Source organism: Lemur catta, chromosome 17, assembly GCF_020740605.2.
Source record: "Lemur catta isolate mLemCat1 chromosome 17, mLemCat1.pri, whole genome shotgun sequence".
Classification (NCBI taxonomy): Eukaryota; Metazoa; Chordata; class Mammalia; order Primates; family Lemuridae; genus Lemur; species Lemur catta.
The window spans coordinates 51,264,732-51,331,210 of record NC_059144.1 but is presented as its reverse complement, the minus strand read 5'-3'; the positions used below and the strand labels follow the sequence as shown (position 1 = coordinate 51,331,210).

General features: G+C 64.5%; 5 protein-coding genes across 14 annotated transcripts; 3 read left to right on the top strand and 2 right to left on the bottom strand.

The window, feature by feature from the left end:
• The first annotated feature begins 22,789 nt into the window (after positions 1-22,789).
• Positions 22,790-23,791, top strand: NPBWR2 (neuropeptides B and W receptor 2). Its single transcript, XM_045528356.1, has one exon. It carries the CDS (start codon positions 22,790-22,792, stop codon positions 23,789-23,791), a length of 1,002 nt encoding a protein of 333 aa, XP_045384312.1.
• A 5,737-nt stretch (positions 23,792-29,528) lies between these two features.
• Positions 29,529-35,694, bottom strand: OPRL1 (opioid related nociceptin receptor 1). 3 transcript variants are annotated; one of them, XM_045528124.1, is made up of 5 exons: positions 35,355-35,382; positions 34,450-34,472; positions 30,873-30,883; positions 30,316-30,671; positions 29,566-30,199 (listed from the first exon to the last, which is right to left on the bottom strand). In XM_045528124.1, the coding sequence occupies exons 1-5, from the start codon at positions 35,365-35,367 to the stop codon at positions 29,676-29,678; spliced, it is 927 nt and encodes a 308-aa protein (XP_045384080.1). In that variant the 5' UTR covers positions 35,368-35,382; the 3' UTR covers positions 29,566-29,675. The 3 variants fall into 3 exon arrangements, with proteins under 3 accessions (XP_045384078.1, XP_045384080.1, XP_045384079.1); XM_045528122.1 differs by lacking the exons at positions 30,873-30,883; positions 34,450-34,472 and having other exon boundaries at positions 29,529-30,199; positions 35,355-35,694; XM_045528123.1 differs by lacking the exons at positions 30,873-30,883; positions 34,450-34,472; positions 35,355-35,382 and adding an exon at positions 33,100-33,125.
• A 5,268-nt stretch (positions 35,695-40,962) lies between these two features.
• Positions 40,963-43,226, top strand: LKAAEAR1 (LKAAEAR motif containing 1). Its single transcript, XM_045528444.1, has 5 exons — positions 40,963-40,993; positions 41,061-41,260; positions 42,144-42,530; positions 42,696-42,818; positions 42,900-43,226. Exons 1-5 carry the CDS (start codon positions 40,963-40,965, stop codon positions 42,954-42,956), a joined length of 798 nt encoding a protein of 265 aa, XP_045384400.1. The 3' UTR covers positions 42,957-43,226.
• Positions 43,227-46,146: 2,920 nt separating this feature from the next.
• On the top strand, positions 46,147-51,960 carry RGS19 (regulator of G protein signaling 19). Of its 5 annotated transcripts, none has more exons than XM_045528113.1 (6): positions 46,147-46,266; positions 49,174-49,271; positions 49,452-49,573; positions 50,797-50,871; positions 50,948-51,182; positions 51,261-51,960. In XM_045528113.1, exons 2-6 carry the CDS (start codon positions 49,242-49,244, stop codon positions 51,450-51,452), a joined length of 654 nt encoding a protein of 217 aa, XP_045384069.1. In that variant the 5' UTR covers positions 46,147-46,266; positions 49,174-49,241; the 3' UTR covers positions 51,453-51,960. The 5 variants fall into 5 exon arrangements, with proteins under 5 accessions (XP_045384069.1, XP_045384068.1, XP_045384071.1 ...); XM_045528112.1 differs by lacking the exon at positions 46,147-46,266 and adding an exon at positions 46,311-46,835; XM_045528115.1 differs by lacking the exon at positions 46,147-46,266 and adding an exon at positions 46,329-46,856.
• Positions 51,961-52,807: 847 nt separating this feature from the next.
• TCEA2 (transcription elongation factor A2) lies at positions 52,808-62,898 on the bottom strand. 4 transcript variants are annotated; one of them, XM_045528107.1, is made up of 10 exons: positions 61,075-61,326; positions 58,114-58,176; positions 57,629-57,734; positions 56,532-56,622; positions 55,265-55,395; positions 54,940-54,996; positions 54,362-54,516; positions 54,149-54,295; positions 53,182-53,253; positions 52,808-52,987 (listed from the first exon to the last, which is right to left on the bottom strand). In XM_045528107.1, exons 1-10 carry the CDS (start codon positions 61,312-61,314, stop codon positions 52,979-52,981), a joined length of 1,071 nt encoding a protein of 356 aa, XP_045384063.1. In that variant the 5' UTR covers positions 61,315-61,326; the 3' UTR covers positions 52,808-52,978. The 4 variants fall into 4 exon arrangements, with proteins under 4 accessions (XP_045384063.1, XP_045384064.1, XP_045384062.1 ...); XM_045528108.1 differs by lacking the exons at positions 52,808-52,987; positions 53,182-53,253; positions 54,149-54,295; positions 61,075-61,326 and adding an exon at positions 62,739-62,898 and having other exon boundaries at positions 54,445-54,996; XM_045528106.1 differs by lacking the exons at positions 52,808-52,987; positions 53,182-53,253; positions 54,149-54,295 and having other exon boundaries at positions 54,445-54,996.
• Positions 62,899-66,479: the final 3,581 nt, after the last annotated feature.

The following is a 66,479-nucleotide window of genomic DNA, read 5'->3' as shown; positions in this document are numbered from 1 at the left end:
GCCATTTCCCAGCGAAGAAGACATCAGTATCAAACAGCGGAAGCAACCTGGCCGGTTTCCAAACTCTCTGTGACTCAGTTTCCTCGTCTGTCAAATGAGGGCAACAAGAATGCCAGTCAGAGCCAGCAGGGGTGTGCGGAGTCCCTGCCCACGGAGAGTCTCCCACCCCCCACGCCCCTGTCCCCGGGGGCCTGGCAGCTCCTGTGTGCCCACCTGAGTGGACTCCCCACCCCTGGGGAAGATGCATCCCTTGGATGGAGTTAATCAAAATCGATTATTTAAGGAAAAACTAGTGAGAATCCAGGAGACACATGTGCTGCTTCCTGTTCGTAGGCCCCCCAGCCTGGTAATCCGTGGTGTGAGAAACACCTGGACAGGTGCAGACTCAGGAGAGACTGTCACGTGACACTGCCGTGCTCTTCTCCGCTCCAGGCCCCGCCCCCACTGGGCCTGAGCTTGAGGAGCGAGTCCCACCCCACGTTCAGGACGAAGCTCTGGCTGCGGGGGGTGGCATCACCCTAGCCTGGCTCAGGGGGTCTGGGCAGCCACGGTTGGGCGCAGGGGCCACAGCTGACCCAAGGGAAGCCCCCGGACGTCACCTGCCACAGCTGGGTTCCCAGCGAGACCCTGAAGTGGGCGGTCGCCAGAGCAGGGGTCCTGCCTGCTGGGCCTGCCCTGGGCACCAGAGGTCACTGGCTGCCCAGGGTGCCGTGTGTCCCGGTCGCTGCCCCTCAGCCCTCCAGGCTGGTGCTGCTGTAGGGGGGCACCCCTGCTCCGTGTGCACCCAAGACGCCCCTCGGGTCTTCCCATGGGGCTCCCCTGCCAGCCCTGCCAGGCCTCTCAGGCCTCAGAGACCCAGGAACTCCCCTGCCGGGGACACGGCCTCACCTCCCTTAGACCGGAGGGTTCCAGACACAGAACTCAAGCCATGCGCAGGCCAGCCTGAGGCTCAGGTGCACAAAGGGACACACCCTGGAAGGAGCTGTCCCATGGGGATGTCTGGGCTGGGGGACGCGGCTGCAGGGCCACAGCTGGGGCTCTGGTCACAGCATCTGGAGGACAGAAGCCACTGCAAGGACTCAGGTCACCAGGCCTTCAGGTGTCTGGGAGGGCCCAGCCCATGGGTCCTGGGGTCTGCGGGCAGCTTGCAGCACCCCAGGCCCAGGGTCAGCCAGGGACCGGGGGCACCTCCAGAAGGCAGTCACCGTGGGGGCCAGTCTAGGCCAGATCCCAGCAAGGGCTGGAGCAGCTGCAGAAAGAGGCTCCCTCCCGCCCGCGCGTCAGCCTGGCGTCCAGGCACCCAGGGGCTCACGGGGCCGCAGGGCAGGGGCGGCTGGACACGGGACAGAGGGCTCAGCCGAGCTGGCTGGGAAGAAGCGGGTGGCCCAGGACACACCTGCCCACGGTCTTGCTGGGGGGACCGGACCTGCTGGGGGAAGGGGTGTCAGGTGAGGCCCAGCGGAGCACAGGCCATGTGGCCTGAAGGGGTGGGTCTGGGGTCAGCGGGAGGCTCGGGGTTGCTGAGGGCCCAGGACGCCGAGACAGTGTCCCAAAGCACACGCACACCTGTGGCCCGGCCACCCCGAGGCAAAGGAGAGGAGGGAAGGAGGCAGGTGAGCCCAGAGCAGACCAGGGAGGGGAGGCAGCGCTAGAGGCCCCTGAGGGCCTGGTCCTGCCAGGACAGAAAGGAGGTCAAGGGCCGAAGGCAGGGCGGGAGGAGAGGCCGGGGTGGAGGGGCAAAGGGCAAAGGGCACAGGCCTGGTGGGCGGGGCGCCTGGGGGCCGGGGTCAAGGGGATTAAACATGGACGGGGGCACAAACAGGCAGGAAAGGAGACAAAGGACGTGGGGACGCCGCGGACACAGTCCCCACACACGGAGCAGACGCAGACAGACTGACCGACTGCCAGGGCTTCCTGGGACAGCTCGGGGAGGGCGGGAAGAGTGAGCGGGAGCCCGTCCGTCCCTGCGGCGCCTGCCACCCTGCAGGGTCCCCCAGCATCTGCACGTGCGCGTGGGTGGGTGCACACGCGTGTGAGGGTGGAGGGCTTAGCGCCTTGCACTGCTCCAGGCTCTGTCTAAATGGCTTTGGAATTGTGCTCCCGGAACAGATGGCCTCGGAGATAAAGCCACCAGGCGCCTGGACAGAGAGCGACGGGGGCGGTTGCCATGGCAGGCCAGGCTGGAGAAGTCGGCTCATTAGTGGACAGAGCGAGGCCCGCAAACGTCAGGACAGGCCTGTGGGGAGGGCACCCTGCACGGCCCACGGAGGGAAAGACCCTGGGGTGCCCAGCACGGAGCCAGGGAGCCGGTGGCACAGCCGCGGGCCGAGGTCCCACCCGGCCGCACTGGGAGAAACTCCCCACAGAGGGCGGGGGAGGCTGGGAGGGCAGAGGGGTCCCTGGACAGGTGCTTCAAAACACACCCACCAGGACAGCACAGGGGACACCGGCCATGGAGCCCAGAGAGCCTGGGCCCTGCTCAGCCTCTAACCGTCCAGCTGGTCAGGGGGCCGGAGCCAGGCCAGGCCCCGCAGCTCTGCCCGGGCCCTGCAGCCACACCTTCCCTGGACCCCACAGCTCTGCCCGGCCGGCAGCCACACCTTCCCTGGGCCCCGCAGCCACACCTTCCCTGGACCCCACAGCTCTGCCCGGCCGGCAGCCACACCTTCCCTGGGCCCCGCAGCCACACCTTCCCTGGACCCCACAGCTCTGCCCGGCCCGCAGCCACACCTTCCCTGGGCCCCTGCCGGACACAAGCCCCAGACAGCCCAGCCCTCACCAGGGGGCAGCACCAACCCAGCACGCCCCAGAGCCGCCCTCCCACAGCACCACATATGAGAGACCACACACACCACACACATGCACACCACACACGAACACGCACAGCCCACACACCATGCAGATATACATGTATGTGCCACACATGCACACACCACACACATACATATCACACACGAACACATACCACACACATGCACACATACCCTTCACACACGAACATGCACAGCCCACATCCCACACAGATATACACTACGTGCCACACATACACATGCCACACACATACCACACACGAACATACACATACCACATACACACACATGCACACCTACACACACCACACACATACACAAATACACACATATATACCACACACGAACATACACATACCACACATACACACACACCACACACACATACCACACACGAACATTCACACCCCACATACACACCACACACACAAACGGACACATAAACCCAGAGCCCTGCGCCTGCTGCATGAGGCTGTGTCGACCCCTGACCTCAGCACAGGCCCAGCCTTGAGCCTCCGCAGTGGGGGGGGGCAGTGGGGGCCCCCGCAGGCATGGAGGGGGGCCGTCCCTGGGTGTGGGCATCCCTGAGCCTCCAGGGTGACAATCCATGCCGCATCCCTCGACCTGACCCCCACCCCACACCCAGAGCCCCAGATCACACGCCTGGTGTCCGTGAGTCCTGACAGAAAGCGGGGAGGCCACAACACGGGCTGGGACCCTCCCTAGCACTCGCCAAGGCAGCGGGAGTCGGGACACTTCCCGTCCGCAAGGCTCCCTCCCAGGCTGCAAGGGGGCCTGGTGGACGTGTCACTTCAGATGCACCGTGGACCGTGGACCTCGCCGGCTGCCGGCGGAGGCCGGTGCGGTTGTGTGAGGCCCCGGGAGCCTCGTCCTGCCTGACTGAGCGTGGATCCTTCTGGAGGAGCCCAAAGGTCACGGGTCCAGAAGGTCCAGAGGGTCCTCCTGCAGCTGCCACGGCCGTACCCCAGTGTGCAGACCCACCAGGACACCCCCTCACAAAGGGCTGCGTCCGCAGAGTGGGCCCCAACCTCCGCGGCACCCTCGATGCAAACACATGCCCGGCGCCCCCCCACCGAGCACTCGGGGAGGGGCCAGGCTGTGCAGCACCAAGGAGGTCTCCTCCTCCACCCCCAGAGCTGCCTTTGACACGCAGCCGCTAGGGTCTCCCTGCCACCCTCCCTGCTGCCACGCTGCCTCCTGGGCCACTCCCTGCCCCCCCCAAGGGGTGCCGGCCCTCCCCGGAGCTGGGGGCTCTGGCGGGCACAGCAGCGGCCAGGCCCCCCTGGTCAGTGCTCCGAATGTGCAACAGGCGTCCGCGGCCTCTCTCTGTCCCACGCGGTCTTCTGTCTCCTCCCCACAGCAGCCATCAGGCCGGGGGAGGGGCGCTATGCCTGGGGGAGCAGGGGGGACGGGTGGGGAATGGGGGACAGCAGTGTCTGCCTGCAGCAGTCTGGCCACTAATTCTCCCTAATTGCTTTAAAGTTGTACTAATGGGACTGACGGAAAACAGAGTCTTGGGGGTTGGGCGGGTTTCTGTCCAAGAAGCCACAGCCCACCCCCAGCCACAGCAGACACGGGGCAGGGCTGACGTCCCTCAGCTACCAGGGCCCCAGCCAGGGTGGCCGTGTGTCTCCTGAGCCGGGCAGCCTGCTTTGGGGCCGGAGCTGGTGGGCTCGGTGGGGAGGGGCCAACCTCAAACCAGGGAGCGTCCAACCCCAGGAGGGGACACGGGTGGGGCTGATGTGGGACGAGACCAGGTGTTCAGTCTGTCACACCTGTGGAACCCAGGAGGCTGCTGGGTCACCAACACACTCCACAAACCTCAGCCCCCGCCGTGCCAGGCCCAGTGCTGACGGGGGTCGTGGGGGTCGTGCCAGATCCCACAGCCTCTGTGCACCTGGGCCTGTGCACCACAGCTCGACACGACCGTGACAGATCTGTCCCACCACCAGCCAGGAGACCTGCACAGCCGCGTCAGCACAACCGATTCCCGGCACGGGGATCGTCATGAGAGGCTCTGCCCATAGGAAGTGCTCAGCCAACTTCTCTGCACTGAGGGAGCCCGGAAAGGACCCCAGAACGTTCCTCAGTCACTCCCAAAGAGATCAGAAATCAAAGCCTGGGCCTTACTGTCCCTGGGCTCCCGAGGACCTAAGGGACAGAGACAGGCCCCGAGATATTCCTCTCTTTCCACCTTCTCACTTCCACCTCGAAAAATCTGGGCTGACCCAGACAGAGTCAAGTCCAAACTCAGACTCCTGGGCACCTGCTTTGTCACTGCACCTTCAGCATCCCCAGTGGGCCCCCAAATACACCCCAAAGTAGATGCCTGTGCTCACAACCAGACACAGTGCATGCAACACGTGCACCATGTGTATACACACACACACGTACAAGCACGTGCAGCCAACTGCAACCCAATATCCCCCCAAGCCAGACGTCCGGGTCTGTGACTGGCCCCAGGGGAGGTGGCAGAACAGGAGGTCACCGAGCACACGCCACCGTCTCATTCAGCCCTGACACCACGTTCCAGTGACATGTCCCCAGACTCCCCGCTCCAGAGCTGGCAGGAGCCCCCATCAGACTCAGTCTGAGGCCTCTGTGCAAACCCACTACACACACACTCACAAGTACACAATGCACGTGTACACACACGAACACACCTATATGCACATATGCATGTGCACATGCACCAGATATATACACACATGCACACACTGCACAGATTTGTGGGCACATGTACTTGTACATAAATACATGCATATATATGCATACATACATGCACACCACTCACACCCTGTACACTCACAAGCACATGCATGTACATATATGCACATGAGCACAGACACATATACACATGAATATACATACATTCCACTCACACACGTATACGTACACCATGTATATGCACATTTACACATGCACAAAAACCTACATGTGAACATGCAAAAACCACTCACACATTCACACATGTATGCACATTTACACACATAGGCACATTGTGCATGCAATGCACACATGTATGAATGCATGTGCGTGAACATATGCATGCCATTCACGTGCACATGCATGTTTGCATCTTTGTACACGTGTGTACATGCATACACCATTCACATGCACATGTATACTCACCTAAACACATGCACATGCCACATGTGTGTGCTCACACTAACATACATGCTCGCTAATGCTAATGTCCCCAAAGTGTGCGTTGCTGAGCAAAGGGAACATGTGCCCTAAGACTCTGGTCCCCATCCACCTGGTGCCTGTTGTCTCATGGGGTGAGTGTCATGGTAACGGGCAGGGCTGGGACCTCCTTCCACCCGAGGACCTCGCGGCTCAGGCTCACCCTGGGGCTGCCCTGCAGAGGGGACATGGGGGAAGGGGGTCACACCGTGGCCCCCAGGAGGTAGCCACAGCTGCATGACCCAAGGCACGAACAAGGGCAAGTCCCGTCTCGACACTCGGGGACACGGTGTGTGTGGGAGCCATGCTGGACAACAAGAAGCAAGTGGCAGGAGCTAAGTGCTGGGAACGGGGTGGCCCTCAGCAACACAGGCGTGAGCTTTGTGTGACTCCTGGTCATGTAGAGAGGTGGGTGGGGTGGGATGGAGGCAGAGAGCAGGGGGTGAGCCTGCCCAGAGGCTGTGAGGTTTGGGGGCCAGAGGAGAGTGGGCAGGAAGGCCCAGCAGAGCATCGGCAGGCCAGCCACGGGGGCAGCAGGACAGGCTGGGCAGCATCATGCCAGCCACGGGGGCAGCAGGACAGGCTGGGCAGCCCGTGGAGGGACCAGCCTGCCAGGGGCCGGGCCAGGCAGCCAGGCTGGAGGACAGCTGCGGGGGAGCCGCCGGAAACAGCGGGATTTGGGAAGTGGGAAGGCAGGAGCCAGGCGAGGTAGCTGGATGACGTGCTGATTGGCAAATGAGTAAACAGCAATTGCTTGATGAAAAATGTTTATGGTGCAATTAGCAGCTGTGCCATAAATAAAAGTTTAACTGTGTTTATTATAAACTTGTTGAGCCCCAGGAAACAGCTCTCCACGACTGAGCCAGGCTTCAGCTCTGTTTACATGTGAACCGCCTTCCGTGATGCCCAGCCGACAGTGCTCTTGCCTCCCACTCTCTGCAGCCCGGCAGCCCTGGCGTGACTCAGTGCCGCCCCCTGAAGCCGGAACAGAAAGGAACGGACCCTCCCGAGGCGGCCACGGCCTCCCTGCACAGACCCTCACGCACCACCATGCTGAGACACGCGTGCACGCACCTGCTGGGCTTCAGGGTCCTGGAAGAGCCCCGGAGCCTGGCCCCCACCCATGCCCCGGCCCCCCGGCCCTCCCAAGCCTTTGCCCAGCTGCCCCCCCTCCTGCCGGATTCTGCCTGGAGTCCCCCCTGCCCCCTGCCCAGTGCCCACCAGGCTCACCCTCTGCACCACCTGGGGCTGGGTTTCCTTCAGCTGCCTCCAACCACCCCCCATGACATGTTGTGGTTTGATTTTTAAGCTTGAAAATGTTCACACACACAGTGATGACTCTCAGCGCCCACCGTCCTCCCCAGCGGGGCACCCTCTGGGATTGCTTTGCGTCCGCTCCCTGCATGTGGCGCAGGTTCAGCGTCTACACACACGGCCAAGAACAACGTGTGACGTTTCTTCAGTGCATCGGCGGCGCCAGCCTTTCTGGCACCAGTTTCACGGAAGACAGTTTTCCGCGATGGGGGTCGGGCGGAGCTCAGGCTCTGGTGAGAGGCTCGGGGAGCGGCTGCAGAGACCGAGGCAGCTTCTCTTGCCCACCGCCCCTCCTGCTGTGCGCCCCCTCCCCAGTTCCACGGAAGACGACTTTCCACAGACAGGGGACAGGGGACAGGGGACAGGGGCCGGGAGGGCAGGCGGCGCCGCGGAGCTCTGTGGCTGGGTCCCTAACAGGCCACGGGCCCGGGTTTGGGGATGGCAGGTTTACGTCAATGGCATCGCACAGAATGAAACCCTCGAAACCTGCTTTTGTCGCTGGACGTTATTTTTGAGGTTTACCCAGGGTGACCTGACCCCGTGTCACCTCACACCACGTGAGCAAGCCACACCTCTGTCCTCTCGGACACCGAGGTCCACGTTTTGTTGTTACAAGTGCATTTTCAGCGACCCTGTCCCCTGCGCCGGTGCCACCGAGAGGCTCTCCGGGCTCGTGCCGGTGCCCCGCGCTCCACACCTGAGGCCCACGACAGCACAGGGACCCCTGTGCTTCCAGTACCTCGGTTTCCAGTTTTGCCAGACTGCAGCGTTTCCCAGGTAACCAGTGAGGGTGGGGTCTTTTCACACGACTCGGGGCCATGGAGACAGCCACGTGGACAGGAAGGGGCTGCCACGCGCTCAAGTTCCCAATTTGGTGGCCGAGGACCCAGACCTTCCAGGTCAGATGGTCACAGAGGGTGGGAGAGGTGTCTCACAAGCTCTTGCTTCTGGGGGACTCCGGGGCCTGGAACATTCTCCACACGGAGCAGTGAGGCCCCACGCCCTAACGCGGGGACCCACCCCCAGGGGCCACAGGCATCAGGGTCCCCAGCTTCTCAGCTGCGGCCCAGCACCCGCAGGGCCCCTCTTTCTCGGGGAGAAGGGGAGGCAGATGCAGGAGTCCCCAAGCCATTTCTCCACCTCCACTGTCTTCTGGAAAACTCATCTCTGCTCAGCCTACGCTTGTCCATCTTTTCCTGCGTGATTGTGGTTTTCTGTTGATACGTAGCCATCTCCCCCGTAGTCTGGAGACTAGTCCTTGCTGGTCACACGTCACAACGTCCACACCCGGCTGTGGGTCCCTCCCCTTGGGTCGTGACTGCTCCGTAGCCCTGGACCCACTCGCGGAGCCCACGCGGCCCTGCCTGGGGAGCCTTCCCCACCCTCCCGGGACCCTCCCTGCGGCCGCCCCCCAGCACTTGGCTGCTGCACACTTTGCAAATGTTTTGAGTGTTTTGAGAATTCCTTTTTATCCTAGCAGGAGGAGGGCAGCCAGGATGCCAGGAGAGAAAAGCACCTTTTAGGGTCCCGAGTGCATTTGCACCTGCCGGCTGTGACGGTCACCCACCAGCTGTGGCCGTCACCCACGGCGGCTGCGTAGCCCCGGAGACACTGAGGGCGGGGGAGGAAGAGGCCGAGGTTTGTTTCTGGCGACAGACCCTGGGTGTCTGGAGTCCAAAGGGCAGGGCGGGGGGCGGAGGGGGGATGAACAGCTGCCCTGGGGAGGCCTCAACAGACGGGGCTGGCACCTCCCAGCCAGCTGCGCCCCCACCCCCTCAGCACCCTCCATGCGGTGACAACCTGCTCCACCTCGGGGGACCCACCCACACTCCCAGGGCCGTGTCATCGCTCTTGCTGTCCGCCCCCCCAGTGGGCCAGCCTGTGAGCTCCACCGTCTGCTTCTGAGTAAACACGACCTCCAGTCTCAAGTGGCCCCCTGGCCACCGGTGCCCCTGCCCCCCCAGCACGGCAGCCTCTGCGGGGCCTGAGGTGGGGACAGCCACCACCTCTGCGTCCTGCCGGCACCTTGCCCAGCCCAGGGTCAGAGGTGGCCTCTGGGCAAGGCGCCCACCAGCCTGAGAACAGCGGCAGAACGGCGGACTGTCCCTTTAATTTCTTCCCTCTAGACTACAAAAACAACATTTTAATTTAAATTCCAAGTCCACATTCATTCACAGAGCAGCTCTGAGCAGGGATTTCATTAAAGGCTTTAATAGATTTTACAGGCCTTGTCACATCAGGAAAGGTGATGGAGCAAATGCATTTTCTCTGCTTCCAGTATTTTAACAACGGCTTGAAAAACAAACTCACCATGAAAAGGCAAAGACGTGGGCCTGGCACCGACAAGGAGAAACGGGCCTCACTCCAGGTGAGCAGAGAGCTGGGACCCTCCCTCCTGCCACCACCACCAAGGGACAACACGGGCAAGGCCCAGGGACCATGACAAGGGGGTCTCGGGGGAGGAAAGGCCCCAGCACCTCCTGGTCGGCTGCCCTCAGTCCGTGGCCCCTTGGTTTGGGGCAGGGAAGCTGTTTGCACTTTGACCTGGCTCCTGTCCCTGGCTCCTGGGACGTGGGCAACACCAGGAACATACACAGGGCAGGCGGCCGGCTCACCCCAGTCTGCCCGGGCTGTGCCCATCCTAAAACTGCGGGCTCCTGGAAGCCCCTCCCATCCGGGCAAACCAGGACGTGGACCGTGGGGCTGGACAAGCAGCCCCTACCCGACGGCTTCCTGCTCACGGCCCCCAGGTGCACCTGCCCAGCTCCCCACCTAACCCGAACCCTACCTCTAACCCAAACTCAACCCTGCTCTGTCCTAGGACCCCCCACCCCAGGGCTCCTGGCCCCAGCCTGCCTGCGAGGTGGGCGCCGCTCACCCTAATCAGCACCCGCCCAGGCTCTGCCCACCGTCCCTCTGCCCTGCTGCCACGGACAGCCCCACCGCCACCAGGTGCTCCAACAGGAACATCCAGTAGATTCCTGGGCCCCCAACCCGGCCATGGGGCTGGGGGGGTCCCTCCCTCTGACAGCACACTGCCGAGCCCGCCAGTGGACGTCCTCAGTAGCCCTGGGCCCTCGGCCTCCAGCATCAGAGCTCTCGGGACAGCAGCCAAGCCCCTCCCCCAGGCCCCCTGCGCTGGCCCCAGACCCCACTTCCTCTCCCGGATCTGGACCCCCCCAGGCCCTCCGTGCACACTGAGTTTCCAGCAGTCAGAGCAAGTGTTCAGGGAACCATCACATCAGGGCACCAAATCAGCTGTGCTAAGAAATCTGGCATTTTTTCCCAAAAATGTCCAAGTAGTCAACCTGGGGGAAATCAGCAGTTTTAGACTTTCTTACACTGATTTTATGGTCTGAGGTTGAATTTCATGTCATGGAGCATCGTGACTGTGGGCAAGGTCTCCACACACAGGTGCCGCGGGAGGAATGAATGACAGGTGGCTGGTGGTGCCTCAGCTCAGCACTGACCCCCCCCACTGTCCCTGTAAGTCGATGAGCCCCCCCCCAGGAGAGGACCAGTTCCCCAAAAGAGACAGCCTGGCCTTCACCTCCAGGAGACTTTCTGGACGCAGCAGCCCAGTCTGGCAGGACAGAGCCTGGGCCCCGGAGTCAGGGGTCCCGGTCCGAGTCACAGCTCTGTGGTGAGGGAAGGTCACGTGACCTCTAAACCCCAGTGTCTTAACTGAGGGTGGGGCCGTTGTGAGCATTAAATGAGCTCACGGAGGTGACACAGGGGTCTGCACACAGTGGGTGCTCACTAAACACAACCACGAGCCTTGGCCCAGGGCCTGGCTGGGGTCTCCCCAGTTTTGGCTAAAAGAATGGAGGTGCAGTGTGGAGTCCATGCACCCCAACACCTCCCTTCACCACCCCCCGCAGACCCCGCCCCAGCAGCACCAGCCCCCCAGCCCCACCCCAAAACACCGCACTCCCTCGCGAGGTCCACACACTCTCCGGGACAGCCCCGGGGGCAAAGGCAGATGAGAATCGTGTCCAGACCAGTTGTGGTCAGCTCGGCCCCCACCAGCCCTTCCCAAGCCTGAGCCTTCCCACGTAAAGCCCACCCCGCTCCCCTGGGGAGCTCCTAGGACTGCCCGTCCCCCAAGCCAGTGTGCTGGCTCCGTCGCCGGCTCACGTCCAGCAGGGCACGTCCCGGCACCTGGCCCACCCCACTTCCCACTTCCTCACCCTGCCCCGAGCCCCAGGGTGACCTGCAGGCTGCCCATGGGCCACCTGCCTCCCGGCTGCTGGCTGGGATTAGCCAACAGGCAACGGGGGGACGTATTTATCCCCCAGCCCTGCCTGCGGGGTCCTCACCAACAGGTCTCAGCTCCTGCCCGACAGCCTCTGCAGCCCTCCCGTCCTCTGGGGCCTGACGGTGGACCCGGCAGCAGTGTCCCCAGTGGTTCCTCTACACCGTGGTCACACCCTAATCCCTTTATCCAGCTCTCCTCAAATGTCCCAGTTTGAGGGTGACATCTGTCTCTTACCTGGACCCCAGCTGACACGGACCTTAAACCAAATAAAATTGGTAGGATTTATACCAAAATAAATCCTAAATGTGTCAAAGATTTAAAAGTTTTCAAAATAACCATGAAAGTACAAGGAAAAAGCATAACAAATAAGCCAAGAAAAACAAACAAAAGTCAAATAACAAACCAAGAAAAATATTTGCAAGTATTGAGGGAGTAAAGCCCTTAATATATAAACAGCCTGTACAAATCAATAAGACAAAGTCCAACAACCCAACAAAAAAATGGGTCAAGAATATAAATACAGAACAGGGAAAAAATGACTTTGAAACAAATGAAAAGTTCAACCTGACTCATAGTAGGAGAAATACAGATTCAAACTGCAGAGAATCTCTCTTTCCAACTCTTGGATTAGTAAGGAGCCAAAGGTTCCGCAGCACAAACTCGCGGGGAGGGCGAGGGAGCCAGGCCTCGTATGCCCGCTGCTGTGGACTGGACACCAGGACCAGCTCCGTGGACAGCGACTGACGACGGACACTCCGAAGTCAAAACTGCACAGACCCTTCGCCCTAAGACAGACTCACCCCCGGGAAACGGCACATGTCCAGGGACACGTCACAAAGAAAAGGTCAAAACAGCCGAAGTGCCCATCAGCGAGGATGAAGTCAGTTGGGCAGCAGCCGAGCCACGGCCGGGGTGCCCTGACAGTCTGGTGTCCCCAGGCCACGGTGCCACGGGAAGGCCAAGGTCAGAGTCGGGAGGTGGGAACACGCGTGTCCGTGAGGCCCAGTCTCCGTGGGGGACCCCGAGGGACAGCAGCAGAGCCAAGGAGCCGGGCTTCCTTTCCTGTGTCTCTCTATGTGCCTTTTGCTTTTTAAAAAGCTATTATTTATTTTTTAAACCTTTTGCTTTTCAAACCATCTACAGGTATGACCTAGTTCCCCCCAAAAAGGATAAAAATTTTAAATATTAAAATACTTAAAAATGCATTTTTAAATTCCCACTCCTGCGGCCGACCCCAGGGCCTGGGGGGCTCCAGAGGGACCCTGACGTGTTGGGCGTGACAGGCTGTCACCTCCCATTCCAGGCGGCCCCTGGGCCTCGCCACCCCGCACGGAGGCCCAGGTGTGAGCGCGGACGCTGCCGCCCTCTGCTGGACCGGGGCGGAGACACAGCCCGGAGGCCCAGGTGGGGTTCCAGAAACTTCAGGGAGCACCGAGGCCCCCAAGACCCTGTCAAAACCCAACAGGGGCTTCCAGGGCCGTGTTCTCTGTGGCCCAGAGCCCACCGTGGGAGTCCACGGGGCCACACCCTCGCGCTCAGCGTGTTCGTTGTGCTTTGATTTATAAATAAATAGCCAAGTGCCAGCGCCTTCCGGAGCTGCCTGGGCGGAGGGGTCAAGTCAAGGCTCACCTGCTCCCCAGAGGCAGCAGAAGCAAGTGACCAAGGGCCCCTCCAAAGTGGACCAAGACCCAGGCCAAAGTCCCGGGACCCGGGAGCAAATGCCACCCAACCCCCCAGCCACCGAGGGCCCAGGATTGGGGGGGGGTCCTGCAGGACTGGACAGGGGCCAGGACAGGGCTGGGACGGGGGAGATGGGACCCCCACCACGCCCGCCTACCTGGGCTCGGGGCTGAGTTTCAGCCACACCCTTGTGAGCCACCAAGCCCCTCCTGGCCCCCCGTGGGCGCCGGGCCCCATGGACCACCGTGTGCCGGCCTCACCCTGCCTCCCGCCCAGCCAGCGCCTCAGGGCAGTGTGTACGGACATGGTGCCCAGATGGCCCCCATCACCCCCCCAGGCCTGCTGCTCAGAGCCTGGACCACAATGCTCTGCATGAACACGTGGGCACACACATGACTGTGTGGGCACACACTCTCACATACATGGAGCCACTGTCATCGTGGGCTGGACAACACGGTGTCCACAGTCCAGGACAAACGTGCTCCAATCCCACCGTCCACCCCTCACACACACCCGCCCCCTCCTGTGAGCCCCGCTGGCCCCCCAGCACTGAGCACCCTGGTGACACCTGCTCTTTGCCCCAGGGGTTAAAACTAACACAAGTTAAATAAAATCCCTGACATGAGGGACATGGATCCTTTAATATTTCTGGAATAAGGAGTTTTAGTGAATAAAAATCCAACAATATACAAAAAGGTTACTGTATCATGACCAAGTGAGGTTGACTCCAGCATGCAAGATTAATGTTTAAAAAAATCAATGCAATTCGGTATATTAACAAACTAAAATAGAAAAACACAAGATTACCATAATACGCAGGAAAAGCACCTGACAACATACAGCAACCAATCCCGATAAGGACTCAGCAAACTGGGAACAGGGAGCTCACCAGCCCGAAACGAGCCCCACCCCCAAGTCACACTCCCCCGGCTCAGGCTGTGGCAAGGACGTTCGCTTTCCCCACAGCTACTCAACGCTGCTCTGGAGGATAAGGCGAGAAAAAGACATAAAAGGCACCCCGATTGGAAAGAAAAAAGCAAGCAGACATGCGATTCCAGCCCTCGGACCCCAACCTCAGCCTGACCGTCTCTGTCCCAAAAGACGCCGGCATCCGGAACGCCCCTCTGGGTCATGCTGCCCCCACGGCCCCAGGCGCTGCCAGCCGGGCCCTCCTCTCAGGGCAGGCTGGGGTCTCAGCGGCTGCCGCCCTTCCTGGGCACCTGCTTCCGGCCTCAGTCCTTCCAGCCACCCTCCACCCCGTGGCCAGAACGATTGCTTTGAAGCACAAAAGTGGCCCTGTCACTCCTCCACCTAACACCCTCTGTGGCCCCACTGCCGGCAGACAGAGGCCCAGGCCCTGCTGTGGCTGCCCCACGGTCCAGCCCACCTGCCCGCTGGCCTCCCCCTCCCCGACTCAGCCAGCCTCGCTCATGCCCCCGTGGCTTCCCCCCGCCCCCCGGGGAACACCCCACTCGCCCGAAAGATGCCACCTCTCCAGGAGCCCACCCACCCCCCAAGGCTGAGGCTGTCACCAAATGAGTCTCCAGTGTGACCAAGGTCACGGCTGTGTGTTTGGGTCTCTCGGCAGCAGAATGGGCCCCTTGGGGGCAGGGACTGACTTGTCCCTCGTCTTAATCTGTGTTCTGTTGCTCATGACAGAATACCTGAAACTGGGTAATTTATAAGAAATGGCATTTATGTCCTACAGTCTGGAGGCTGGGAAGTCCAAGGCTGAGGGGCCGCAGGTGGTGACAGCCATCCTGCTGGTGGGGACCCTGTGGCATCTGAGGCGGCAAAGGGCGGAGCAGGTGGGGGCCGCGCGTGTGAACGTGCTGGCCCAGGTCCCTCCTCCTCTGCGTGGAAGTCCCCAGCCGCACTGCCCCGCAACCCGTCAGCCCATGAATGGACGAACCCACTCCGGGGGCAGAGTCCTCAGGACCCAGGCTCGCCCTAAAGGCCCCGCCTGTCCACACGTCCACCCTGGGGTCACGTTTCAGCGTGAGCTGTGGAGGGACCAACGTCCAAACCACAGAGCTCTGCACCCTCAGCGTCCGCCCTCCCGTGCCGGCAGGCAGACGGTGCTGAACGCACGGCTGTGGCCAGGCCTGGGGCTCAGCGCGGGGGCCTCCCTTGGGTGCGCCCAGGCCAGGCTCTAGGGAGGCGCCGGGCACTGGGCTGGGGTCACGGACACGGCCCCAGGCTCCCACCCCACCGTCCCGTCTCCCCTGCAGCATGTGCAGAACTGGCCACTGGGGGTCAGCATCGGGCTGTGTCACACAGGACCCGGCTCCGCCAGGAACCAGGGGACCGGCCCTCTCCCTCTGGGGTTGGGCAGTGCTGGGCCGGGAGGCCTCCTGGGAGTCTGCAAAGTGCGTCCCTGCACCAGCCGCAGGCCTGAGGCCAGGGCCTGGTCTGATCTGCTGGTTCCCCACACAAGCTCAGAATCATGCACACGCGTGCACACACACACCACCTCCAGGGAGTCCTCCCTGCTGCAGCCTGCCCCTCCCCAGCCTCCTGTCCTACTCAGCTGACTTGAGGTCAGTGTTCCCTCCAGGTGCCCACGTGAGCTGCCCGGGCCCAAGGCTGAAACCCCAGAGCAGTGTGGGCAGTTGGGGCTCCTGGGACAACACACGCCGGCCCAGCGCGTGCAAGCCTGGGGCCACATGACCTCAGCCCCATCCTCTCCTCACTCAGAGGCAGGAGAATTGTGACCCCAGTTTGACAGATGACGACATGGAGGCTCAGAGAGTTTGGGTACCTGGCCTGGGTCACACAGGAGGGACAGAGCCAGCTCCAGACCTGCACCCCTGGTCTGCCTCCCGGAGGGGACAGTCGAGGCCACAGTGGCCCACGTGCCTGACCCTGGTGCAGAGCGCAGGCCCACGGGGCTGTCTGCCCAGACTGTGCCACGACAGGGCCCGGGCTGCACACGGTGAGCACAGCTTGTGCGGCGGAGCCGTCTCGGGCCGGGTCACAGGCAGCAGCCCGGGCACACCCAGGCGGGCAGGCAGGGGACAGGGGCCGAGTCCCAGCTCTGCCTCCAGTGTCTCGAGTGTCCATGGTGCCCACGGTGACGAGCAGCGGGTCTGAGGTCTCCGGGCGGGGTGGCTCCCGCATGCGTCATGCTGCAGAGCTCCCGGACGAAGCCGCGGCTCTGAGTTTCCAGGGGGCCAGGGTGGCGGCAGCTCCGCGCGGAAGCTCAGTGCCCTGTGGCCCTCGGGTCGGCAAATGCGTGACACGGAGACCCCTCATCAGAGCCTCGTTCCCATCACAAAACGGGCAACAGCCCTGCTGCCTCCCGGGTCACTGTGGACACAAACACACACAGGCGCTCTTTCAGCTGTCAGCAGCGGACACACAGAAGCATCCAGAACTGGAGATGGACGGGGGTGCTTGGGTCTCAGGAACCGGCAAACGGGCGGACAGAAGCCACCCGGCCCCTCCCACATCACGATGCTCTCACGCCCCCACAGCCTCCCCTGGGGACACCCTTTGGAGTCCCCCAGGTGGCCCCACTGACATGGCTGTCCAGAACCAAGAGGTTTCCTGGGAGGTGGGACACCCCGTGCGGAAACCTGGACAGTCCAGACATGCCCAGACGCTGGGTCGTCCTCCACCCACGGAGGGGAGGTGGGAGGTCACAGGGTCACCAGGGCAGGGCTCTTGAGGCACCAGCCTCCAGACTTGCAGGACATAAATGCACCACCGACACCAGGTGTTCACAGCATCCTGACACGGTCGCCGTGGCTGCAGGAGAGCAAGGCCCTGACTTGCCCACGCGTGGGGGTGGGGCCTGGGCCTTGGGGGAGTCGCCAGCGTGCCGGCTCGCACACCCGGCCCCAACACCCACGCCCAGCTCCACCAGCCCCAACACGCACACCCGGCCCCAACACCCACGCCCGGCCCCAACACCCACACCCGGCTCCAACACCCACGCCCAGCTCCACCAGCCCCAACACGCACACCCGGCCCCAACACCCACACCCGGCTCCAACACCCACGCCCAGCTCCACCAGCCCCAACACGCACACCCGGCCCCAACACCCATGCCCGGCCCCAACACCCACGCCCGGCCCCAACACGCACACCCGGCCCCAACACCCACGCCCAGCTCCACCAGCCCCAACACGCACACCCGGCCCCAACACCCACGCCCGGCCCCAACACGCACACCCGGCCCCAACACGCACACCCGGCCCCAACACCCACACCCGGCCCCAACACCCACGCCCGGCCCCAACACGCACACCCGGCCCCAACACCCACGCCCAGCTCCACCAGCCCCAACATGCACACCCGGCCCCAACACGGGGACATCGCACCCACTTGGATACAGCCACCCAGCCCCTGCAGGGATTCAGTTGCCGTGGCAACCTCAAGACCTTTGAAAACCTGCTTCTTCCAGTTCTTCCTCTCCCAGCGAAAGCCCCTCCACCTGCCACCCCTGGGGGTGGAGGGAGGAAGCCGTCCAGGACCCTGGGGGAGGGGCCCAAGCAGTCTGTCCCTGCCACACCGGCTAAGCACACGTGGGGCTCGGTGGGGCACAGCAATGTCACTTCGCAGACAGGTGCACGGGAGCAACTGAGCGAAAGGACGACAGGTGCACGGGAGCAACGGAGCGAAAGGACGACAGGTGCACGGGAGCAACGGAGTGAAAGGACAGCCGGCGCCGCCCCCCCAGCAGGAGGCCCGGGCGGGTCCCCAGGGCTGAGGCTGCCCCCGCCCGTGGCCTGGCCTGTGATGCCCAGAGCGTGGGTGCCGCCCCCGAAGCCCAGGTGCAGCCTCAGAGCCTGCCCAGGTCCAGGTCCTGCAGGTCCCCGAAGCTGCACCGACGCCCCTCGGCACCCCCAGACCACGACCCGCTCGCCGGACGCAGGGGCCACAGAGAGCAGGAGGGCAGCAGGCGGAGCCCCCCAGCCGCCGGCCCCCCTCACCGCCCAACCAGAGCCTCTTCCAGGCTCCCCGAGCGGGGGGGCCCCGGGCGCAGGCTCCTCCAGGCAAGAGGCGCCCCTCGGGCTCCGTACCCTGGGAGAGAGCTCAGAGCACATCCGTGAGACACGCGTGCAGGAACACACGTGCAGCCAGTGCGTGCAGGCCTGAGACGGGGTGTGGAACGGCAGCGACACGTCCCGTGTGTGAATGTGTGTGGACCGTGTCAGCCTGGCATGAGCGAATGGGATGGGGCATGCAAACACGCCCATGTGGGTGAGATGCCAGGAACACGGGACAGGAAACACATGTGGGACAGTGAACATGTGGCCACGGGGCCCCACCCCTGCGCTGAGCTCCTCCTCCTCCTCCTCCTCCCCCCCCCCAGCGCCCCCCCACGGGTCCCTCTCCAGCCACCTGCCCCCGCCCAGCCTCTCCGCGAGCAGCCGGGAGACCCTACCCCGCCATCCACACGCTACAGCATCAGCAGGACACGGCAACGCACGGCCCAGGATTGATGTGGAGACGCCCGTGCAAATGAGGGGTGCATGTACGTGACTGTGCTGGAATCCGTGTGCAGGCGTGTGTCTGCACATGTGTGTGTGCTGTGCTCAGGACTCTAGCACTGACCAGGGCAGCTCCCTCCTCTGAGGTCCGGGTCGGCACCAGGCAGGTAGAAGGGGAAGGAAACGGGCCGGGCTGGAAGCTCCCTCACCACTAGGACCCCATCATTCTGGCCCTCCCAGCTGCCAGCCTGGCTCTGTCCCCCCTGCCTGGGAGCCCCAAGTTGGGGGATCCGGAAGACGGGACCTGCCTCAGCCCAGCCCTTCTCCTCCAGCCTCCCACCCTGCCTCAGTTGCCCACGGAGGGAGAGCCTGGCCCGAGGGCGACAGTCCCCGCCACTGCAGCACCCAGGGCTGACGCCCACTCCCCACAGCACCAGAAGCCAGCCGGGCCCTGCAGAAGGACAAGCCCCGCTGGCTTGCGGGGCTGTCTAGAGGCCCGGCGTTCCTGTCTCAGTCCCAGCGACTTGGCAGGAGCCATTCGTAGTCGAAAGCCCCGGAACTGAGGGAACTGAGGCGCGAGTCAGCCCTGCTGTCCGAGGATCATTTGCAAGAACACACAGCCCGAGAGCGACTGGGCTCATGGCCCCTGGCCGTCCTGCGGGCACCGGTGGGGCACCACAGGGCACACAGCCTCCTGCCCACCCTCATGCATGTCCACGTGCGCCGAGCGCCCGGCTACCCCTCCCACTGGGATCACCCCCAACTCGGCCTGTGATCACGTGACCACAGCTGCCTCCAGCCTGGGGACCGGCCAGACCCCTCAGCCCTCTCCTACCCACAGGGGACTCTCCAGCCACGCTGAGCACCAGTCCTGTGCACTGAGACCACCCAGAGACAGGCTCAGTGACGCCTCCTCAGCAAAGCCCCCTGGGATTGAGCCGCAGGTGGAGGTGGGAGGGCCCGGAGGCCCCAGCACAGGGCGTCCTGGTTCCTGGGGGCCGGGAGGGGGCACCGCCAGGGCCGGGGAAGATTGCCCCTTGGGGCGGCCGCCTCCGCCTCGATAGATGGGGGGGTTGTGGGGGAGGGAGGAAGCAGCGAGCCGAGCAAGCGCCTCGGTAATTGACTCTAACAACCCACCCCCAGCCCCGAGACCCAGCCGGGGCCTCCAAGGAGCAACCGTGCCTCCTTCCTGTTTGCGTGTGCAAGTCACGATGGAGGCCCTGCAGACAGGTTCCCCGAGCCGGGACCTGCCGCCCACACGTGCCACGCAGGGTGGGGGCACACGGGCAGGGCCGGCACAGCCCTAGAGCAGACAGGGAGGGCCCCGCGCCCCAGCGGCTCTGCCAACGCCCCCCAAAGGCCTTGGTTACGGTGCTGCCCACAGGACTTGTCCTGCCATCCTGACCTCCGACCTCCCTGCCCCCCACAACTGCCCCGGGCGGGGCCCCTGCAGTGGCTTCTGCTCCAGCCTGCTCAGCCCCTTCTCCCCGACCTCTGGCCTGAGGCCCTGGCCTCCCCGAGTTGCCTGGCCTCCCCTGCCAGCCTCCCTGCTGTTCCTCCCCAGCCCCTCCCTCTACACACACTGGCCTCGTTCCCCATCCCCCGTCTGTCTCCCCCCTGCAGGGTCAGCCCAGGGGGAGCGGTTTTTCCTCTCTGTTCACTGCTACATTCCTGGGCAAACGTCTGTGAAGCCAGTGAAGGACTCAGGGCCTAAGGCTGGGGTCTTTGGGAGGGGCTGAGAAGCCCCTGCAGGAAACGCTCTCACCTGCCCCGAGCCCAGGGCCTCCCTCCCCCTGCACGGGAGGGTCAGGGAGACAGAACCCCGAGCCAGGGCCTCCCCAGGACGGCTCAGTGCCAGCTGGCAGGAGAGGTAGCAGGTGCCCAGGGGCCTGGTGGGCGTCCTGAGTCTCAGGGTGAGAAACGGTCCCTCCCAGTTTTGCAGATACGTTGTGTTCTCTCTGCCTCCCTGAGAAGCCACCTCGAATCCCGAACCCCGGGGGGAACTGGCCCCGAATCACTGTCACTTTTCTCAAGAGCGAAGCAGCCCGCTTACCTGCTCAGAGGCAGCTGGAGCCGGGGCCTCTTGCTGGCCCCAGTGGCCCGTCCCCAGGAGCGGGCGGGGGCAGGGGGCAGGGCAGACGGGCCTGAACTCCGCGGTGGGCAGAGCCTACCCCCTACCGCAGCTGAGGTGATCAACACGCGCCCAAGTGTTTTCACCTGTGTCTGTACGTCTGCTGCGTGTGCGGGCGCACACCTGTGCACGCGTGTGTGCGCGGGGGCGGGGGGGGGGGGTGGCTGCCGCGTCCTCCGTGCGATGACATGGGAACAAAGCTCGAGCTCACCCAGTGCTCCGGCCATCTGGGATCCCGGCACTCGCCCACCCGGACACAGTCACCGGGCTTGGCCCTCCAGCACACGCGTGTGGTCTGCCTCCCCTCCGGGTGTCGGCGAGAGCCCCCCACGCAGCCGCACACGGCCCTGTTCAGACGCACACTGACTCGTGCCCCCGTCCCGGCACCCCCAGACACGCCGGGGCGCCCAGGCCCCCCACCCTCCACCAGCCCGAGCTTAGCACGGCTCCCTCCCTGGCCTCTCCTTCCCACACCCCAAAAATGCCGCTCAGGGTGATCTGAAGTGGCCGAGGAAGAGACGGGAGACGGGAGGGACGTGGGGAACAGCCCAGGGCAGAGAGCAGCTCTCACCGCCCAGGCAGACGCGCCCGCGGCCGGTGGCAGCTCAGGGCGGGCACCAGCGTGGCCCAAACAGCCTCTGCAGCCCCTCACGGGGGCCCAGCTTCCGCGGTCCATGCTCCTCTTTCAGCAAAAGACAGAAGAGAAGTGGGATTGTCTGTGGCCAAGGACACAAAGAGACCCCCGGACCCCACGCTCAGCTAAGGGCACACACAGACCACCTCAGACACGGTGCAGAGCCCACCGCAGAAACCCCCACACGGGCAGACCCGGGCCCACACACGCACACGCACCAGGCACACACCACGCACCCGCACGGGCTCAGACACGAGACCCGACACGGCTCCCGCGTGCACAGGTGAGGGTGCCCAGGGCCACGTCACCCACAGAGGCACGGATGCCCACGGTGCCCGCTGCCTGCAGACCTGGGCACAGCCCGAGGCCCCAGCACGGCATGCCCTCCTGACACGCAGGCACACACATGCACAGCCCCGACACGCACCTCAGCCCCCACCGGGGAGTCCGCCTGGGTGAGCGAGTGCTGAGGAGACCTGGGACAGCCAACCGCAGGCGCCCCTGCAGCACGGGCCTCCCGGGGCTCCGCGTCAGCGAGTGGGACCCGCCTCCCTCCCTCCCCACAGGCTCTGCCGCCCGCCCGGCTGGGAGCCTCACCGGGAGCCAGTGCGCTGAGGCAGCCAGGCAGGTCCTGGAAGCTCCCCAAACCCCACTGGCAGCGCAGACGGGGACCCCAGCTGGGGTGTGTTGGTGAGGGCCACGCCTGCCCCCGTACCCCTGCCACCGCCTGCTCCAGCCACTGCCAAGAGCACACCAAGGCCACCAACTTCTGGCCACAAAGCCCCGGACAGGTCAGTGGAGAGAAGAGCAGGGGCACAGGGAGGAGCTGGGGGGGCGCGAGCTCTGGGGCACCGGGAAGGAGGCATTTGGGGTTCAGGGCTGCAGATGTGTCGGGAGGTGTGTTTGCCCAGGGACCACCTTGGTTTGTTTAGACGGCGCCCTGGGGACGGCCAGGGCCGGGCAGGCAGGCACATTCGAGTCCCCTGTTCCCAGGGGGGTGTGGTCAACAGGAGGGGGTTTGGGGAAGGGACTGACCTGCCCAAGTGCCCCCCAAAAGGAGGGTGGAGGAGGCCCCCCGTGCCCCACCAGGCTCCCTCTGGCCCCAACACTGCGTTGGACAGAGTGACCCTGTGTGCCCTTGACCTGGCAGAGTGGCCACAACCTTTGCCAGAGAACTCGGGGTGGCTGCTATTCTCACGGCCAGATCCCAGAGTTTCTGGTTGTTTCTTCCCCAGAATCCAGGCCGAGGAGGCCCCTGCCCGGCTCCGGGGCTCCCTCGCCTGCCGGGGCACCAACCGCCAGCAGCCCCAGCTCACGATGCAGGCCACCGGGCACCCGGCACCCCTCGACGGCAGGGGTGCCCCCTTCCCCGCCGAGATGGGCGCCAACGTCTCTCAGGACAACGGCACCAGGCCCAACGCCACCCTCCCCGAGCCGCTGCCCGCCCTGTACGTGGTCCTGCCCGTGGTGTACTCCACCATCTGCGCCGTGGGGCTGACCAGCAACACGGCCGTCATCTGTGTGATCCTCAGGGCGCCCAAGATGAAGACGGTGACCAACGTGTTCATCCTGAACCTGGCCGTGGCCGACGGGCTCTTCGTGCTGGTGCTGCCGGCCAGCGTCGCCGAGCACCTGCTGCAGCGCTGGCCCTTCGGGGGGCCGCTGTGCAAGCTGGTGCTGACCGCGGACCACTACAACCTCTTCTCCAGCGTCTACTTCCTGGCCGTGATGAGCGTGGACCGCTACCTGGTGGTGCTGGCCGCCGTGCGGTCACGCCGCACGCCCTGGCGCACCCACCGCGCGGCCCAGGTGGCCAGCCTGTGCGTGTGGCTGGGCGTGACCGTCCTAGTCCTGCCCTTCTTCGCCTTCGCGGGCGTCTACAGCAACGAGCTGCAGGTGCCCAGCTGCGGGCTGAGCTTCCCGCGGCCCGAGCGGGCCTGGTTCAAGGCCAGCCGCGTCTACACCCTGGTCCTGGGCTTCGTGGTGCCCGTGTGCACCGTCTGCGTCCTCTACGCCGACCTGCTGCGCCGGCTGCGGGCCGTGCGGCTCCGCTCTGGCGCCAAGGCTCTGAGCAAGGCCCGGCGCAAGGTGACCGTCCTGGTCCTCGTGGTGCTGGCCGTGTGCCTCCTGTGCTGGACGCCCTTCCACCTGGCCTCTGTCGTGGCCCTGACCACGGACCTGCCCCAGACGTCACTGGTCATCGGCGTGTCGTACGCCATCACCAGCCTCAGCTACGCCAACTCGTGCCTCAACCCCTTCCTCTACGCCTTCCTGGACGACAGCTTCCGCAAGAACTTCCACGCCGTGTTCCGCTGCTGAGGGGCCCAAGCACCCCCACCCCCGGGGAGCACCCTGCCTGTCCCCAGCCCCCTCTTGTCCTCTCCACACACAGAGACAAAGAGCCTCGGAGACCGGCCACCGGGCCTGCAGGACAACCATGTCCCGTCCATGCCCCTGCTCCCTGGACATTCCCTGGGTGGCACAGCGGTGACTCGGGTCCTGGCAGAAGGTCCCCACACGGCCGGCATCCTGGGCCCACCTGCCCTCAGGGAGACAGGCAGACAGACAGCCCCCAGGCGGTGGACAGCCCCCCAGACATCCCCCCTGTCCTCTCCGGAAACCCAAAGCCCCAGACACAGACGTCTTGAGGGGAGGGAACCTGAGCTGTGACCGCATCCTTCAGCACTGGGGCCCACAGGCAGGACCCCTGGGGCTCCTCCAAGACAAGATTGGCAGGTGACAAGCGTGGGCACCTCGGGCAGCAACGCTGGCATTGCGGTTGGTGCTGAGGCTGCACACGCCAGACGAGACCACGAGACCCACTCTCGTCTCCCCAGGAGGCCTGTCTGCCCCCTGTGCTCCCACACCGTGGCCTGTGGCCTTCGTGTCCCTGTGCTGTGGCCTGTGGCCTTCATGTCCCCATGCCGTGGCCTGTGCCCTTTGTGTCCCCATGCCGTGGCCTGTGGCCTTTGTGTCCTCATGCCATGGCCTGTGCCCCTTCGTGTCCCCATGCCGTGGCCTATGCCCTTCGTGTCCCCATGCCGTGGCCTGTGCCCTTCATGTCCCCATGCCGTGGCCTGTGGCCTTTGTGTCCCCACGCCATGGCCTGTGCCCCTTCGTATCCCTGTGCTGTGGCCTGTGGCCTTCATGTCCCCACGCCATGGCCTGTGCCCCTTCGTGTCCCTGTGCCGTGGCCTGTGGCCTTCATGTCCCCATGCCATGGCCTGTGCCCTTTGTGTCCCCATGCCATGGCCTGTGGCCTTCGTGTCCCCACACCATGGCCTGTGCCCTTCGTGTCCCCATGCCGTGGCCTGTGGCCTCCTCACAGTCTGCTACAGGACAGGGGGCCCTTCTGCCAGGACCTCTGGGCCACCACAGTCTCGGGGCCATCTGTCACCTGAGCTCCTCCCTCCCCAGGTGGCCGGGGGCCTGGACTTAGCCAGCGGGCGCTGGGTGCCGACACCCCGGGGCGGAGGGTCCCGCAGCGCAGGCTGCTCAGAGGCCGTCGGCTGCCAGTGGGAGAAGCCAGAGGCAGGTCCTAGAAGACCACCCAGGTGTGCCGTGGCCAGACCCCCTCGGCCGCCCGGCTCTCGGCTGGTTCCAGCCTTGCTGCGTGGCGAGTTGCCCGGGATGGTTTCTGTCCTCGGGACCCGGAGCGCTGACCAGCCCGTCCAGCCGGCACACAGGGCCCACCAGTGACCTCCCCACGAGTGCCTGCCCGGGCGGCTGCCCCCCTGCGCTGCCACCCACCCCAGGCCACGTGGGCCCCGCCTGCTGAGCCCGGGACTGCCAGGGCCACAGCACTGCCCTGCGGTCCCCTGCCCAGCCCGAAACAGCCCAGATGCCCCCTCGGTCGACGGCAGCGTGTTCAGCACCTGCTGCTGCACAACTAACTGCTCCAGAACTAAGCAGCTTAAAACAACCTTTATTATTTCACAGCTTCTGCGGGTCGGGGACTGTGAAATGGCTTTTGTGGGTGCTTCTGGCCCAGGGTCTCTCGTGAGATTCCAGTTGAGACCTCGGCCAGGACTCTGGTCACCCACAGGCCGGGCAGGGCTGGAGGAGCCGTCCCCAAGAGGGCGTCCCCAATGCGACTCGCGGGGCTGAGTGTCCCCCACGCGGGGCTGTGCGTCCCCCTCGAGGGGCTGAGCCATCCCAGGGAGCCAGGAGGGAGCCTCAGGCCGTTGGTGACGAGTCTCAGGAGTCCCTCGCGTCGGCACCACACTCTGGGCCTCAGAAGCAAGTCGCCAAGGCCAGCCCCACTCAGGCTGCGGACTCTGAGTCACCACTGGCAACCCCCTCCGCAGGGACGGCCACTCCTGGACCCACTTCCTGCGGCTGCAGTCACACCTCGCAAAGCCTAATTACCACGTCCCGGTCCCCCGAGCTCCTTGAAGAGAGGAGCTGACACTCCGCCTGCCTGTGCCTCCCAGACACCAGCGGGTGAGAACAACGCCTGTGCCAGCAGCAGGTGTGAGGCAGGTGTGAGGCACGGGGAGGTGCGAACACAGGGCTGCGTGACAGGAGCAGACAGAGAGGAGGTGGGGGGAGGCCTGAGGAGCAGAGGGGGCACCGGGCCAGGCAAGAGGCCTCGGCCCCCAGGGCCCCCCTGCCCCCAGCAGGACAAGGCAGCAGGCACGGTGCCCACCAAGCTTCCTCTGGGAACCAGACCCGTCCGCCCCGCAGCCCAGCAAGGGAGCCCAGTGTCTTCCCCTGGGGACTAAGGCGGATCAGGCACAGCCAGGTGGTCCCCGGGCCACCCCCAGCCAAGGACAGAGAGGGCCTCCCTCAGGGACTAGGGAGCCACAACCAGCCAAGAGGGAGGGGAGAGCCAAGCTCTCTCCAGGGTCTGTGCCCTGCACCGAGGGCTCCAACACTGAGGGGCACAGGGCAGAGCCCACGCTGGGGGGCTCAGTCTGCCCTGCCCCCAGCTCTGGGAGAGCCTGTCCCAGCTTCCAGACCCCAAACCTCACGGCCACCCCCGCTGGGACCCTCAGCTGGGCCTGTGCGGGGGCCACCGCGCCCACCAGTGGGCAGAGTCCAAATCAACTGGTGACCCCAGGCTTTCCTGAGGGGGGTGGGACCCCTGAGCCCTCGGGACCCCCCAGACTTCCCCCACAGCCCACAAGGAAGGCTCCACAGTCGCCCAGAGGAGGAAACCGAGGCTCGGAGAAGCCAGAGGACCTGACCAAGCCCGGCAGCAGGGGAGGGGGCACAGGGGAGGAAGAGGGGGCACAGTCCTAGCAGCCCCCACCCCTCCTGCGGCCCCCCGCCCCTGCCAGACCTGGCTCCTGGCAGACACCAGCTGTGGCATTGGCATTGGACCCACCCTACGGGGATGGCCCACAGCCCAGGACCCCACCGGGGCCCCCCGGCCAGGACCACGGCAGCCACGGGGCCACGGGCACTGAGACCCCACGGGGCCTGCCCACCCGCCCACATTCTCCCTCGATGCTAAACCTTTGCTTTCATAGCCATGTGTCTGCTATGGACGACGTCTGTCCCCCCAGATCCATGTGTTGAAACCCTGACCCCCTAATGGGAGGGATCAGGAGTGGGGCCCTGGGGGGTTAGGTCATGAGGGTGGACCCTCCTGCGTGGGGTCGGGGACACTCCGGAGCCGACACGGCGAGAAGACAGTCCTCCGCGAGCTGGGGCAGCCCTCGTCCGCAGAAGCTGAGCCCACGGGCCCCTGCTCGGGGCTTCCAGCCTGCAGAACCGCGGGGAATAAAGTCTGCCGTTTCCAAGCCGCCTGGTCTCTGGTGCTTTGTCACGGCAGCCGGGGTGCGACGTGCCCATCCTCAAAACTCTCACAAAACCAGCCCTGGAGACGAGCACTGGGACCCGAGCCCTCCCACGGCCCAGGCAGAGCGGGGCCCGCACGGAGCCAGGGCGAGCCCAGCACAGAGGCTGCTCGGCCTCCAAGGGGCCGTCTGCTCATCGTCCCCCAAACTGTCCTCGCACCTGCCCCAGGAAGGGACGTGGGCAGCCGTGGGCTTGGGCTGACAGAAGATGAAGAAACCTGGCCCCCAGGTGGGACAAGGACCTCTCTCCCCAGCGGGCGGGAGAGAGGGGCCATCGTCGGTTGTTGATGGAGAAACTAACTGTGCTGAAGAAAAGGAAGCAGCCCCTGCCAACACACCGTGAGCTAGACTCACCTCTCCCCGCGCTGCACCTCGGGGGACCCCACTAGGGCAGAGCCTGTCGAGAGCACGGAGCAGGTGGGAGGGCTCCCTGACCAGACCCCACAGCCCCTCCCACCCGCGGGCCACCAGCCGGTCCCCTCGCGGCAGGACTCGGAAGCTCGAGCCGTAGGGAGAGCCCTGGTCAGTGAGCAGGTGTTTGCCGGGTATCCCGTCACTGCGGCAGGACAGCTCCAGGCCTGGCCACGTGCACGGCAGATGAGCCTTGTCGCATGCATGATACACGAACATGCAAATTACACCAGCACAAATTCACGAATTTTTAGCCTTGGCAAGAAAACAGTGCAGCCAGCCAGCTCCTGCTCTCGGAGCCTCCACCACAGGCATCGGGAGAGAGCCCGGCCGCCCCAGGGACAACCCCACGACCGTGGCTCCCTGTGGCGGAGACAGCCAGCGCCTCCTGGTTTGCACAGGTGCCTGAGGTCACCTGGCCAAGGTCTCAGTATAAAAAAAAACAGAGTCTTTTCAACATTGCAGGCATTTCAATAGTTCATCTGCAGGAGGAGACACCAACCTGCAGCTTCCACCTGCAGACCAGGCGGGGTGAGTCCTGGGCATCCCCAGGGACAGGGACAGCCCTGCAGTGTTCCCGGAGCCCCAGCCGTCCTCGCACCTTGGCTCAAGCCAGACCCGCAGGCCCGTCCCTCACGCTCTGCGTGCGAGGCCATCGTCTGACTTGGCAGCAATCTCAGGCCTCCCCCAGGGACTCCCGACGCTGGTGACGAAGCAGGTGGTCGCTGGGTGTGGCAGGACGTGTCCGGCTGCCACTCGCCAAGACGGCCGGGCTCTCTCCTCCCCCAGACAGCCTCCCCCACGGCCCAGCGCAGCCGCCGATCTCTGACCCCAAGCAAAGGAGAGGCTATGCGGGGAGGCCTCGGAGGACGTGGGGGTCCCCAGAGAACGTTCCGGCCTTGCCCCACACAGAGCAGCCGAGACTGGGGACACAGGGCGTCTGCCTTGGGAACGAGGGAGCAGCGCCTTCCTCCCGGCCACTTCCCGCACGCTGAGCTGCAGAGTTCACTGGACAGTCGTGACAGCTCGTCACGTTTCTGGAAAGCGCCAGGGCCTCCGCTGCTGTCCTGCAGGGGAGTGGTCCGGCCCAGCCAGCCAGGCACGGGCAGTTGGCAGCGCAGCGCAGGGGAACATTCAGAAAAGCAGCTGCCTGGCCCCACCCAGGGCCTCCAGCCCAGGGCTGACGGCCGCCCGGACGCCCCGTCCTTCGGCAACCCTGGCAGCACAGGAGGGGTCAGAGCAGGTAGCTCCAACCCCAGGGCAAGGCCTGCCCCAAAGCAACGCTGCAGTTCCTGGGCAGTCCCCAGCCTGTCAGCTGCCCTGGGCAGATGCCACAGGGCTGACAGCAGCCAGAGCCCCGCAGTGCAGACAGCAGGCAGCACACGGGTGCACACGGCTGCACAACGGCCGTCACACCTGCAGCGTCCCATCCAGAGGACGTGGGGCTCCACAGACTCCACCAGGGGACAGGCCCAGAGGGTCACCTGGAGCCTGGAGGCAAGTGCGTGGGCTCCAGCCAGGCACGTCTGCAGGGCAGTGGGTGCTTCCAGGTGGAGTCCTTGTGCCCCCCAGCCCTGCACTGGGAGGGCAGCTTTAATCTGACTGGGGCCACAGAGGCAGCCCTAATGCTGTGACCTGTCCCATGATGTCACCAGGTCCTCCTCGGGGCCGCGAAGGCAGCCCTAATGCTGTGACCTGTCTCATGATGTCACCAGGTCCTCCTCGGGGCCACAGAGGCAGCCCTAATGCTGTGACCTGTCCCATGATGTCACCAGGTCCTCCTCGGGGCCACAAAGGCAGCCCTAATGCTGTGACCTGTCCCATGATGCCACCAGGTCCTCCTGGGACCGAGTGTCCCTGGGCCAAAGGGAAAGCTCATCTGAGGCTCAGGTTGTGTCAGCCTAGAGGGCAGTGACCTGCGTGAGCTCCGTGTTGGGCGTGGACGGGCTCTGCGGGCTGACAGGCACCATGGGCAGGTCCACGCCTAGTCATGCGGGCCGCGGAACTGTCTCGGAGGTCTTGCAGGCCAGGGCCACGTCCTTGGCGATGCTGCGCACGCGGTCAGACACCTGCGTCTCCCGGCGCAGGGCAGATGCGCAGCAGAACTTTCGGAAGCAGGCCTTGAAGTTCTCGTCCAGGAAGGCGTAGAGGACAGGGTTGAGGCAGCTGTTGACGTAGCCCAGGGCTGTGCAGAAGCGCAGAACGGCCACGGCAGTCTCGCTGCCCGGCTGGACACCCAGGCCCTGGACCAGCACGAAGACCTGCACGGGCGTCCAGCAGCCCACGAACACGGCCACCACCACCAGCACCAGCCGGGTGATGCGCCGCAGATTCCTGTCCTTCTCCCGGGAGCCCGAGAGCAGGCGCACGCCACGGAGCCGGCGGATCATGAGGCTGTAGCAGACGGAGATGATGAGCACGGGGATGATGAAGGAGAAGAGGAAGATGCAGATGGCAAACACGGGGCCCCAGTAGTCCTGTGGGGTGGGAATCTCCACCAGGCACTCGATCTCTGCAAGAAGAGACACAGGGTCAGGGTGGACCCAGGGGACAGGGAGGGCAGGTGGCTCGGAGGAGCCCCCGGAAGCACAAGGAGCCTGGTACGGGGATTAGCAGCCGCCCACCAACCTTCATCCTCGACCTGTGCCGAGCCCATGATGGCGACAGGAACACCGACCACGGAGGCCAGGGCCCAGATGGCCACGTTCACAGCCTGGGCTTTGCTGGACGTTCGGACGTCAAGGGCACGGATGGGGTGGCAGATGGCTACGTAGCGGTCCACGCTCATGGCGGTCAGCGTGAAGGTGCTGGTGAACATGTTGTAGTAGTCGATGGCAATGACCGCCTTGCACAGGGCGTTCCCAAATGGCCAGAAGCCCAGGAGGATGTCTGTGCCCTGGAAAGGCAGTGTCAGCAAGACCAGGGTATCCGCCAGGGCCAGGTTGAAGATGTAGATGTTGGTGGCCGTCTTCATCTTGGTGTGCCTGCAGAGGACAGGGAGGAGAGGGCTTCGCTTGGCCACCCTGGCTGGACCTGGCAGCAAAGGGCGAGGGGTTCATCTTTTTGGGCCCCAGTGAGGGACACCATCTCTGAGTCCCTCGACATCCATGTCCCCCAGGGACTGGCTAAATGGTAGACTCCTGGACCCAAACCAAGAGCCACTGAGTCACCTCAGGGGATGGAGCCTGGAATCAAACTGTAACAAGCTCCTTGAGTGATTCTGACACACCCAAAAGGGTCCCAACCTTGAAGACTGGTCTGCTTTGGAGCAGCGGGGGCACGTGGGGTGGAGCACACAGTGGGCTCTGCACGGCTGCAAAGGGGCAGAAAAATAAGAGAAAGAACTTGTCCTTCTCCCTTTTGAGTCTCCCCAAAGCCCCTCATGGACTCAAATGCTGGCCGTACAGCTGCCAGAGGATTCTGAGGGCTCCAGAGTCTGCAAGAGCACATCGAAGACCCCAGTCCACACTGCTGTCTAGCAATGGAGACAGAAAATGGTGACAGGGACAGGAGGGATGCTAACGGGGTCTGAGTGTGTCCAAGTACCTGGAACAGGGCTGGGAAAGTTGTAGGTGATTAATAAATTTTTATTGAATGAATTAATGGTTATAACACTAGAGGGAGAATTATGATGGTGATGGTGGTGGCAGTGGTGGTGATGGTAGTGGGAGGTAGTTATAATGATGGTGATGGTGACGATGATGGTGGTGACAGTGATGATGTTGATGGTGATGATGATGATGGTAGTGATGATGATGATGAGGGTGATGATGATGGTGATGATGATGATGAGGAAGGTGATGGTAGTGGTGATGATGGTGATGATGATGATGATGATGGTGATGATGGTGATGATGGTGATGGTGATGGTGATGATGATGATGATGGTGGTGATGACGATGGTGATGGTGATGATGGTGATGATGGTGATGGTGGTGATGGTGGTGATGATGGTGATGATGGTGATGGTGGTGATGGTGATGGTGATGATGATGATGGTGATGACGGTGATGGTGATGATGGTGATGATGAATGGTGATGGTGGTGATGATGGGGATGATGATGATGATGATGGTAATGGTGATAAGGGTGATGATGATGACGGTGATGTGATGGTGATGATGGTGGTGGGGATGATGGGGATGATGGTGATGGTGGTGATGAGGGTGGTGAGGATGACAGTGGTGATGTTGATGATGGTGATGGTGGTGATGGTGATGGTGGTGATGGTGGTGACGATGGTGACCGATGGTGACAATGGTGATGGTGGTGATGATGGTGATGATGGTGATTGTGGTGATGGTGGTGATGATGGTGACGATGGTGATGGTGGTGACGATGGTGATGGTGGTGATGGTGATGGTGGTGATGGTGGGGATGGGGATGGTGGGGATGGTGGGGATGGTGGGGATGGGGATGGTGATGATGCTGATGGTGATGATGGTGATGGTGGTGATGGTGGTGATGGTGATGGTGATGATGGTGATGGTGGTGATGGTGATGGTGGTGGTGATGGTGATGGTGATGATGGTGATGGTGATGGTGATGGTGATGATGGTGGTGATGGTGATGATGGTGGTGGTGATGGTGGTGACGGTGATGATGGTGATGATGGTGATGGTGATGATGGTGATGGTGATGGTGATGGTGATGATGGTGGTGATGGTGATGGTGGTGATGGTGATGGTGACGATGGTGATGATGGTGACGATGGTGATGGTGACGATGGTGATGATGGTGATGGTGGTGATGGTGGTGATGGTGGGGATGGGGATGGTGGGGATGGTGGGGATGGGGATGGTGATGGTGATGGTGGTGATGGTGGGGATGGGGATGGTGATGGTGGGGATGGTGGGGATGGTGGGGATGGTGATGGTGATGGTGGTGATGGTGGGGATGGGGATGGTGATGGTGGGGATGGTGGGGATGGTGGGGATGGGGATGGTGATGGTGGGGATGGTGGGGGGGGATGGTGGGGATGGGGATGGTGATGATGGTGATGGTGATGGTGATGGTGATGGTGATGGTGGTGATGGTGATGGTGGTGACAGTGATGATGGTGATGATGGTGATGGTGGTGATGGTGGTGATGGTGACGATGGTGATGGTGATGGTGATGGTGATGGTGATGGTGGTGATGGTGGTGATGGTGATGGTGGTGACAGTGATGATGGTGATGATGGTGATGGTGGTGATGGTGGTGATGGTGACGATGGTGATGGTGATGGTGATGGTGATGGTGATGGTGATGGTGGTGATGGTGATGGTGGTGATGGTGATGATGGTGATGGTGATGGTGATGGTGGTGATGGTGGTGGATGGAGATGGTGGTGGTGGGATGACAGTGGTGATGATGATGATGGTGGTGGCAGCGGCACCAGAGATAACAATATTCTACATCAGTTTAGCTGCCAGATTTCCATCTGGGGTTTAGTTCTGCCTCTTAGAGAGGAATTTTGAATAAGCACAAAAAGGCCTCAATTACAACCAAATAACAGCAATGAAAATGATCATGGCAGATACCTGTGCCAACGTCTTCACATGGATTTCATCTCACTTAAGATTTACAAAAATGCTATTTGATCCCTACTCTATCAAAGAGGAAACTGAGGAGCTAAGTTGCTTCTTTAAGACCTTAGAGCCCGTGGGAGGCAGAGCAGGGCTCAGAACCAGGTGTTTCTGACTCCTGGACTCCCACCCCAGTCCACTGGCTCAAAACATAATGTGTGCTGCCTCCAGGCCAGTGTGACAGTTCCTGACGCCATTCTCTCTGGGGACTCTGATGGGCAAGATGGCCTTCCTTGTTTGCTTTAATCCAGGAAGTGGCTCTGAGAGTTTTAAGCCCCCACTGCAGAGGAGAGACAGAGGACAGAAGCACTAAGACCAGGGAGGCTGGTCAAGACCCATGGACCTGCCCAGGCTGCTGTACTTCTGACCCGCGACACACCCTCCAGCCACGAAGGGGTGGGGGAATCACAGAAGCGTCTCCCCAGGATCCTCCCCTGGGGGCTGGCACTGGGGAGGGGGCAGCTGCCCTTCCCACCCTGCTGTCCGACCACACATCACACGCACATGTACACACATGCACATACATGTGGTTATATGATCCACCTTCCACACTTTCCAGATGGGAAAAACAAGGACCAGAGGGGAACGAGGTTTTCTCAGGGACACTCAGTGGATGGGGCTGGGGAGGCAGGGCCTGGACACCCCCATTCCCTGTCCTGCCTCTGCCGACACCTTTCCTGCCCTGACACCCCTGGTTGGGGCCTTTGAGGTTATAAGGAAGAACCACTCTCTTTAGAGCCCTGAGCACTTTCTTCAGGATTCACCCTGGGTCAGTAAGAAACTTCATTCCCGCCGTGCCATGTTCTTACTCAGGGGCCTCCCACCACGCCCACTGCCTGGAGAACAAAGTCCTCCCAATCTGCCACCCAAGACTCCACCTGCCGTCCCAGCCCCTTCAGCTCTCTCGTCTGCATGGGGCGGGCGGCCGTTTCCTGCACCCACGACACTCTCCCCTTCCGCCTGGGTCTCCGCTGCCCTCTGTTTGCCAATGCACATCCCGTGGGAAGGGTCCTGTCCTCGCCACACACGGTCCCCTACACACTGTCCCCTCTTAATGTCCCCCAACACTGTCCCTCCACACTGTCCCCCTCAATGTCCCCCCACACTGTCCCCCTCAATGCCCCCCACACTGTCCCCCATGCTGTCCCCCCACACTGTCCCCCGACGCTGTCCCCCTCAATGTGCCCCCCACACTGTCCCCCTCAATGTCCCCCCCACTGTCCCCCACGCTGTCCCCTTCAATGTCCCCCCCATACTGTGCCCCCCACACTGTCCCCCACACTGTCCCCCTCAATGCCCCCCACACTGTCCCCACCACACTGTCCCCCTCAACATCCCCCCACTGTCCCCCACGCTGTCCCCCACACTGTCCCCCCCACTGTCCCCCACACTGTCCCTCTCAATGTCCCCCACACTGTCCCCCATGCTGTCCCCCACACTGTCCCCCCACTGTCCCCCTCAATGTCCCCCCACACTGTCCCCCATGCTGTCCCCCACACTGTCCCCCCCACTGTCCCCCCACACTGTCCCCCATGCTGTCCCCCCACAATGTCCCCCCCACTATCCCCCATGCCATCACCCCCGCACTGTCCCCTCATGCTGTCCACCTCAATGTCCCCCCACACTGTCCCCCCACCAGCTGCCCCAGCCCCACCCTCCCTTTGGCCCCACGATTTTCTCTGCTCTGAGCACCAGCAGGTCACAGACGTAGCCACAGAGCGGAGAAAGGCCTTCAAAACCGTCCCGACCTGCCCTGGTGCCTCCCTCTGCCCACCTGGGGAAGGGGGCCTTGTGGGGTTGCCGGAGAGCTCACAAGGTCAGTCCCAGACAGCTCGGCACGGAGTGGGCCACGGCTCAAACCAGGGCTCGGGGAGGTGACACCTCCGCCCGGCACGGACCCAGGAAAGGCAGGGCGGGCCCCGCTGCCCTGGTCCCCCCTTCCCTCGCCAGGCCCCTCCCTGGGGGGCTGAGCACCCAGCGACCCCGGACTGACCACCTCCCTGGACAGGGCAAAAAGGCATTTCATGGGGGGACAGGAACCCACCACCTGCTCCGGCCCATCCAGAGCAGCCCCTGCCTCGGTTCCCCAAACAGCCTACCTGAGGATGACATACATGACGAGGCAGTTCCCCAGCAGCCCCCCCACACACACGGCCAGGTACAGCCCCACGATGGTGACCTTGAGCCCGAGGGGCAGGAAGGCACCGTGGCTGGTGTTGAGCAGCAGATGGGGCGGCAGCAGGCTGTGGTTGGGGGTCAGGAGGGACAGGTTGTCCTGAAGGTGGCCACCGTAGAGAACCTCCCAGAACGGGGCGGGGAAGAGGGACTCCATGCCGCCGTCCTGCAGAGCCGCCGGGCACAGCACCTGGGACAGAGCACAGACAAGTGACTGCAGTGGCAGACACACGCCCAGCCCAGGCCTCGGAACGCGGCACACGCGGCCCAGCAAGCCCGCAGAGCCCCCGGGCAGCACAGACACCGAGGCACACGGCACACACACGTGCTCATGCAGGAGCACATGGGGACCTGAGGACATGTGTGCACACACAGGGACACATAAAACACAGAGACACACCAGCACCCACAAGGACGTGATCTCAGTCGGCTCACAGACTCACACACAGGCTGCGTGACAGCAGCTACACATGGGGACACGTGTCCACCCACAGGGACTCCCCGACACATGGCTGCTCATGTGCTCACAGGCACAGGGACGCAGGGACACATGTGTGCCCGCCAACAGACACGGAGATACCCAAACCGCCCCGAGCACATGCAGACACAAAAGAGACTGAGACACACCCAGAGGTGCCTGAGACACAGAATGGGGCACAGCTCCCTCCTGCCTCCCAGCCCTTACCTCAACCTCCCTGGGGACCGCAGACACCCTGACGCTCAGCAGCCAGCAGGCAGGGCAGGCAGGGCAGGCGTGGCAGGGCCGCCGGCTCAGCACGGGCCTGGCCGGGGTCTGGCGCAGGCGGCTCCTTCTCTGCAGACGCCAGACCAGACGCCGCAGCCAGAAGCTGGGGGAGGGGGAGGGGAGGCGGCTGCAGCTCCAGAGGGGGAGGGGCGCTGCCGGCCGGAGGAGGGGCCCCGCAGGGAAGGTGTGTCACCTCACCCGGGGCCCCACGCTGGATGGGGACAGACGGGGACCAGGGCACACATGCAGAGGTGGACGGCGAGGCTCAGACCCAGACAGAGATGCAGGGACAGAGGCTCCCACAGGTTCACAGCGACTCAGACACGGGGACAGACACACACAAGGACACACAGACTCAGACACAGAGGACGGAGCTTCAGGGAGACGTACACAGAGACGTGGGACCACGGCTCACATCGAGAGGCAGCACCGCAGCCAGGCCCCCCGGGGTGGCCGAGCAGGCACACGGCAGGGCCCCGCCGGCGCTTCCGCAGATCTGAGCCTGCAGGACGCCGGCCTGACGCGGTGCTGGCCCAGCGCTCCCTGCGTGGCCGTGGTGTGAGCTCGTTAACCCCACCCACCCACACCTGGGCTCTGCCAGGAGGCACGAGCCGCAGAGTGTGGAACCGCCTGCCACAGGGTCGGAACCCGGGTCTGTCTGTCGCTGGGGGCACCAAGAGCGTCTCTGCCACGGCGGGTCCCCCCACGGCAGGTCCCCCCACAGCAGGTCCCCCCACGGCGGGTCCCAGAGCGAAGCCCGAGCGTCAGACAGGCCCCAGCACCCACCCCGCTGGGCAGCTCCTGTGCAGTTGCCACCTTCTCAGCACAGGGGCACATACAGTCCGCTGAGATGAAAGGTCATAGGTCAAGCCACGCGGGTGACCCCTAAGCTGAGTCACCAGCCCCCAACCGGTCACGGGGTTGTCCTTCCCACACGGGCTCTGACGGAGAGCCAGACCTCTCCCCGCCCCACAGCCAGACCCCGCTCAGAGGCCTTCTCCAACGACGGGACCTTGTTGCTAGGCAACTGGCAGCAGCGTTGCTAGGATACTTGGCAAATCGGGAGAGGAGGGCACAGGCAGACAGACGCTCCAGGACTCAGCATCCCGACCTGTCCCCCAGGACTCACCTCTGCCTCTACACTGCAACCGGGACGCAGGGACACGTGTGAAGACACGGGCAGGTCCACAGAGATACTCAGGGACACATGGGGACATACATTCCGGCAGACACACACAGAGGCGCCCAAACAGGCACAGGAGTGAACACACAGAGACACGGGTACATACACAGAAATGCACACACGCTCACAGGGATGCACAAACACGTGGGCCACACGCATGCCCACCCAAGCTGCACGCAGGCACACGGGTAGCCATGAGGGAGGGAACAGGCAGACCAAGGCCCTGACTCCCAGGGGACACACGTGCACAAACACACTCCCCATGCAAAACGCAGGGCCCCACTCTGCAGACCTCCGAGCCCAGGAGGGACAGGAGCCCGGGCAGGCTGGACTCCCGCAGCTGCCCCCACTGGGCTCACCCAGGTCCCAGCAGGAGACGCCGACTCTCCCCCTGCAGACCTCATTTCCTAACAGCCTTCAACTGCCTCCCGCCCAGGAGCGGAGCCCCAGGCGCTGTGAGGGTGGGCAGGGCAAAGACCCCCCAGGGGAAGGGGACAGAGGAGCCCACCTGATGCTCCAGCCCAGGAGCCAGTGTCAGAGGCCAGGGCGGGAGAAGGGGGGCGCCCCACCCCTGCAGCTGCAGACCCTCCCCCTCTAGAGAGGGGCAGATGGGGGTTGGGAGGAGGAGGAAGGAGGAAGCAGTGAGGAAGGAGCAGGGGGCGGGAAAGACGGGGAGAGGAAGAGGAGGCAAGAGGTCAGCCAGCGCAGGTCAGACCTTGCTCCCCATCCCCCCACCTCTTTCGACCCTGGTCCCTCTCGCCAGGGTCCACCTACCTGCCACACCCCAGGGTCGCCCCCAACCCTGCCCTGCCTGGCCTCTCAGGGGTCGAGAGCGGCCTCAACCCCTGTGGGAGACAGTCGGGGTCCAGGGCCAGGGCTCAGCACCCACACTTTCCCTCCTGCAGCCCCATGTTCCGTGTCATCCCGCCCTGACACACATCTAGAACCAAGAACACACATGTGCCAGGATCACACCTGCGTTCTTCCCACGGGGGCTGGGCCTGCTCTTCCCTCCCTCACGCCTGCTCTGCACTTACCCCTGCACAGATCCTCCCCAACCCCGGCCAGCTCCAGTCCTGTCTCCTCCAGGAAGCCCCCCTGCCCTGTCCACCCGCCCCGGCCCTGGGAGCCCTGCAGCCTGGGCCACGACTCAACAGTGCGGCACCAGGCCAACCCGTGAGCTCCGGGCGCAGCCGATAACCCCTGCAAGGGTGTCCAAGGGAGCTCAGCATGGGGACCAGCCGGAAGCGGGCACCTGGCCCCTCATGGGCACAGTCTCGGGTGGAAGGACAGGCTTGGTCACCCGGCCAGTGGATGGCCAGGAGGGGTGCTGACCACACTCTCTGGGGTTAGCAGGGGCCCGGCCCAGGCCATGCAGGGCTCCCACAGGGGGTCTGGTGGCACAGGGGAAATGGCCCAGGGGGACAGGACACCCCCTCCAGAGGGCCAAAGGCAGAGCCAGGTCTGACACAGAACATATGTGTCACGCAAGGGACACAGGGGACATGTGTTATATGAGACAGCATGTGTTGTCAAAGTAAGACAACCTTAAACACACATGTCATAGGCAAAACAACATGCAGGTATACCCAGGACAGCCCAAGACACGAAGTTCACATGAATGATGACACAGAACACACGTCTACAAATGCGGTTGAAGCCAGGCGTGGGCTGTACTGGGAGGTCCTCTGTACCTGAGCAGGCCTGGCCACCCAGGCCACAGTGCAAACACGCCGCACTCCCACCCGGAGACTCAGCCTCAGACAGACGGGACCGAGCTGCAGCCCAGGGAGCTCACTGTCCCCTCCCCTCCTCCTCCACAGCTCCCCACCCTGGGCTGGGCACAGGGCAGCCCCACACAGAGCAGCTGTCCCCTGGGGAATTCAATCCCCAAGCCATCCTCAGCCATTTGTGCTATTAAAAAACTGAAAGAATTTTAACAGTTCTGAGTTGCATCAAAATATCTGGGAATACCGGGTGTTGTAGGCTTAAAGAAAGAGAAAAAAAAACAAAAAAATAAAAAATAAATAAATAAATTACTTTGTCCTTGTGATTTTAACCGTACAAAATTTATATACGACAAAAGAATTGAGTTACAGTTTTTTAATGTAATGTTAAATTTAATTTTGTAGTCACTTAATAAAGCTTATTAATTTGAAGTTTTTTTTTTTCCAGATTGCCATGATGTCAGCCTAGCTCACAGCAACCACAAACTCATGGCCACAAGCAATCCTCCTGCCTCAGCCTCCCGAGTAGCTGGGACTGCAGGTGCCAGCACCATGCCTAATTTTTTCTATTTTTAGTAGAGATGGGGTCTCGCTCTTGCTGAGGCTGGTCTTGAACTCCTGACCCAAAGCGATCCTCCCACCTCGGTCTCCCAGAGTGCTGGGATTACAAGGCAAGCCACCACACCGGGCCTAAACATGTTTTTAGATCTCAGCATCTCCATTAGCCCTTGAAAAATCCTTATCTCCTGAGGACAGAAGCAGACAGGAGACCGTGGTCCAGCGGGCCCAGCACAGTTGCTGGGACAAGTGTGGAGAAATAGCGGGGTTAGGGATGGGAGTGGGGTAGGCCTGGGAGCACCTTGCCGGGAATTAGGAGGTGGAGTGTCAAGTTTTCCAACCCTACAAAAACAGAAAGAAGAATATAAATTCTTTCTTGCAGGAGAACAGAACATTCCCTACTTCCTGTGTGACCTCCACCCCACCACCAGGAGCCAGCTAGCCCCTACTCATGTGAGTCCCTGGCCTGGACACAGAGAAGCTGAGAGGAGGATCCGGGTCCTGGTCTCAAAGGACTCGCCCCAGTGGGAACACAGAGACAGCCGCAGTCTGAGTTTCCTGTATCCTGGAAGGCTGCATGGAGGAGGTGGCCTGCTGGGTGAGCCTCTCTAAGCCTTTACTGCTTCTTCCCAGAGCCCAGGGACCTTCCACAAGCCAGGCTGGTGCTGAAGCTCAGGCCACAAGCTGAAGGCAAATGCAGGAGGGGAGGCAGCAGCTCAAGAAGGGCACTTCCACCTGGCTGTGGGAATGGGGGTGCAGGCTCTGGACACAAGGCCACAGGGCCACAGTTTGCCCTCTCACTGAGAGGTCAGGGCGAGTTCCAAACACAATGGGACAGTCAACAGCCTCCTGCAGAAAGGCCAGAACCTCAGCTGAGAGCCCATCCCATAAACCAGGCTGGTCCCACTCCCAGGTGCTCAGGCCCCAGACTCCCAGCGGCACGTCTGTGAACGCAGGGAGCGTCGTGTACACGCTCTGGAAGTAGCACACACACTCACAGATTATGGATTTACGCTAATTTTTGCCGAACTTAAACCATGGAATGACCAGGTGAATTAATGAATTCTAAAATACACCAGTTAATGCCTGGATAAATTATAGAATAAATTAATAAACTGAGAAATGAACTAGTTATAAAACAATATAAAATTAATAAATGTACAAACAGATTTCAGAAACCCAAGATCTAGGACCCCAGATCCAGAGACTTAGGGTTCAGTAAAACCCAGGGGGAACCCTGGACCCCTGAGGCCCCACACTTGCCCTAGAAGAGTTGAGGGGCCCCAGTTACCCCTTTCCGTTAACGCCGGTGACCGGAGATGCAGAGACGAACCGACCTCGGCCGCAAAGGCCGCCCCCCGCCCCGCCCCCCACCCCGGCCCCAGAGACCTCTCAGGCCAGGAACCGGGGCCCACAGCCCCCGAACTGCAAGCCTGCGGCCGCCGGGACAACACGGCACCCGGCTGGGAAGGGTCCCTACTGCGGGGCGTCCCTGCGCCGCCCCCGCAGCCCGCCCGCGCCGGGCGGAGGGAGGGGCGGGACTCCTGGTTGCCGGGCAACGGCGTCAACAGCCCCCAGAGAGCCCCGGCAGAGGGGTTCCCACCCGAGAAGGCACAAGTATGGGGTGTGGGGACCGAGGGGCGGGGCCCGGGCCCTCGGCTGCTGGAGCTGAGGATGGGGAGGGGGCGTCAGCGGCCTCTTGGACCGTGGCTCCGCCTCGGGCCCTCCGTGGGCCAGGCCGGGCGGGAGGTGGGAGGGCGCCGTGGGCTGGGGCCGGCTGGGGAAGGAAGGAGCCGGCTGGGCTGGGACCCTCGGACTCCTTTCCTTAGCCCCCATCCTCCCTCCTCTGCCCCCCCATCTAGGCCCAGCAGGGGACAGGCCAGCGTGATGGGGACTCCCCTGCATGGAGCCAGCTGTCCCCTGGGCTCTGAGCCTTCCCACACGTGCTCGCACAGAGCTGCAAAGACCTCCCACAGACACGTGCCACTCACACAGACACGCACAGACCCCGTTACGTCCACACACGTCTCCCCAAGGGCCTGGGTCCTCTGCCCAGGACAAAAGGAAGGCCCAGGCCCTCCACCCGGTCCCTAACACTAAGGCTGGGGGTCCCGGGCCGGGGCAGGGCAGGACAGACCAGACGGGTCCCTGGGCTTCCAGTGGAGTGGGAAGGCGCTGGCTGACCGGTGACCCCCGACGTCTCCTGTGTGGTCTCCAGCCCTGGGTAGGGCCTGAGATCAACGCAAGAGGTCTCAGCACTTTCTCTGTTCAAACAGAACAGCCGTGGGGTAGGAGAGGTGTTTCCTAAAACTAGTTGGTTGCAGTACCGAGGCTGAGCTGCTGGGGACGGGCGCTCGGCGGAGAAATCCGCCCGGGAGGACAAGCAGAGGCCAGACGTGCGGGCCCGCAGGCCAGAGCGGGAGTGTGCGGGGCGGTCGGGCCGGCAGGGCCCAGTGCCCGCCCAGGCACCGACGGGCCGCGCTCTCCTCCCCTCCGGCAGGGCAGAAGGATGCAGCCGCCGCCGAAAGAAGCCGGGCGCCAGGGCGCGCCAGGCGCAAGGCCCGGGAAGCAGCGCTCCAAGGGGGCGCCCGCGGCGGAGCCCCCCAAGCCGGGCTGGACCCTGACACCGGAGAGGTTGGCGGCCATGCTCCCCGCGCAGCGCCACCGCCACCTGCTCTTCGGCGACCTGCTGGAGGACGTGGGCGCAGCCGCCTCCATCTTCCCGCGCGAGTCGGCGGAGCTGCGGTACCGCATGCCCGACCCGCGCGTGTGGGCCCAGTCGCTCGAGCGGCCGGCCGAGCGCCAGAACCGGCTCCTCGGGGTACTCAAGGCGGCGGAAGCCCGCGGGCGAGTCCGCGCCCTGCGGCTGCGCTACACCCGCATGCGGGTGAGGCCGGGGGGCCCGACCCGGAGGCCAGACCCGCCGGGTCCCCTGCGGGCGGAGGCAGGGCGAGGAGGTGGCAAAGGGAGGGGACAGACTGGGGCGCCCTGGGAGGGCGGGGAGCAACGGGGCCAGGCGCGGCGCCTGCTCAGCGATCCCGGGCACCCGCAGGAGCAGGAGACCGCGTTCCTCATCCAGCGGCAGAAGTCCGCGCTCGCCGCCATCCGGCTCGAGCTGTTTCTCTCGCCGCAGCTAAAGCCCGCGCGGATCCCGGACCCCCTGGACCGCCAGGAGGTGCCAGCAGGCCCGGGAAGGGGCAGAGAGGGGCCCCGCCCGCCCCCGCACACACCTGGCGCCAGCCTCTCTCCCCCGCAGCGGAGGCGCGTGGAGACCATCCTGGAGGAGAGCGAGGGGGGCACCTTCCCGCGGTGACGGCGACCTGGAGTGTGCACCCGCGCCCCACCCTTCCGCATAAAGTTCTCGTTCTCCGTCCCCCGAGCCTCTCTGGTCTTTCTGCTTCCCCTCCCCAGGACCAGCCCCGGAGGCAAGGAGGAGTATGGACGCTCTTCTCCCACGTCCAGCCTCGCGGACGTCAGGGTACAGGGAGCGGGGCTCTCTCAACCAAGTAGGAGATGCAAGTGGGCGGCTGTCACAGCGACACTCTATTCCTCCAAACCGGCCTGCCCCCATCAGGCAACCTGGTGCCCTGCGGGTCCACGGGAGGACCCCAGTCTGGGGGGGGCCGGAGGTAGAGCCTGTTCCCAGCAAGTCACACCCCAGGAGTAAAGGCAGCCTCAGGCTACGGTGGGCCCCAGAGTGCGGGTCATCGCGGTGGGGGTGGGGGGATTCCGGGCAGGGGCAGGGACTGCACGAGCTAAAGCTGGCCTTTGGAGAGTTGCCAGCGGTGCCCAGAGGACCAAGAGACTGGGGAAGGAGAGCCCCTCTCTGGGAGGGCCCTGCTGCCCCAGACAGAAAGCCCACCCTCTAGTCTTCCTTTCCATCCTGAATAGCCTGGGGGGGCCCACGCCCCACAGAGCACAGGGAGGAAACCACCCCTATTCCATTCTGACAAACCCACAACCGACAAACCTCCAGACTCTGAAAAGCCGCCAGGTTTCTGGGCAGATCTTACTCTTCTCCCCCAGGTGGGCTCTTTGCAGACCCCAGGACTTGTCTTGGCCACCTCTGGCTCTCCCCCCGCCCCCCTGCCCAGCAGGCTGCCCACGGGAGGGCGCTGCAGGGACTCAGGAAAACCTGTCCCCCACCAGGGCTCCTGCTGCCAGCCTGGAACACAGAGCAGATCTGGAAGGAGGGCAGAGGTCAGAGCTGGGATCCAGTAGGGATTCCCCTCAGTGGCAGCTAATGTCTCTCCCTGACCCCAGCTACAGGATGGGGACCTGTGCCCTCTGTCCCCACAACCAGCCCTTCCCCCTGCACCTGACCCTTCACCCTTCCTGGGCTGTTGATGCCCTTGGCCTTGATCCAAGCCTAGAAGGGGAAGAGATGGGGAAGGGGCCCAGAACAGGGGGACAGGAGCAGGGGCAAACGGACAGGGAAGGGGAAGCAATCTGTGTCCAGGAGTGGCAGCTACTCACAGCCTGATGCGGGGCACGTGATGACAGCCAGTCCTGGTGTCCTCCAGCCAAGCTCCCTGAAGTCCAAGCCCCAGGATTCTGTCTCTTGGGGACTGAGTTCCTAGAATGACTTCATCTATTTACTAAAATCATATATTATTTCATCACTTTTCTGAGCCTCCATTTCTTCATCTTTAAAGAGCAGGTCTCACTTGGCACCGTGGCCCCCCACAAAGTGGATGCTCCACGAGGGGAGGGGTCGCTCTCGTCAGGCAGGTGCCCTGCTAGGGCCAGCAGGACAAGTGGCTTCACTGAGAGGGTGGGGCTGGCCCGTGGGGAGGGGGCTCTAGGTCCGCAGAGGAGGCTGGGAAAGGTGGCCAAGGATGTTCAGCGGGGCCTGGAGGAGGCTTCTGCCCCAGAAAGCTCTGGGAGAGCAGAGCCCGTGGGCCCAGGCCCCAGGGGTACTGGCGGCTGTGCTGAGGCAGAGGGTCCTGGGCTCAAATCCCACCCCTACCCTCAACTGCCCAGCTCACCTGGATTTGGGGGATGCTTCGTGGTGAGGGGCAGAGGCCAGGGAAATGGAGAACAGGCCCCAGGGCCCAGGGGACACGGGGTGGGGGGTGGGGGGTGTAGAGTGACCTGCGGTGGAGACAAGGCACTGGCCACTGCCCATGCCGCAGCTGCACCTCCTGGCATGGAGACACCACACCAAGCAGGATCAGCCAGGGGGTGTGGCCTCACAGGAGCTGGCACACCTCTGTTGAGCCTCCCTGTCCTCACCTGTGCCCACCTCTCAGGACTGTCGTCTGGGCTGGATAAGCAGCAGCCCACCTGTCCAGATGGACTTCCTGGCCCCTGCCCGGCCAGCTCGGCAGTCAGGTCGGCCAGGCCCTGGGCGCACAGCACCTGGAGGCAGCCTGTCCAGAGCCCCTCCCCTCTGACCTCCCCCCAGCCCTTCCCCCACCCCTTGTTGGCTCAGCAAGGCCCCCCTGGACGCAGTGCCCTCCGCACGGCCCACCCAGTCCTTGTCTGCTTCCTACCACCCGCCCCGCCCCCAGCAGTCAGCTCCAGGCGGTTCTGTCCTGCTCCCTGCTGGGTCCCACCACTGGCACACTAGGGACACCCAGATACTCGCCAAATCAATGAAGAACACTTGTAAAATCACTTCCCTTGCGCCTCTCAGAGTTCTGCTAAACGTGCGCACCTACTACTTGCGCAACTGCAAGGCATTTTATGAGCAGGACCCTGACACCAGGCGCTGGCAGGGCTGGGTGCCCGAGCTGGGGCGCACAGGGGCTGCACACAGCCCGGCCTAGGGGCGCCACAGACGCTCTGCAGACCTTTTCCAGAGCAGGGTCAGGGCCACTCTGACCCCGCGCCAAAGCAAGCTAGGATGAGGCACTCAACCCACACCTGCACCGAATCATAAAGATGGGGCGAGTTGGCCAATAGGGGATTCATGGCAAAGGGGACAGCGTGGCTTTAAAATTTAGAACATCTTGGGGCGACTGGAGGGGTCAGCAGGGACTCGGCCAGGCCCCACGTGAGACATTCGGTGTGGCTCGGGACGCGAGAACCCGCACCTCCAGTTGCCACCAGCACCGCAGCACAGGACACCCCCCCCTTGCTCGGGAAGACTCCCCCGCACCAGGCTCTCGGCCGCGCTGTACAAATGCGGCTGGCGCGGTCGGTCCGTCCCGGCGGCGTCCTCTTACCCCAGCGGAGCAAGGAGCGTGCGGGCCCGGCTCCCGCGCCTCCACCCTGGAGTCCCGCGGACTCCCCACAGAGTGGCACAGCCGGAGGGGCCCCGCCGCGCAGAGCGGGGGTCCCGGCCGTACCCCCATCTACGGCCCGGCCCGCTCAGGCCGCCCGGGGGCCAGAGGCTGCACCCCCGGCGCCTCCCCTAGCGGGGCTCCCCCGGCGCCCGGGGGGACGACGCGCCGCGCGGGGCGGGGCGGGTGGGCGCGCAGCCGGCCGAGCGCGGGGCGGGGCGCGGCGGGCGGGGCGGGCCCGGCGCCACCCGGCGTGAGGAAGTCCCGGCCCCTCGCTTTGGGGAAGTGCGGCCGAGGCGCCTGCGCACTGTGCCCCCGCGCCCCCTCCCCGACGAGCGGGCCGGACCTCGGAGCGCGCGGGCCGGCGGCGGCGCGAGTGGCTCGGGAGCGCGGCCGGTGAGTGCGCGCGGCGCCGGGCACCGCAGCCCGGCCCCTCCCGGCTCCGACTCGGGGCGTGAGGGACGGGAGCCCCGCGAGCCGCCGCCCGGGGTCCGCACTCCAAGGACTCCCGCAGCGGGGTCCACGTGGACCCTGGGCCGCGGGGGGACTGGAGCCCGCCCCCCGCGCGTGGGGGAGGGGCGCTGCGGCCGGTTCCCCTTTTTCTGCAGCTCGGAGCCTGGGGAAGTGATTGCTCGAAGGTGGGGGCCGGAAGAACCCAGGTTTCCGCGTCTCCCGTCCCCCCCGGCCTGGTGGGGAGGGGCCGGGGCGGGACACCGGTGCGCCCCCGCCCCCACCCCGGTGGATCGGGCAGCCACTCGGCCCGCGAGCTGTAGGGGACGCGCTGCGCCCCCGGCCCCAGCCGATCGGGGGGCTCCTGGCGCCGGCCTCCCTCCAGAGCGCTGCAGGAGTGGCTCCCGCCGTCTGACTCGAGTCCCCGCCGCCGCAGTGCACGCCCCTTCGGCTGCCAGGGTGGGGCCCACACCCCACCGGGCCCCTCCCGCCCCCACCCCCACTTTGGGTCGCTGGTGAGTGGGGTGTTCCCTGAGGTAGGGGCAGGGGCGTCAGCGGCTGGAGGGGGGGCTCCTGAAGGAGGAGACAGGCCCCCCCAGGCTGGACGCTACCAGCTGGGACAGGAGCAAGGTGGGGGGGTCGCCACCGCCACTTCAGAGGTGGGCTGGGGTGGGGGTCCCAGGGCCAGGGGGGGCTGCCCCGTTTGGAGGGGTGGCCGGTCCCCACCAGCCGGAGGAGGGGGCAGCAGACAGCAAAGGCACGGACTTGTAGGGTCAGACGGACTGGGAACGGGGCCTCCCTGTCAACCCCCTCCCAAAGGTTATGACATTTTTTTCTGAGATTGTCACATTTTCTTATTCTTTTTTTGGACTGGCCGGGCTTGGGGACGTTCTTTTTCCTTCTGTGGAGCAAAGCAGCAACTGCTCCTCAGGGAGCCTCTGTCCCCAGAGACCGGATTTGCTGCCTGTCTGGCCTCTCCCCTCTCAGACTTGGGGGGCAAAGCCTTGGGGGCTGGGGAAGGGGAGGAGCCCCCCAATACCAGGATGAGGGGTAGGACCCTAGTTCAGACTCTGTATCCCCCGGGAGAGAAGAGGGGCGGCCCAGGGCACCCATGGGTACCCTGGGGACATGGGTGGCTGCAGCTGACCTGGGAAGGGTGCGGGGAGCCAGGGACAGGCCACCAGGTCCAGGGCCTGCACCTGGAAAGAAGGGGCCGGCCCCCTCCTCAGCAGACCCCCAGCACACGGCCCCTACCTCTGGACAGGCCCCTCCGCTCCTGAGAGCCTGGGTGGAGACGGCCGCCCAGGAGGGACAGTCTCAGGGTGCTGCGGGGTGAGTCCCAGAGTGGGGGTGGAGATGAGGAAGTCACCCGGGGCTGGGTACAGCCACCAGACCTCAGGCTGCCACGCCCCTTCCTTTCCCTAGAAACTTGATCCCTAAAGGAAAGCCCAGCCTCAGGGCTACGCTGTCTCCCCATCTGCTCACTGGGGGCCCGGGCGACCCCCAGATCTCAGGGGAAGCTGCACAGCTGGTGAGGGGCCGAGGACCCTGCACCTGCCCCGGACCTGGGTCAGGGCAGCCGCCTCTGTGTGCCCAGACCCGGGACAGTGGATGCCCTGAGCGTGCGAATCTCTGGCTTGTCCCCTCTGAGCAGAGCTTACACACTCAGGCCCCACGGCCCAGAGAGGCCAACAAGGACAGAAACACGGACGCAAAGGCCGCAAGCTGGGAGTGGCTTGGCGGGAAAATGAAGATTAAGTGACGAAACAAAGTAGATCTGAGTCCTGAGCCTCCTGGCCGCTGAGGAGGGCAGTGGGCGTGCAGGGAGGCCCAGAGGGCCGTCACCTGGGCAGTGGCGGGCTCAGGTGTTCAGACGCTGACTGGCCGCCCTGCACCACTGCCTGAGGGGACGCTGGCATCCATGGTAGCCTCTTAGGTGGCACTGGGGCTGTGGGTGGCTTCAAGGCCCTGGTGTGCCCCCACTGCAGGTGTGGCCCAGCGCTAGGAAGGACGTGCACCACCTCAGGGACTCCGAGGAGGCAGCGGGAGCAAAGCCAGGGCACCCCTTCTTCCCCGGCTGGCGTGCCCTGTCCCCCGCGCTAGGGCCTTGGGGCTGCAGTGTCCGTAGCCTGGGGGCATGGGCAGGGGGGAGGGAAACCCTGGGTGACAGCAGGGGGTAAGGAGGTGTCACAACCCAAGAACCATGTTCCCTGGGAGGCACATGTCCCTCTTCGCCAGGGCCCTGCCCCACTTCCCACACCCTCAGGAAGTCCTGCCCTGAGTCTCACTGAAATCCTCAATGCTGCAGGCCTGACCTGCTGCTTCTGGCTGAGTCCACTGTGGCCCATAGACAGACCTGGATTCTCAGTGGGGAGCAGCGGTACCCACCTCCCTCCCCCAGAGTCGGGGCAGAAACCCCCTGGAGGGCCGTCTGGCCGCCACCCCCACGCACAGCCTTAGCCCCAGACTCTTGGGGCCCCAGCCCCTTTGGGAGGGGCCAGGAGCCGGAAACCAAGAAAGAGGAACCCAGGCTTCCGGCTTCCCAGGGACTGGGCAGATGGGGGTGTCCCGGAACTCCTGTGGGGGCCTCATCTGGGGCCCGGCCTGGGAGGAGGAGCCAGAAGCTGCTGCAGCCCCCTCGTCCCTGAGCCTGGACCCTTCCCGGCCCTGGTGGGGGTCGGGGTGGCAGCAGAAGCTGGGCAGAGCTGGGTCTGGGGGGGGGTGGGCAGCAGCAGGCCCCTCCAGGGCTCTGAGCAGGAGGAGGGAGGAGATACCCTCTTGAGACCCCTCCCAGGGGACAGGTGGGGGCTGGGGTCAAAGGTTCTCAGTCAGAACCATGGTCTGTCTCCCCAGACCCCCAGGCTGTGGTGAGGGTCCGGGAGCTGGCACCACGGAGCCCGGGCAACCTCCTCTGCCCACCCATGCCCACCCCGCATGAGGCGGAGAAGCAGGTACGCCGGGTCCCCTCTGCCTGTTCCCTGGGGAGCGGGGGTGGGCAAGGGAGGGGCCACCAGGAGTTGGGGGACCCCCGAACACTGGGAGGCCAGAAGGGTCCTGCCCCTGGGAGCGTGGCCGCCAGTGGGGTATGGCCTGGGGGTCTGGCCTGGAGGCTGAGGTGGCCCTTTCCCCAGCACACAGGGCCAGAGGAGGCAGACCGGCCCCCCTCAATGACCAGTCATGACGCAGCCCCTCCGGCGGCCCCCGGCCGCAACCCCTGCTGCCTGTGCTGGTGCTGCTGCTGCAGCTGCTCCTGGTAGGTGGCCCGCCTGGGCGGGAGGGGCGGGGTGGGGCTGCACATGCCCAGGATGGGACCCTCGGCTGGCTCCTGAGGCGTCCCCCGCAGCCCGGATCCCTGCCACCCGCAGCACCAGCCTGTGCAGAGCTGCTGGGCCCTGGTGGCCGGTGGTCAGTGCCTGGCCGCCGGGAGGCTTGGCGTGGCTCCTGCCCCTGGTGCCGCGTGCACACGTGCGCCCACACGCTCAGCACAGGCTTGTCCGTGCCGCTGCGAGCCCCTAGGCTGGGCCCTGGGCCCCACGGGCTGTGCGGAGTGGAGGGCTGTGTGGGCAGAGGCCGGAGTGAGGGAGCCGCTCGCCCAGCAGCCTGCCTGGCGGCAGAGAAGAGCACCCGGCATGTGCGTGTCCGCGAGGGCCGGAGTGGGGTCCCAGGTGGTAAAGGGTTTTCTCGGAGCGTAGCGAAGCTAGGGGACGTTTTCATGCCTTGCAGGCCCTTGGCTGTTGGGGGGACAGCACTTGGGGACCCAGAGTGGGCTCAGCTGCCCAGAGAGCAGCAGGCAAGATGCAGGGGGTGGGAGAGAGCGGGAATAGTTGGGACTTGCTAGGAGCTTGGGGTGGGGGAGGCAGGAGGTTTGGGGCTTGCGTCTGGGGGGCGGGGCAGGAACTGAGCTCCGTCTGCGTGTCTGGGGCTGAGAAGTCTGCCGGCCACCCAGGCCCTGGGCCATGGATTTGGCCTGGCAGTGACGGAGCACTAGGCCCAGGCCCCGAGGCAGGGGTGAGGCTCCAGGACCTGGCAGGTTAGACGTGTAGGCCAGGGGCTCTCACCCCGCGTCAGCCGACACGACACGCTGCTGACACGTCGGACCTGCGGCAGGACCGGGCCCATGTCAGGCTGAGAGCAGGGTCTTGCCTGGTGGGGGTGGAGCACAACGGGAGCCCCCAGGGTCCCAGCAGCGACCTGGACAGGAGGGGAGAGGTCGTGGCCTAGTGCTATGGCAGGGACAGCACCCTGGACCCTTGGGGGCCGGCGGGGAGGGGCCGACAGGGAGTGTGGATGTGTCCCAGGGGACTGTGAAAGGAGCCAGTTCTCGGGCTGCTCCCCCTGCAGCAGGTTCGCACACGTGCCAGGCACCCTGAGTCCTGCATTTGCCCGTGTGCCGAGGGCCCGCATGTGGCCGCAGTGGCATGTGTGTGCGTGTGGAGGCCCGTGTGCCGAAAGCAACGCCACCTTCTCTGCTGCCAGGAACGAACGGCGGCGAAGGGCCTGGCAGGCCTCCCGGGAGAGCAAGCTGCAGCCCCTGCCCAGCTGCGAAGTGTGGTGAGTCCCGCGGCCGAGGGTGCACAGGGGTGGGCTTGGGCCGGGTTCGGGCCTGATGTGGCTTGGCCCCCTGCAGTGCCACGCCGAGCCCCGAGGAGGTGCAGAGCTGGGCGCAGTCCTTCGACAAGCTGATGCGCAGCCCGGCGGGCCGCAGCGTGTTCCGGGCCTTCCTGCGCACGGAATACAGCGAGGAGAACATGCTCTTCTGGCTGGCCTGCGAGGAGCTCAAGGCCGAGGCCAACCAGCACGTGGTGGACGAGAAGGCGCGGCTCATCTACGAGGACTACGTGTCCATCCTGTCCCCCAAGGAGGTGCGCCGGCGCCAGACCGGGTGGGGGGGGCCTGTGTCGGGCCCCTGCCGGCCCTGACCTCAGTGCCGCTTCCCGCAGGTGAGCCTGGACTCACGGGTGCGCGAGGGCATCAACAAGAAGATGCAGGAGCCGTCCGCGCACACGTTCGACGACGCCCAGCTGCAGATCTACACGCTCATGCACCGGGACTCCTACCCGCGCTTCCTCAGCTCCCCCACCTACCGCGCCCTGCTGCTGCGGGGGGCCTCGCAGTCATCCTCCGAGGCCTAGGCCGCACACCCGGCCCCCGTGGGCAGACTCTGGGTTACCTTCATGCGCTCGCGCCAGCGGGGGTGTCGGGACGCACAGCTGAAGGCCCCGCTCGCGGGCTGGGGACCCCAGCCTGGAGGCAGCCCCGGCCCCAGAGGGGCGGCCGGCCCCGTGCTCCTGCCTGGCGAGAGGAGGGGCCCTCCCGGGAGGCTCCTTGAACCCGTGAGCCCCGTGGGGGCTCCTCCCCGGGCAGCCGGCAGGGAAGACCTGCCTTTGCGGCAGCAGGACCTCCAGGTGCCTCGTTTTCTAACGAGACCTTCCTACGTGAGCTGTCTGCACCTCAGAATCAGGCTCAAGGGCACAGGACCCAGTTTTTCTTTTATATGTTCATGAACTTTAAACCTGGAAACGTGTCCTTACTGTGTTTTATCTAAAAAAAAAAGAAAAACTGTTTTCATATTTATCTCTCTCCCCTCATCCCCACTCCAAAATAGGATGTCTTATTATTGAAGATATTTTTAAAACAAAAGTCTCTGCTGTGTTTCCAGGTTTGTGGGGAGAAGGATGAGGAGGAATTGCCCCAGGCTCGGCCTCGGTGCGGGCCGAGGGCTCTGGTGCCCACTCGCGGGCAGGCAGCCCTGGCACCCTGCCCCGCCCCTGCCCCCACTGCACACCGCGGAGCGGTGGCCTCAGCCTCCTGAGCCGTGACACGGGTCAGCACAGTGTGGCCACAGCACCTCAGGAAGGCTTGGGACGCAGTGGGACGTGCCGCCCGGACCCGTGGTGGACAGGGGTCCCCAGCAGGTATCAAGGGTGTCCCCCGGAGGCAGGCCAGCAGGGAGAGTCCCTTGATGCTGGGCGCAACGCCATCTTCGTCACGCAGGCCCCTCCAGGCAAGTGCTCACCACTCCATTGTCCCGAATTTCTGGGAAGTCAAGCAGTTCGAAGCTGGAATTGGCTCAGGGTCCTGAGACTCCCACTCTACAGGGCGAACGCCACAGACAGGGTGCGGACAAGCCGTCCTGGGGGGCATGGACCCGGGCCCTGAGCTGCCCGTGCCTGGGCCGGTGGGGAGGACGGAAGGCAGGGGGTCTGACCAAGGCCTGCGTGGGGCCCCGGGGTCTGCGTAAACACAGGGCCCTCTCCCCACCTGTCCGCACAGCTCGCTGGGCCTGCACCGCACATGCCTGTCCCCCGGTCCTCGAATCGCACGGCAGAGGTGACCTCTCTGAGGGTCGGTCAAGCTCTTCCCCAGCCCTGACCCACCAGGGCCCGGCCCAGGCGTTGCCCGACCCCAGGGAGAACTGCTGTCCCACAGCAGCGGGGCACGGGTAGGACACGGGGCCCTCCAGGAGCAAGGGCCAAGGACAGCGAGGTGCCAAAAAGAAACATTTAATAACGAGGGAAATGAGCAGAAAGGTGCACTCAGGCAGGCGGGGTGGGGCGGGGTAGGCTGCCTTCAGGGGCCTCCGGAGAGGCTGTGTCTGTCCAGGACGGGGGGGGCTGGCACTGGCCACGCCCGGGGCTGCAGGACGTCTGCAAGAGGCTCAGCAGAACTGCAAGAAGTAGGCGCGGCATCCAGGGTGGGGGCGGGACAGGTCTTCCCGGGGCTGGGGTCTCCACCCACCCCCCAAGACTCCCAGGAGGCTGGCTGGGCACGGCCATCCACAGTTCACAGCACAGACCCCACGGCGGCCGGGACACCCACCTGAGAGCAGGGTCGGGGGGCGGCCTGGGCTTACCCACCTACCTTCCAGCGGTTTCCACACTCGTTGCAGACAACGAAGGTGGTCATCGGCTCGTCAGAGCTGCGGGTCTGCACCTGCGGGGAGGGCTGGGTAAGCCCAGGGCCGCCTCTGCGCTCTGCTGCCGGGGGGCATCTGCGGCCTTGGCTGCTCCTGTGGTCCCTGGACCCCCGTGGTTGACCTGATCTGAGGCTGCCCGGACACCCCAACCCTCCAGAGCTGAGCCTCTGTGGGGGGGAGCCCGCCACGCAGAGGCCCTCGTGGGGAACTAAAGCACCTCAGGCTGGCCTGAGCCCTGCAGGGCCCAGACTCGGCTGAGGCCAGGAGAGTCGCTGGTAGGAGGGGCCCCGTGGTGGGGGCTCGTGAGGATTCCCAGTGGCGTGTGCCTTTCGGGAGGCCCGAGGGTGGGCCTGCCCCCACAGGTGGGGCCAATTCTGAGCAGCAGCTGGGGGTGGGAGCAAGCGCGGCCCTGCACAGACCAGACCCTGTGCAGCCCACAAGGGAAGACTGCCCTAACAAGCCCTGACTGCCAGGTGCAGTGGCCACCTCGAACACGCTCCTCTTGCCAGGCCCCCGACATCTCGTGGGGTCCACAGGGTCTCCCCAGAGCACCTCAGTATCCTCCATGGCAGGGTCTGGGGGTCCCGCGACCACACCGCCCTCCCACCAGCACCCATACTCATGACACCTCCTTGCCGGGCCGGGCTTGGCCCCCGCTTCAGCACCCTGGGACAAGAGGGGCCTACCACGGAGACACTGCCTGGGGCCAAGGGTCCTGGGTGGGGGAGCAGGCCCCGAAGGTGACCGTCACTTCCTGGCCTCGCCAGGGCCCGAGAGGCCCAGAGAGACCCCAGCTCGGACCACAGCCCTGGCGCCACATCCATGTGTGAGCGAGCGTGGACCTGCCACCCGGCAGAGGTGGGGACAGGCATGAGCTGCAGGCAGGGCCCCGGACACCCCAGCGCGGCTCACCTGAGTGTAGGTGCAGTTCTTCTTCCTGCACTTGTTGCAGGTGAACAGGTCGGTCTGCGTGCCGCCCGTGCGCGCCATCTGGTGCTCGCGGATGGCCTCCTTGGTCATGGCCTTGCGGATCTCCTTCAGCTCGTCGCTGGCCATCTCCTGAGGGAGGCCCTGCTGCTTAGCGCGCGCTCGCGGGGCCGGCCCCCAGCCCGCCAGCGGGCTCACCTCGGACGTCATCACCGCGATCTGCTGGGGCGTGATGGCGCCACACAGCACGTTCCGGCGCAGGTCGGGATTCTTGGCGTCCTTCAGGTTGGAGATGCGGCTGCGCACGCGGTTCTTGTACTTCATGTCCGTGTTCCCGACGTCCCGGAAGATGCGTGCAGGCGTTTAAGGACCCATCTGAGGCCAAAGCCACTGCCCTCCAGCTGCCACCCGCCACACCGCGGGGCCGGGTCGGGCTGGGGGCCGAGAGGCTCTGTCTGGCCACGCAGGGGTCGGCCTGCCCACCCGGCCCTGGTGAGCTGGGCCACAGGGCTGGCCCCACAGACCCCTTCCTGGCTGGCACGGAGCTTCAGGCTCGAGGCCCCAGGGACGGAACCAGCCCCTCGGCCAGTGCAGGAGGCCTCTCCTGGGGCAAGGCTGCCCGACCGCCCGGGCCAGTGACCGCCGGGCAGGTGACCGCCCGGAGAGAGCCCTGGCAGCCTGGCAGTGGCGTCCAGCAGCCACCAGGACGAGCCGGCCCCGTGGCCTCCTGACTCCGCCTGAAACCCTCGGCCCGGAAGCCCCTGCACAAAGGATATATTCCTCAATCTGCGCCGACAGACGCTCGCAGTCCGCACCAGTGGCCACGTGGTCATCTGCAAGAGGGAGCCCTGGCAAGCTGCCCCACCGACTGCCCTGCCTGCACCCCCCCCCCGGCAGCTGGAGGGGAGAGCCATGGCCCCCGGGGGCACTGCCCAGGACCCAGGCACTCTGATGTCCCCCAAGACCTCGCCCCCTCCCGGGGTTGTGACGGGGGGCTGGGAGGGGAGGGCCATCTCTCTGGGCGGAAGCCTCTGGGGGCAGGCAGGGTCCGGGCGCCCCGAGTCCGCTCCGTCCGTCAGGGTCGGGGCCTGCCGCACTCACGGTCCGTCTGCAGGGCGGCAGTCAGCATCTCGCGGCACTTGTTGCGCACGGCGTCGCAGGTGACGGGCACGGGAGGGAACGTGGTCATCCTCGGGGTGGGTGGCGTCCTGGGCAGCTCGGGCCTCTTGCGTCTGGACAGAGGCAAGGGCTCAGGGAGGTGCCCACCCCCGCGAGACACTGGTCCCCACAGAGCAGACGCCCTGGCACCGTCCCCACCTCCCAACCCTGTGTGCCCCGCAGAGCCCAGCTCCAGCTGTAAGCCTGTCCCCACCCGGCTGGCCAGGCGAGGGGCTGAGGTCCCCCATGGGCCGGGGCACACTCCCCAAGTGGGAACAGGATGTCAGATCCTTCCCCGGCAACCGGCGCCTGGGCAGCTCCGCCAGCTGGTCAGCATGGGCTGTGCGGTTACTGCCGCCTCTTGGTGTCACACCCTCCGGGAGGCCCAGGACACAGCCTCCTGCGGACACCTCTCCGCTGATGGCAGCTACGGCTGCTGCCCGGTGGGGGACAGGCAGAGACCTACAGCTGCCTGTGGGGGACACAGGCTGGGGGTCACCCAAGGCCGGATTCTGCTGTCAGGGGTAGCCCTACTTGGCGTGCACAGACTGGGACAAAGACAACCGTCTCGGGGCTGCCTGATAACCGGGATCCGTCCACCCAGTGGCAGGCAGCTTCCTGGAGGAAAATCAACTCAAGCAGGCGTGCAGGAGCTGCCTGTCCTGCCCAGGCCCGGACGCAGCCATGCCACCCAGCGCAGTCGGGGCAAGGCAGTCTCTGCCCACAGCCTGACACTGGGCACGCAGCCTCCAGGGCTGCAAAGCCCCGACTGCACTCCGGCCGGCGGTGTCCTCACTGCGCCCGCACGGCAGGAGCCGGGAGCCGGGCACCTTTGGCTCTGGGCGACTCTGTAGGGAAGGGGCCCTCGGGGGCGACTGAGGGGCAGCCCGGGCAGGGCACTGAGAGTTAAACCCAGGACAGAGTCGGGGGTAGGGGGCAGGAGGCTCCCACAGGCCCACTCAGGTGTGCAGGGCTCTCTGCAGAGGGAGCGTCAGGGCGGCTCACTGACAGCCAGGCGGGCACAGCCATGTGTCCCAGTCAGCACTCGGGACTCGGCCGTGAGATGCAGCGTCCAGCGTGGGGCTGACTAACCCTGTGCGCAGCCCCGAGACAGCCCCTCCCTCAGAGCAGTGCCCAGGCACCCCTTCTCTGCCGAGGAAACTGAGGCTGGGAGGCAGGAGGGTGTGCACCTGCCTTCCAGGTGTGCTACCTGGGATCCGCGGCCTCTGAGGCATCCTTGGAGGACGACGTGGGCAGAGGTGTGCCCCTCCCCCGCTCCCTGGCTTTGGCATCTGAAGCATCTGCAGTTGCCCAGAAAGGAGGGGACGGGCTGATCAGGAGGGAAGGACAGGTCCCCACCCGGGCACAGCTTCAGCGAGACCACTGGCCCTGCCGCCAGCCCTGACCCCTGGCCCCTGGCCCCGGCCCCCAGCACCCAGCCCAGCCAGATGGAGCCAGGGCCGGGAGCCCACCAGGCCTTCCCGCCGACGGGCCCTCATCAGCCGCTGCAGCCTGGGGGCCACCTCCCCGGACCCTTTCCCACACCCGCCCCAGCTCAAGCCGCCCACCGCTGGGCCTCTCTGGGGTCCACCCTCCTGCCTGTCCCCACCGAACAGACCACACATTCCCCCACAAGGCTCTCCCTAAACCCCAGCCTTCGGTGGAGCCAGGCCCAGGGCCTGCGCTGGGCTTGTGCCACGTGTGGCCCAATGGCCACACAGGGCTAGAGAGAAGCCCAGGTCATGTGGCTGCTCCACAGGGTGTGGACAGAGCCCCTCCCCACGTCCAAAGGTGGGGCTGCCCTCCTGTCCCAGGCAGCGGCATCTCTGTCACCCATCACCCCACTGTGCCCAGGAAGAGGCCGCCTTCTGTCCAGCTCAGCCCTCCCTTGGCCTGAGGCGGCCCCTTTGTTCCCACTGAGCAGCTGCGCTGGCCCCACCTCCTCCCTGCCCCTTCCTCCCCTTCCTGGAACATCTGGCCCTGCCCCCACCTTGGTGTGACCCCCCAGCTCAGCCCAGTCCCTCTAGAGCTCCTGGCCACCCCCATGCTTGTCAGCTCAGGTCCCAGCCTCCACTCTTCTCTCCCTGTTGTACAGGGAACCCCCTCCCCGCACACACCCTCCCCCCCAGCCACGCCTCCTAGGCCACCCTCCCAGCTGTCGCTGACGGCAGCCGCCAGTCAGCTCCCAGCCCCTGAGCTGGGCGTGTCCTGGCCCGGGGTTGCCGCCACCCCCCTGCTACGCGGCCGGGCTCAGGGGCAGCACTTCTCAGGGGCCCCAGAGCTCAGTCGGCACCGCCTGACCCGCACCCAGCAGCTTCTTCCAGGACTTGATGAGGGACTTGGCCAGCGCAATGACCTCCTCGTCGGAGCTCTGCTTCCGCAGGGCGTTGACGGACATCCCGACCCGGGTGGACTGCAAGGCAAGCGGCCTGGTCGGGGGCAGTGGGGGCCCGTCCCAGAAGTCAGAGCCTCCCAGGAGACCCTAGCGGCTCCCACAGGGCAGGGGCTGGGCCTGGCGGGGGGGACAGAGACGCCTCTCTTCATGAGTACTGTCCCGCTTGGAACCCCGGAGCCTTGGCCACCAAGGACAGGACAGGTTGTCCTCGGACTCCCCTCCCTGTCCCATGGAGCACCAGTGAGGAGCAGGGACCCTCCCCTCAAGAACAGGTATTTGTGCCAACCAAGGACTGGGGGTGGGGGCGGCGGGCAAGCCCTGCCAGGTGCCCTGAGAACTGCTGTCCCCTGGACTGTGCCCAGGAGCTGTCCCAGGCCTGGGGCAGGCAGGGACCTACCTGGAGCAGGTGCAGTGTGACAGGCATGGCCTTCAGCTCCCGCAGCAGGTCCATGGCTCCCTCCTGGAAGGAGAAGGGCGACCTTCATAAAGGACTTTAGTTCTCAGTGGACAGTCTCACCCCTCCTGCCCACTGCAGGGGACATAAGGCACTGACAATTTGGAGATTCCACCTGGGGCCAGAGGCAAGCCACAGTTCCTCCACCTGGACACACCCCGGGCTCTGCCCACCTGTCCTTGCACCAAGGCAAAGGGCCCTTCCCGCCCACCCCAGGGCAGGGTGAGAAGGGAGTCCCAGTCATTGCAGGTCACGTGACTTCCTGACCCACATCTGTGGCAATGACCTCACGGGCCTCACTGTCGCATCGGGTCACAGACCAGACCAGAAGGGAATGCCAGCCCCCAGGCACACTGGGGGCGTTGAGGGCCACAGCCCCTCCCCAGCAGCCAGGGCCACTCACTCCCTGTCTGTCCACACCCTCGTGTGCAGGGCAGCTCTCCCCAGAGTGCCACCGGCTGGGAAAGGCCACCCAGGAACCTGTGTCCTGCGCTGAGGCCAACCCCTCAGGGCACAGCCGCAGCCAACACCCACAGGGCCCACAGCCCACTCCCGGCCCGTGCTCCAGGCTTCTGGTTATCCCCAAGCCACGGCCCACACTGTCACCACAGGCCCCTGGTCTCCTCCCTGCCTCCTCTCACCACTGGAGCTCCGCGTTTCCTCCAAGACCTCACCCGGGAGGAGGCCGGGCACACACAGGTCACACCTCCACTCCAGGCATAGTGCCTCAGTGTCCCTCAGGGTGCCGGGCCACTCACCCCAGGACCTTCGCACCTGCTGCCGCACTGCCTGGAACACGCTCCCAGGTTATCTACAGGGCTTGTGCCCGCCCGCCCTCCAAAGCTTCGCTCAAAGCTTCTCAGCAAGGCCTCTCCTACTTAAAACTGCAACTGTGCCGTGCAGCACCCTACCCTCCTCCTCTGGTTTGCTTCCAACAGCCCCAGTCCCCTGTGGACGTGCTGGTGGCTCCATGTGTGTATCCTTCCCCACACCGTGAAGTGAGCTGACGGCCGCTCAGATGTCCTGCAACCCACAGGCCATGGCAGGGGCTTGGCCTACCCCCCCCACTCCAGGTGGCAGCTGTCCAGGGTGCAGTCCCCTCCTCACAAACCCCCTAGGCAAGCCCTGCCCCTTGGGCCGTGCAGAGTCCGGCCTTCAGGTGAACCCCTCAGAGGGGACACGTGACCACCAGAGCCAAAGGCACTGTTCCCTGACAGCGCCACACACCAGGGAATGTGGCTTCCAGTGGGCTCAAGACCAGAGAGGCATAAAACTCCCAAGTACAGCCCCCAAGTTCCCCAAGGGGCCTCAGGCACTGGAACCCACCAGGAGCCTCTACTGGCTCTAACTCCCCACTGCACAGCGGCCCCCCCATTCTCCTCGCCGCCCCCCCCCCATGCTTTGACCAGACCTGCCTGCCCCGGGTTCCACCACCCACGCTGGCTCCTGGCTTATCTTCTGTGCTTTGTCTCCTTTAAGAAGGGAGGCAGCTTCATTCTCTGCTCATCTCACTCACACCCCGACTTTGTGCTGCCCACAGCCTCTCAGGGGTGTGAACACAATGGAGGAGGGCTGCTTTCAGCATGAATGAACGAGGGGGAGCCCGCCCCCTTCCCAGTGTAGACCCCAGCCCAGAACCGTGGTCAACAGGAAGCTGGACTCGATCCTGCTCGGCCCACAACGCTCTCCCCAAATCCCCGCTGCAGTCCCACAGCCCTGGGGTGGCTGCGCAAGCCATCAAAAGCCCGTGACTCGGCCACCTTCACCACCCGGGCTGGCCCCGCAGACACACAGCTCAGCCCTGTCCCAGCAGCTCAGTCTGGGTGGGAGGGCACAGGTCATGTTTATTGAGCCAGCCGGGCACTCCGTATGAACCCCTGGACCCCTCCCCACCCCCACTGGGCAAGTACCATCTGCTAAGGATGCTTCTGTGGGAGGTTGTGGAGACAGCACAGGTTGCCAAGGTCATGATGCTGGAATTGGACCCCCACTGGCCTGGCCCCTCCCAGAGGCCTCACAAGCAGCCTCCGACGGCTCACTGTGGCCGCTGGACAACAGAGGCCCGGGCTGCACAGTGAGCAGAGCCGGCCGGAGGCTCCAGCGCCCAGACACTGCCAGGCCAGGCTCGCCCGAGCTCCTAGGTCTCACACAGCAGTCTCTTTTCCAAGGTGTCTACATATCTACCCACACCCCAGTCGCTGCTGGCTGAGTCCTGGCTAAGGAAGGGAAAGAATTTATTAGAGAAACCTGGTTCTTGTAGGGTGAGGACAGAGAAGAAAACGGGCCCCGCAGCCAGGAAAGGCCCTTGGCCAGCCTGTGAAGGGGATGACGCCGGCCAGAAAGGGGTGCAGGAGGCACTACAGCTCCAGGGAAAAGGGGTCCAAACTGTGGCAGGCGGCAAAGGGCATGGAGACCAACGGGGGGAGAGGGCTCCAAGCTGGGGGCAGGGCCCGGCGGGGCACAGTGGAGGCCCCAGGAGGGTGCCAGGCCGGGATGGAGGAAGGCACGGGGGCCAGGCGGTCCGTAAAGAGGGCTGAGTTGTAGGGTGGGGGTGGGGCCTAGGAAGTTGTCCACTCGCCAGGCAGGGGTCTGGAGTTCGGGGACGGGGAAGGGTGCAGGGCCCGGGTCTGGGGGGTCTCAGCCGGGCAGGGGGGTCTGAGTCCAGAGCGTGGCTCCCGGGACAAGGTCCAGGCCCGATCGCGGCCTCTGCGGGGGTGCGGGGGTGAAGGACAGGACAGGGGTCTCGGCCACGGGCGGGGGTCTCCCCGCGTCCCGGGAGTCTCTGCCGGGGCGGGGCCTCGTTCTGCCCCTCAGGTGGTCTCCCCGCCCTGACGGGGGTCGGCGAGCTCGACGGGGTCTCGACGGGGCGGGGGTCCCGGGGTCCTGGCGGCCCGCGCCCCTCACCGCGCTCTTCTTGGTCACCATCTTGTCCAGCCTCCGGGCGATCCGCGCAATCTCCTCCTCTTTGCCCATCATCGCCTCGGGAACAGCGGCCCCCGCGCCCGCCGCGCCCGCTTCAGCCGCCCGGCCCGGAACCCGGCCCCGGCCGCAGCCGCCTCCTGCGCCCGCCGCAGCCGACTCAGCCCCGCCGCGGGCGGCGGACCCCCGGCCCAAACCCCCGGCCCCCGCGGCCGCGCGTTGCATCCCGGGAAGTGTAGTCCCTGCGCCCACCGCCCGCCCGCCGCGCGCGCGCGCTCGCCCCGCCCCGGACCACAACTTCCAGGAGGCCCCGCGGCGCGCGCGGCCTCCTGGGAAGTGTAGTCCTGACGCGCCGCCCGAGCTCGCGGCCCCACGGCCGCCGGTTCCCTCCCCGCCCCCGGCCCCCGCTCTCGGGGCGGCCCTCAGGGCCAGGCCAGCGGGGCGTTCCCGGCCCCTCCGAGCCCCGCGCTCCGGCTGTGCCCGCCGGAAGCCCTGTCCTTCGCCCTCCCGGAGCCGCGCGGAGCTCACCCGCGCGCTGGGGGCCTCCCGTGGGCTGTGGCGTCCGGAGGGCCCGGGGCTGCGGTGACAAGGCCCGGCCTCCGCAGCCAGCCGGCTGCTCTGTGCCCGTCTCCCCCCGTGACACTGGGCCGGCAGCAGTGTCTGCCCCACAGGGCTGCCGTCAAGATGTGAGCTTGGGGCAGGCAACGGAGCAAGGGCGGTGACTTCTGTCTCCCCTGCCCCGGCTCGTCCCGGGAAGGCCAACGGGGCTTCCCCGGCCTGGGCGGGTTGGGACGGGGACAGCTGCAGGGCAGCACCCCCGCAGATGCCTGCCACCTCCTCAGCAAGGCCGCAGGTGCGGGGTGGTGTGCTGGAGGGGGTGCGATGTTGGGCGGTGGTGCAGACCAAGGGGCTGATGTCTATAGTGTTGGGGGACCCATGGTCACTGAAGTTCAGACCAAGAAACTGTGGGGCCAGGTGGCAGGTGGGATGGCCAGATGACTGAGGCTGACCATGTCTTGAGCTCTTGGTGGCATTAGATAGAAATAAGCTCCCCAGCAGCCAAAGTGAAAAGGGAAATAGGGTCAGTTATGAGATTCATTTTTCCCCCTATTAATGATGGAAGAGATTCATCTTAATCATAAGGAAAAGGATGGAATTCTTTGTAGAGAGCAAAGCTTTTCCAAGACACAAGGCTCTGTGACGGATGAAGACAACACCTCTAGTTCCCAAACTGACTCTAATTCCGCCCCTCACTGTGAGCTGGGGCCTTCCCTCTGAGCCCAGCCCAACCAAGCAAGTCCTTGTGGCCAGAATCCCATGGTTTGAGCATGTGTGAGGCCTTTGAGGGTCCAGCCATACCAAGGGGACCAAGAGAGGCTGGAGCCACTGGCCCTTCAACCACCTTCTCCATGGCTGATAAGTAACCAACCAGGGTCCCACAGAACCGGCACAGGAGCCGCCTTGCGCAGGAACCAGGACAAACCCCAGAAAACATGGCTTCAGAGATCCAGGCTGCAAGGCTTCAGCGCCGGCTCCCTGTCATCCATGGCCACGCTGGACAGGAAGCAGCCCAGCCAGCGTTCAGAGATACAGGCCTCTCCGACAGACAGGGTTGAGTTGATTCGAGGACCACGTAAACGCAACCCTACCTGAGCTGGGGGAGACCTCCAGACACCAGAAGCAGCCCTCCTGGGTGGGAAGCTTGAACTCAGAAGGTGAGCACAGAGGAGAACGACACAGGCAGCTGTGTGTCCCGGTGACCCCAACATAGCTTCATCACCAAGATTGAAGTCAGCAAGGGGAGAGGGCTGGGACAGGCCTCCCCGAAGCATCACCATGCGTCAGAGGAGCTTGTGCAGAGTTTGTGCAGGTTGTGCTGAGGTGCCAGCACCGCCCCCCGAAAAAGTTGCTGTCATGGAGCCAGCAGTGAGGCTGGTCCCCATCTGATTTCTCCTCAGGACAGACAAGCACAAAGCTCTGGGGAGGGAACACACACAGACACCCGGAAAACCAGACTGAGGCCCCACCCCTGACCCTGCCTGAGTCAGCCGACCCAGTGAGGGGACTTCGCATGAGGGATGCTTTCAAATATTCAGTTCATTTGCATGTTTCAATCCACAGAGACGCCCTGGCACAGTGACCTCAAAGCATCATCTAGGAGGCTGGTTAAGAACAAAGACTCCTGCCTTTTGCACCCCCTGGGGTGGGGCCCTGGGGTCTTTGTCCTCTCTGATACCTCTGTGCAGGTTGGAGGTACAGGCCGCAGGCCAGCTGGGGTGCATGGGGAACAATGGGTGCCCCAAGGAGGGAAGGGGCTCAGGAGGGCGGGGGCTGCATTTCAGGGGTGCGGAGGGTGTCCGAGGGGTTGGGAGGTGGGATTGTGGTCTGAGTTTCTATCCCAGCCCCAGCAACCTCCCCCAAACGCCCTGCAGGACACGGTCTGTCGAGACTGGGGGTGAGACAGAGACAGGGTCTGGGAGCCGCGGAGGGGCCGGGTAAGGCAGGAGGGAGGAGTGGGATGGGGTCTCCATGGTCCAAGGGGTCAGTGGCCAACCTCCTGATGGAAAAATGAGTGAGCGGGAAGAAATCACCATCTGCTTTCTGCAGACCTCTGGGGGAAACATATCGGTCCTTCAGTTACGAGCAAAGCCACGAGCCACATCTGGTCAGCAGTGCCCGCGACTGACCACAGCACAAACCACAGCTGCTTCCCACCTGCAACTGTTGCTTCTGATGCCACACACGCCCTGCTGCTGGGAACTGCAGTGCCTGTTCCACCCAACCCCACATCTTGTGTTGTTTTGCAGTGAGTTAAGAAAGAGGCACTCAGAGGCCGGGCATGGTGGCTCACACCTGTAATCCTAGCACTTTGGGAGGCCAAGGCAGGAGAATCGCTTGAGCTGAGGAGTTCAAGACCGGCCTGCGCCAGAGCAAGACCCCATCTCTACTGAAAATAGAAAAAACTAGCCGGGTGTGGTGGCATGCGCCTGCAGTCCCAGCTACCTGGGAGGCTGAGACAGGAGGATCGCTTGAGCCCAGGAGTTTGAGGCTGCTGTGAGCTGTGATGACAACACTGCACCCTACCAGGGCAACAGAGCGAGACTCTGTCTCAAAAAAAATAAATAAAAGAAGCAGCACTCGGGTTTCTGTGCCACATGTTTTAGAAAATATTTTCATAACCACATATTAGGATAATCAGTTTCCTGTATAATCCTATGAATCCTACAGGGTGCACAGCCCCATGCTGTGGCATAAGGACAGAAGGATGAAGGACATGGCACCGTGGGGAGCCCTCCTTTGGCAACTAGCACTGTCCCTTGCTGAGCCACAGTGGAGGTCCCAGGCCACCTGCCACGGGCCCTTGTCCTTCTCCACGAGGTGCCAGGTGGCCTCTACCTCCTGGAACTGGGGAAGGGCCACAGGAGACAGAGCTCACGGGAGCCTGCGATGTCTCAGGAGGCCTCCATGGGGCCACCAAGGCTGCAGACAGAGGTAGCCCCAGATCCTGCAGCCCCTTCAGGACAAGGGCTGGGAGGTCAGGGGATCCCTGCAGGGCCTGGGGGGCCTGGCAGTGGGCCCAGCCTACTGGGCTGCATCAGGGCATCTGGGGACCCCGATTGGATAGGTGGCCTGGCCCATGCTAGGGCGATGATTGGGAGAAAAGAGAGGACAGGACAGGTGGGATGGGTGGCAGAGGAGGGGCTTCCCACTTGGGGGCCACAGCCCCCCGTGACAGGAGTCCCGACCCCTGACATGGTCCAGCCCTGAGTGGAAGCAGCCCCTGCAGGGGGAAGGGTGTGGACCCATCTGGGGCCATCAGCTAGCCTGGGATCCGGTGGGGCAACCCTCCCCGTGGGTCAGCCGGTGATGGCCACAGTGGCCAGTGAGGAGCGGGGGCCTCTAGGTGGCGGGAGTGAGCCACAGACCAGCTGGCCCGGCTCCGACGCAGGAGGAAAAGCCACCGCTACCCGGCCAGGACAACGTGGCCAGTCCTGGCGAGGGGCCCTCGCTTGTAGGGCTTATGGCACTGACCAACCCCAAACTCCCAGCGCCACACTTTAGAAATCCCTGGTCCTGGGGTCCCTCATGAACTCCCGACCTGTGGGAACTTGCTCAGAGCGTTCACACCCCAGACCCCTCTGGGCCTTACCGACCCCGGGAACTTCCTCCTCCTCCTAGTTTCCCCCAACAAGCTGCCTGGGCCACCAGACCCTCCAGTGTCCTCAGGAAGCTCCACCCTAAGGGTGACAACATCAGAACCCCTGGATTCTCCTTGGGACATTGACCCCAACAGGGTGCCGTCCCTCCAGAGCCTACCCCAGCCCCTCTGCCATTGAAGAGCCCTCCTCTCTGATGCATCTCCGGCGGGCACACACGCACACGCACACGCGCACTCTCGTGCGGAGCCACCGGCAACTGCTTGGCGAGGCGTCTGTCTCCCAGGGGACGCACTCCAAGGGGGGACCGTGTGCTCCCCTCTCTGCCCCACCCCCAGCCCTGAGAACAGAGTCTGGCACCCCGTACGTGCTCAGGACACACACGTGGGCTGAAGGGAGGAACGGCCTGCAGGTGGCGGGGACACTCCTGCTCTGTGCTCCATGCCATCGGGCCTGCCGTGCCCAGAGCGGGAGCCAGGACAACGTGACCTGCAGCTGGGGGCAGAGGACCCCGACCAGGAGCCACCACAGGGCGAGGGAGTGCCCTGCTCACCCTCCAGACCCACCGGCCACTGACACCCACGCCAGGCCCCCGTACCAGGAACCCCGTCTCCCTGGGGCTGAGCCCCCCTTGGCTCATCCATCAGGGATTTGTCGCCTCCTCCAGGAGGCCCTCCACACTTGTCTTCAGGGACAGAGACCAGAGACACACCGTCTGCCCTCAGGGGCCCTCTGAGGGGAAGCCGTGGCCCTAACGGGGGTCTGGGGAAAACCCCAGGGTCCCCTCAACCGGGCCAGTGGCACCTTTGGCCCAGAGGTCAGCCCCCTCCCCCGTCCCAAGTCCAGGAAACATCGGAAGCTCAGGCCATTTATTTTTCTATTTGTGTCCCCCGCCGCGCCCCCCCCCCCCCCCCCCCCCCCCGCCTGCCCAAGCTGGCCTTGACCCCAGGGGCCGCATCCGCGCTTCCCCTCGGGCTGAGGCAGGGCCTCGGTGGGAAAGCTCCCGCTGCCAAACTCACACAGAGCCCCCGCGCTCCCGTGACCGACCCCCACCATCCCAGCCCGGGACCGGGGCTGTCTCTGCAGCCCACTCCACCAGACCCTCCAGCCCACTGTGACCCCAGCCAGTCCTGGGGTCTTGGATGCTGGCTTCTGAGGACAGCAGGGCAGTGACCAGGGACGAGGTCCAGCGAGAGTGCCCTGCTGCAAGTGCCCGCAGCTGAGGACAGGGGA

Excerpts from the sequence above, each read along its gene's own strand:
- NPBWR2 (XM_045528356.1), top strand. The coding sequence starts at position 22,790 with ATGCAGGCCACCGGGCACCCGGCACCCCTCGACGGCAGGGGTGCCCCC.
- LKAAEAR1 (XM_045528444.1), top strand. The coding sequence starts at position 40,963 with ATGCAGAGACGAACCGACCTCGGCCGCAAAG. Across the intron at positions 41,261-42,143 it reads TCCCACCCGAGAAGGCACAA|GGCAGAAGGATGCAGCCGCC; the intron begins GTATGGGGTGTG and ends CCCCTCCGGCAG. Across the intron at positions 42,531-42,695 it reads TGCGCTACACCCGCATGCGG|GAGCAGGAGACCGCGTTCCT; the intron begins GTGAGGCCGGGG and ends GGGCACCCGCAG.
- RGS19 (XM_045528110.1), top strand. The coding sequence starts at position 50,546 with ATGGCAGGGACAGCACCCTGGACCCTTGGGGGCCGGCGGGGAGGGGCC. Across the intron at positions 50,872-50,947 it reads CTGCCCAGCTGCGAAGTGTG|TGCCACGCCGAGCCCCGAGG; the intron begins GTGAGTCCCGCG and ends GGCCCCCTGCAG. Across the intron at positions 51,183-51,260 it reads CCATCCTGTCCCCCAAGGAG|GTGAGCCTGGACTCACGGGT; the intron begins GTGCGCCGGCGC and ends CGCTTCCCGCAG.
- TCEA2 (XM_045528106.1), bottom strand. The coding sequence starts at position 61,314 with ATGCAACGCGCGGCCGCGGGGGCCGGGGGTTTGGGCCGGGGGTCCGCC. Across the intron at positions 56,623-57,628 it reads GTCCTGGAAGAAGCTGCTGG|ATGCTTCAGATGCCAAAGCC; the intron begins GTGCGGGTCAGG and ends GGGCAACTGCAG. Across the intron at positions 55,396-56,531 it reads TCAGAGGCCGCGGATCCCAG|ACGCAAGAGGCCCGAGCTGC; the intron begins GTAGCACACCTG and ends GCCTCTGTCCAG.
- OPRL1 (XM_045528122.1), bottom strand. The coding sequence starts at position 35,587 with ATGGAGTCCCTCTTCCCCGCCCCGTTCTGGGAGGTTCTCTACGGTGGC. Across the intron at positions 30,672-35,354 it reads GTCATGTATGTCATCCTCAG|GCACACCAAGATGAAGACGG; the intron begins GTAGGCTGTTTG and ends TGTCCTCTGCAG. Across the intron at positions 30,200-30,315 it reads GGCACAGGTCGAGGATGAAG|AGATCGAGTGCCTGGTGGAG; the intron begins GTTGGTGGGCGG and ends CTCTTCTTGCAG.